Raw genomic sequence first — 71444 nt, 5'->3', positions numbered from 1 at the left:
AATTAAAAAAAAAAAAAAAAAAAGAGGGCTCAATGGGACCGAGCGCCCCTTCCTTCCTGGAGCCCCACCAAAGTTCTGCCGAGGGCAGAGAGCAAGGGAGACCGGCCCGTCCAGCTTCTCCAGGGCAGACAGAAGTGGGCCAGTGATGGACTAGGGCCAGGCGCCCCTTCACCCTGCCCACACGTGTCCCTCACCGTCTGCGCCCTGTGTTTCCTCCGGGAGGTGGGGCTCCTCCAGCCGCGACGTCCTGGAGTGAGTGCCCAACCCACCCGCGGCGCGTGGACCCCTAGGCGGGTCTGCAGCCACGGGCTGCCCTGCGCTAGCCGGAGCCGGCCTCAGCCAGGCCACAGGCCACCTGTTGACCGGCCCCTGGAAGCTTCCAGCGGGGTGACTCACCTGGATGCCGACACCCACCGGCAGGTGGGGCCCTGGGCCGTGACGCCCGAGGCTTCTCCCCCGCTACCATCCCATCGTTGGATCCGGGGTCAGGGTCAGAGAGGGTGATGGGCGTGTCCGCGGACGCGCGCGCCTCTACGTGTGCAGGTGCTGGGCGATCTCAGGCCTTATGGGGAGCGCGGGAAGCTGGGCAGAGTGCACCCCTGGTTCCCTTTAGGGAATGTTGCAGAACAGGCAAAACAAATTTACATGATAGAAGTCAAAAGTGGGGGTAGGGCGCAGAAAGTCCTGCGTCCGAGCTGGGTGCTGGTGGTGGGGCTGTGTAGGTGTGAGAATCCCAGAGCTGCGCGCTGAAGGGCCGGGCACGCTGGTGCATCGGGTTGTATCTTAAGACTACGTGCGTGCGCGCACCAGGGTGCGAACCTGTGCGGTGCGCGGTAGTGTGTTTGTGAGTTGTGGTGTGGGCCTGTATGTGAGCCCGTATGAGTGTGTGTGAGCCCACACATGTGTGTGAATGTGAGCTTATGTGAGCCCACGCGTGAGTGTATAAGCCTGGACACATGTATGAGTGCGAGCATGTGTGAACCCACGTGTGTGAGCCTGCACGTGTGTGAGTGTGAGCATTGTGAACCCACGTGTGTGAGCCCGCACACGTGAGTGTGAGCATGTGTGAGCCCGCACACTTAAGTGTATGTGTGAGTCCGTGCATGTGTGTGAGCACACTCACGTGTGTGAGCATGTATGCTTATGTCTGACCCCCCCATGAATGGGCGTGTGCATGAGTGTGTGTGTGCGTAGGCACTTGTACGGAAGAGTGTGGGTATGAATGAGCGACTGTGACCTCCTGCCCTAAGCCCACTTGCCCACAGTGAGATCGGCCCCTGCGGTGGGGGAGCCCCGCCCCCCTGAGCGCGCACTTCATTTCACGACACCTCCCCCTCCATGTGTCTCCTCCTACCATTTGGCGGTGTCCTGCATCTCCGCCTCGTCAGGGCGAACGTGCAAACTCGCAATCCCTGGAGCCGCAGCTGCTGGAGCATGTCCCGTCTCCCCCGCCCCCCGCCCCCCGCCCCCCGCCAGTGTATTTCCATACCAGCCTATGGGCTGGGCCAAGCGGTCTGGGAGCCCGGCTGCAGGGCGGCATGGGGCCAGCCCACAGCACACAGGGGCCCTGATGCGCGCAACAGCACTGCATCCTCTCCTCCAGGACCTTGGGCACGTCACTCCGCCTCCCTGTGCCTCAGTTTCCTGTCTCTGCATGGGGATCTTAGCAGTCTCCACTGCAGTAAACGCACGCAGGGCCCTCGGCACAGCGAGCGAGGAAGCGCACAGCGCCTTAGCGCGGTTACCCACTCCCCGCCGCCTCGGGTCTCTTCTGCTCGGAGAATCTCTGAGGGGTGGGAGCTCAGTCCCGGCCCTGGATCCTCGCTGCCCGGCCCCTGCCCCTCGGAGGGACTGCTGCCTCTGACTTTGTGCCCACAAGATCTGCCCGCCAGAGGGGCGCTGAAGGAAATCCTTCAAAGGGAAGTGGCCAGAGGCAAGGTGGCACTCCTTCATTCCTTCTTTCCTAGGAGGGGAGGGGACAGTCCCACCCAGGCCCGCTGGGGCTCTGCCTGCTGCAGAGGGTGCAGTCAGGGCTCTGAGGCCTCAACCAGCTGCCATCTCAAAGCCTTTCCTCTACCAGTCTCCCAGGTCCTATCTGGGGCCTGGGGCACCCTGCAGGGAAGTCAGCAGAGGGGTGGGCTGAAGTGGCTGGTCCCTGGGGCAGGGCACATGTTACACAGGGACACACAAGCCCCACAGGGGCTGGACAAGGGTCCCAGGACACTTGGGAAGTGGGCATTGGAGCCCGGCTACACTGCCGACAGCTGGATACCCCACCAGGCCTCCTGCTGGAGAAAGGGAGCCTGTCACCCCCTGGACACAGCATCCACAGACCTCCCGGACTCTGCCGGGAGCACCTCCTATGTGCTTGGCTTCCTGCAGACTGAGAGGCCCCAGGGCCCCTCCGGTGCGATAAATTACTTTTGTGTGACCTTTTTAGCCATGGTCTTGTAACTCCCACTCTCGTGATCGGGCAGGACTGTGTAGATATGATAATTGTGGCCCACCAAGAGGATTGGTCAGTTTTGCCATCCCAAATGAGCCATCCCAGAGGTGGGAAAGAGAAGACCCCACCACCACTAAGGAAGAACAGCCAGGGAGCCCGCATGTCTTTAGGACCTGGAGTCCCTTCTCTGAGAAACTCCTGGAAGCAGGAGACCGAGAGAGACAGAGAGAGAGAGCTGTAGCCCTGAAGACACTGAGAAGCGGTAGCAGGAGAGACCCAGCAGGAGACACCTGCAGGAGATGGCCCAGTGGCCTTCCCAGCCCACAGAGCAAGAAAGCTGAGTGCCTTTGGGCAGAGACTGAGGGCCAGGAGAGGTATAACTGCAGGCACCCCGGGAAGACGCTGTCCTGGTGAAATAGCTGTACCCTTGAGTGTTCCTGAGCCTGAATTGTAATCTGTGACTTCCCTAATAAACCCATGATCATGAACACTGTCTGTGAGTTCTGTGTGGCCACTGGAATGAATTATCGAACCCAGCAGAGAAGTAGAGAGCATCATGGGAGGGACGGTTGGTGTCAGAATTGGTAAAGATGGCAGAGAGAGGAGGCATATCTGACCCCGCCTCATAGGAATCAGCCTTGGGCTGTTGATCTTGATTCTCCTTCCCTCTTGCGAAAAGAAAGGAGCTCAGACACCACCCCCACACTGTTTTTACAGCTCCAAAGCTAGGATACCTGAGGAACTGGACACAGGGCCAGGGTTGGTGACACAGTGCTGCAGGAGCAGGGACCGGACATCCACCCTGGGCCACATGCGTAAGCTTTGAGGAAGCGGACACAGCCTTTTCACCAGCAGATTAGGATGCTGGCCAAGCAGAAGAGTCAACAAAAACCTCACCGGGAGCAGTTGAAGCAGAACCTTGCTGCCCCTGTCAATCCTGTGCAGGGCAGGAGGCACTGGGGTAGGGCCGGGGCTCTCGGGGCAGATGCTGGGGGCCAGCCCTGCCTGGCTCGGGGCCCAGGTGAGTCTTGTAGGCATAGCCAGCCTCAGACGCACCTGTCAATGAGTGCTAACCGTAGTGCCTGCCATTCCTATTTTATTGTTATTACAGGGAAAAAAAAAACTCACTGTAAAAATGGCGTGCCTCTGGTCCTCAGCCTCTGCCCTGCTCAGGCAGGTGTTACAAACCACCCCACTCAGCCAGTAAGCCTCAGCCGGAAGGCACTCAGCTCTAGCTCAGTGGGTCAGCAAACCTAGCTCCACCAAGTGCCCGGAGGCACCCTACCACACCAACAAGCCTCCTGCCTGAAGGCACTCAGCTTCCTCACTCCATGGCCTCCTGGCCCACCGTGCCATCTCCTGCCTCTCCCACTGCCATTTCTCTGCCACCGCGTCTCACTACCTTCCATGTTACAGCTCTCCCGGGGATCTCCTGGTTCCAGGAGCTTCTTGGGTCCAAAGGACACACCCTGCTCTGGGCTCTTCTTTCTTGGTGGTGGTGAGATCCTTTCTTGCCACTTCTGGGATGGCTGATTTTAAGCCTAGCAGATGGCAAAATTGACCAATCCCTTCCTTAGGATTTCATAGACCTTATTTGCATGCTCCCAGCCCCACAGAAGTGCGGTAAACTCTATTTGAATTATTAGGAAGCTATCCAACCCTCTTGGTGGGCCACAATTACCTTATTTGTAACATCTCACCTAATCACTTGGGTGGGAGTAACAAGACCATGGTGAGAAAGGCCATATAAAAGCCATCCATCACAACACACTCACCCAGGCCCTGCAGGTTGTGAGTGCCCCATTAGGCCATGGGGCAGAGGGCTGAGGGCCAACTCAGCCGGCAAGGCCCAGGCCTAGGAGGGCGTGGCATTCCTCCTGATGACACCAAGACTGGGGTGAGGAAGGAGGTGCCTCTTACCCTCAGAGTGGTCCCAAGGGAGGGGATGCTTGAGTGCAGCAGAGGCTGCAGGCCATAGGAAGCGAAGCCTAGCTAGAAGAGTGTGTCCACTGCTGGGAACACTGTTTTGCAAGACAGAAGATTGTGTGTCAACGATCTGTCTATATGCTGCCTACAAGAGACACACCTTAGACTTAGACACACAAAAAAAAGTAAAACTCAAACCATGGAAAAAAAAATATATCAAGCAAACAACAATCAAAAAAGAGCAGGAAATTCACTACGACCAAGTGGGATTCACACTGGGTATGCAGGGATGGTTCAACATTAGAAAGACAATTAATGTAATCCATCATATAAATAAAACAAAAGACAAGAACCACATGATTTTATCAATTGATGCAGAAAAGCCCTTTGACAAAGTTCAACACCGACTGATGATAAAAACTCTCAGCAAAATAGGAGTAGAAGGAGAATTCCTCAACATAATAAAGGGCATTTATACACAGCCAACAGCTAACATCACCCTAAATGGAGAGAGTATGAAAGCATTCCCCTTGAGATCGGAAACCAGACGAGGATGCCCTTTATCACTACTCTTATTCAACATTGTGCTGGAGGTCCTAACCAGAGCAATTAGGCAAGAAAAAGAAATAAAGGGCATCCAGATTGGTAAGGAAGAAGTAAAAGTATCTCTATTTGCAGATGACATGATCTTATACACAGAAAACCTTAAAGAATCCTCCAGACAACTACTGAAACTAATAGAAGAGTTCAGCAGACTATCAGGATACAAGATTGTTGTTGTTGTTGTTGTTGTTGTTGTTAGGTGCCATCAGGTTGGTTCCAACTCATAACGATCCTATGCACAACAGAACGAAACACTGCCCGGTCCTGCGCCATCCTTAGAATCGTTGTTATGCTTGAGCTCATTGTTGCAGCCACTGTGTCAATCCACCTTGCTGAGGGTCTTCCTCTCTTCCGCTGACCCTGTACTCTGCCAAGCATGATGTCCTTCTCTAGGGACTGATCCCTCCTGACAACATGTCCAAAGTATGTAAAACGCAGTTTCGTCATACTTGCCTCTAAGCAGCATTCTGGCTGTATTTCTTCCAAGACAGATTTGTTCGTTCTTCTGGCAGTCCGTGGTATATTCAATATTCTTCGCCAACACCACAATTCAAAGGCGTCAACTCTTCTTCGGTCTTCCTTATTCATTGTCCAGCTTTCACATGCATATGATGCGATTGAAAATACCCTGGCTTGGGTCAGGCGCACCTTAGTCTTCAAGGTGACATCTTTGCTCTTCAACACTTTGAAGAGGTCCTTTGCAACAGATTTGCCCACTGCAACACATCTTTTGATTTCTTGACTGCTGCTTCCATGGCTGTTGATTGTGGATCCAAGTAAAATGAAATCGTTGACAACTTCAGCCTTTTCTCCATTTATCATGATGTTGCTCATTGGTCCAGTTGTGAGAATTTTTGTTTTCTTTATGTTGAAGTGTAATCCGTACTGAAGGCTGTGGTCTTTGATCTTCATTAGTAAGTCCTTCAGGTCCTCTTCACTTTCAGAAGCAAGGTTGTGTCATCTGCATAACACAGGTTATTAATGAGTCTTCCTCCAATATTGATGCCCCGTTCTTCTTCATATACTCCAGCTTCTCGTATTATTTGCTCAGCATACAGATTAAATAGGTCTGGTGAAAGAATACAACCCTGACGCACACCTCTCCTGACTTTAAACCAATCAGTATCCCCTTGTTCTGTTCGAAAAACTGCCTCTTGATCTATGTAAAGGTTCCTCATGAGCACAATTAAGTGTTCTGGAATTCCCATTCTTCGCAGTGTTATCCATAGTTTGTTATGATCCACACAGTCGAATGCCTTTGCATAGTCAATAAAACACAGGTGAACATCCTTCTGGTATTCTCTGCTTTCAACCAGGATCCATCTGACATCAGCAATGATATCCCTGGTTCCACCTCCTCTTCTGAAACCAGCCTGAATTTCTGGCAGTTCTCCGTCGATATACTGCTGCAGCCATTTTTGAATGATCTTCAGCAAAATTTTGCTAGTGTGAGATATTAATGATATTGTTCCATAATTTCCACATTTGGTTGGATCACCTTTCTTGGGAATAGGCATAAATATGGATCTCTTCCAGTCAGTTGGCCAGGAAGCTGTCTTCCATATTTCTTGGCATAGATGAGTGAGCACCTCCAGTGCTGCATCTGTTTGTTGAAACATCTCAATTGATATTCCATCAATTCCTAGAGCCTTGTCTTTCACCAATGCCTTCAGGGCAGCTTGGACTTCTTCCTTCAGTACCATCGGTTCCTGATCACATGCCACCTCTTGAAATGGGTGAACACTGACTAATTCCTTTTGGTATAATGACTCTGTGTATTCCTTCCATCTTCTTTTGATGCTTCCTGCGTCGTTTAATATTTTCCCCATGGAATCCTTCACTATTGCAACTCAAGGCTTGAGTTCTTTCTTCAGTTCTTTCAGCTCGAGAAATGCCGAGCATGTCCTTCCCTTTTGGTTTTCCATCTCCAGCTCTTTGCACATGTCATTATAATACTTTACTTTGTCTTCTCGAGACGCCCTTTGAAACCTTCTGTTCAGTTCTTTTACTTCATCAATTCTTCCTTTTGCTTTAGCTGCTCGACCTCAAGCGCAAGTTTCAGAGTCTCCTCTGACATCCATCTTGGTCTTTTCTTTCTTCCCTGTCTTTTCAGTGACCTCTTGCTTTCTTCATGGATGATGTCCTTGATGTCATTCCACAACTCGTCTGGTCTGCAGTCACTAGTGTTCAATGCATCAAATCTATTCTTGATGTGGTCTCTCAATTCAGGTGGGATATACTCAAGGTCATATTTTGGCTCTCGTGAACTTGCTCTGATTTTCTTCAGTTTCAGCTTGAACTTGCATATGAGCAATTGATGGTTTGTTCCACAGTCGGCCCCTGGCCTTGTTCTGACTGATGATATTGGGCTTTTCCATCATCTCTTTCCGCAGATGTAGTCATTTTGATTTCTGTGTGTTCCATCTGGCGAGGTCCATGTGTATAAATAAAAATTTGTATAATCGCCGTTTATGTTGGTGAAAGAAGGTATTTGCAATGAAGAAGCCGTAGGTCTTGCAAAATTCTATCATTCGATCTCCGGCATTGTTTCTATCACCAAGGCCATATTTTCCAACTACTGATCCTTCTTCTCTGTTTCCAACTTTCGCATTCCAATCACCAGTAATTATCAATGCATCTCGATTGCATGTTCGATCAATTTCAGACTGCGATCAATTTCAGACGGCAGCAGCTGATAAAAATCTTCTATTTCTTCATCTTTGGCCCAGTTGTTGGTGTGTAAATTTGAATAATAGTCATGTAACTGGTCTTCCTTGTAGGCGTATGGATATTATCCTATCACTGACAGCGTTGTACTTCAGGATAGATCTTGAAACGTTCTTTTTGACAATGAATGCAAAACCATTCCTCTTTGAGTTGTCATTCCCAGCATAGTAGACTATATGATTGTCTGATTCAAAATGGCCAATACCAGTCCATTTCAGCTCACTAATGGCTAGGATATGAATGTTTATGCGTTGCATTTCATTTTTGACGATTTCCAATTTTCCTAGATTCATACATCGTACATTCCAGGTTCCGATTATTAATGGATGTTTGCAGCTGTTTCTTCTCATTTTGAGTCATGCCACATCAGCAAATGAAGGTCCCAAAAGCTTTAGTCCATCCACGTCATTAAGGTCGACTCTACTTTGAGGAGGCAGCTCTCCCCTAGTCATCTTTTGAGTGCCTTCCAACCTGGGGAGCTCATCTTCCAGCACTATATCAGACAATGTTCTGCTGCTATTCATAAGGTTTTCACTGGCTAATGCTTTTCAGAAGTAGACTGCCGGGTCCTTCTTCCTACTCTGTCTCAGTCCAGAAGCTTAGCTGAAACCTGTCCTCCATGGGTACCCTGGTGGTATCTGAATACTGGTGGCATAGCTTCCAGCATCACAGCAACGCACAAGCCTCCACAGTATGACAAACTGACAGACACTTGGGGGGGATACAAGATAAACATACAAAAATCAGTTGGATTCCTCTATACCAACAAAAAGAACATCGAAGAAGAAATCAGCAAATCAATACCATTTACAGTAACCTCCAAGAAGACAAAATACTTAGGAATAAATCTTACCAGAGCTGTAAAAAACCTAAACAAAGAAAATTACAAGGCATTATTGCAAGAAACCAAAAGAGACTTACATAAGTGGAGAAATATACCTTACTCATGGATAGGAAGACTTAACATTGTAAAAACTGTCTGTTCTACTAAAAAGCAATCTATAGATACTAAGCAATTCTGATCCAAATTCCAAAAACATTTTTTAATGAGATGGAGAAACAAATTACCAACTCCATATGGAAGGGAAAGTGGCCCCGGGTAAGTAAAGCAATACTGAAAAAGAAGAGCAAAGTGGGAGGCCCCACTCTACCAGATTTTAGAACCTATTATACCTCCACAGTAGTCAAAACATTCTGGTACTGGTACAGCAACAGATACATAGACCAGTGGGACAGAATTGAGAATCCAGACATAAATCCATCTACCTATGAGCAGCTGATGTTTGGCAAAGGCCCAAAGTCAGTTAAATGAGGAAAAGACAGTCTCTTTAACAAATGGTGCTGGCTTAAGTGGATATCCATCTGCAAAAAAATGAAACAAGACCCATTCCTCACACCATGCACAAAAACAAACTCAAAATGGATTAAAGACCTAAGTATAAAATCTAAAACGATAAAAATCATGGAAGAAAAAATAGGGAAAATGCTAGGAGCCCTAATACACAGCATAAACAGCATACAAAACATTACTAACAATGCAGAATAGAAACCAGATAACTGGGAGATCCTAAAAACTGAATACCTGTGCTCATCCAAAGATTTCACCAAAAGAGTAAAAAGATTACCTACAGACTGGGAAGAAGTTTTTAGCTATGACATTTCCAATCAGCATCTGATCTCTAAAATCTACATAATACTGCAAAAACTCAACTACAGAAAGACAAGTAACCCAATTAAAAAATGGGCAAAGGATATGAACAGGCACTTCATTAAAGAAGACAGGTAGCTAACAGATGCATGAGGAAATGCTCACAATCTTTAGCCATTAGAGAAATGCAAAGCAAAACTACAATGAGATTCCAGCTCACTCCAACAAGGCTGCCATTAATCCAAAAAACACAAAATAACAAATGTTGGAGAGGTTGTGGAGAGACTGGAACACTTATACACTGCTGGTGGGAACACAAAATGGTACAACCACTTTGGAAATCGATTTGGCAATTCCTTAAGAAACTAGAAATAGAACTACCATACTATCTAGCAATCCCACTCCTTGGAATATACCCTAGAGAAATAAGAGCCTCTACACAAACAGATATATGCACACCCATGTTTATTGCAGCACAGTTTACAACAGCAAAGAGATGGAAGCAACCAAGGTGCCCATCAACAGATGAATGGATAAATAAATTATGGTATATTCACATAATGGAATACTATGCATTGATAAAAAACAGTGAGGAATCTGTGAAACATTTCATAACTTGGAGGAACCTAGAAGGCATTATGCTGAGTGAAATTAGTCAATTGCAAAGGACAAATATTGTAAAAGGCCACTTTTATAAGAACTCAAAAAATAGTTGAAACAGAGCAGGAAGGGAAGGGTGGAGGGGGTATTCGCTAATTAGATAGAAGATAAGAACTACTTTAGGTGAAGGGAAAGACAACACACAATATAGGAGAGGTCAGCACAACTGGACTAAACCAAAAGCAAAGAAGTTTCCTGAATAAACTGAATGCTTCGAAGGCCAGCGAAGCAGGGGCAGGGGTTTGGGGACCATAGTTTCAGGGACATCTAAGTCAATTGACATAATAGAATCTATTAAGAAAACATTCTGCATCCCACCTTGGAGAGAGGTGTCTGGGGTCTTAAATGCTAGCAAGTGGCCATCTAAGATGCACCAATTGGTCTCAACCTACCTGAAGCAAAGGAGAATGAAGAACACCAAGGACAGGAGGTAATTACGAGTCCAAGAGACGGAAAGGACCACATAAACCAGAGACTACATCATCCTGAGACTGTAAGAGCTAGAAGGTGGCCAGCTACAACTGATGACTGCCCTGACAGAGAACCCCTGATGAAGCAGGAGAGCAGTGGGATGCAGACCCCAAATTCTCATAAAAAGTCCATACTTAATGGTCTGACTGAGACTAGAAGGACCCTGGTGGTCATGGCCCCCAGACCTTCTGTTGGCCCAGGAGAGGAACCATGCCCAAAGCCAACTCTTCAGACAGGAATTGGACAGGAGAATGGGTTGGAGAGGGATGCTGGTAAGGAGTGAGCTTCTTGGATCAGGTGGACACTTGAGACTATGTTGGCATCTCCTGCCTGGAGGGGAGATGAGAGGGTAGAGGGGTTTAGAAGCTGGCGAAATGGACAGGAAAAGAGAGAGTGGAGGGAGGGAGCAGGCTGTCTCATTAGGGGGAGAGAAATTGGCTGTGTGTAGCAAGGTGTATATAAGTTTTTGTGTGAGAGACTGACTTGATTTGTAAACTTTCACTTAAAGCACAATAAAAATTTTAAAAAAAGGAAACATTCTGCACGCCACTTTGGAGAGTGGCATCTGTGGTCTTAAAAGCTAGCAAGCGACCATCTGAGATGCATTGATTTGTCTCAGCCCACATGGAGCAAAGGAGAATGAAGAACACCAAAGACATGAGGTAATTATGAGCCCAAGAGACAGAAAAGACCACATAAACCAGAGACGACATCAGCCTGAGACCAGAAGAACTAAATAATGCCCGATTACAACCAATGACTGCCCTGACAGGGAACACAGCAGAGAACCCCTGAGGGCGCTGGAGAACAGTGGGATGCAGACCCCAAATTCTCATTAAAAAGACCAGACTTAATGGTCTGACTGAGACTAGAAGAACCCGGGAGACCATGGTCCCCAGACCTTCTGTTAGCCCAAGACAGGAACCATTCCCAAAGCCAACTCTTCAGACAGGGATTGGACTGGACTATGGGATAGAAAGTGATACTGGTGAAAAGTGAGCTTCTTGAATCAAGTAGTCACATGAGACTATGTGGGTAGCTCCCGTCTGGAGGGGAGATGAGAGGGCAGAGGGGGTCAGAAGGTGGCCAAATGGACATGAAAATAAAGAGTGGAGGTAAGGATTGTGCCGTCTCACTACGGGAAGAGCAACTAGGAGTATATAGCAAGGTTTATATAATTTTTTGTATGAGAGACTGACTTGATTTGTAAACTTTCACTTAAAGCACAGTGAAAAAGAGATTGTGTGTCAACTTGGCTGCGCCACAATTCTCAGTGGTTTGGCAGTTATTTAATGATGTAATTATCCTCCTTTTTGTGATAGAATGTGATCACCTCCATAATGTGATCAGCCACTCAGTTGTAAGGAGAATTTCTTTGTGAGTATGGCCTGTATCCAATATATATGGACATTTTGTCAAAGTTCACTGGTTTTGTTTGCTCTGGATTCTGCATCTGGCTTGTCATCATCTGACCACCAGTTCTTGGGGCATGAGCCAGTGGCATGCCATCTTGCCTCCCAATCTTGGGATTCATCAGCCTTCACAGCCTGTGAGCCAGCAGCCTTCCATCTTACCCCCAAATCTGGATTAGTCAGCCCCTGCAGATTCACTAGTCAGGAGAAGCCTCCAACCTGATGCTCTACCCACAGACTTGGGGCTTGCCAGCCTCTACAACCACGTGAGCCATTTTGCTTCTCTAGAGGACCCAGCCTAAGACATTTGGTAAGGACAGTGGTTCTAGAGGAACAAAATTTTAAGGATAAATTTTCTAAGTTGGTTCTCAAGTTGATGGACACAGTGGCTGCAACAATGGACTCAACATAGCAATGATTGTGAGGATGGCACACAACCGGGCAGTTTTTTTGTTTGTTTTTTTTGTACATAGGGTTAATATGAGTTGGAACTGACTCAATGGCACATTATATTAAATGGTAACAACAGAATATTCTCCCAAGACCAGGAACAAGACAAGGATGGCCATTCTTGAAAGATGTCCACATGCTTGAAGTTCTAGCCAGAGCAATGGGCAAAAAAAGAAACAAAAAATCTTCGGATTGGAAAGGAAAAAAAGAAAACTACCTTTTTTCATGAATGACATGATCATCTATGTAGAAAATATGATGTTGTTGTTGTTAGGTGCCATCAAGTCAGTTCCAGCTCATAGCGACCCTATGCACAACAGAACAAAACACTGCCCAGTCCTGCACCATCCTTACAATCGTTGTTATGCTTGAGCTCATTGTTGCAGCCACTGTGTCAATCCACCTCACTGAGGGTCTTCTTCTCTTCCACTGACGCTGTACTCTGCCAAGCATGATGTCCTTCTCCAGGGACTGATCCCTCCTGACAACGTGTCCAAAGTATGTGAGATGCAGTCTCGCCATCCTTGCTTCTAAGGAGTATTCTGGTTGTACTTCTTCCAAGACAGATTTGTTCATTCTTCTGGCAGTCCATGGTATATTCAATATTCTTTGCCAACACCACAATTCAAAAGCATCAACTCTTCTTCAGTCTTCCTTATTCATTGTCCAGCTTTCACATGCATATGATGTGATTGAAAATACCATGGCTTGGGTCAGGCGCACCTTAGTCTTCAGGGTGACATCTTTGCTCTTCACCACTTTAAAGAGGTCCTTTGCAGCAAGGTTGTATCATCTGCATAATGCATGTTGTTAATGAGTCTTCATCCAATCCTGATGCCTCGTTCTTCTTCACATAGTCCAGCTTCTCAGATTATTTGCTCAGCATAGAGATTGAATAGGTATGGTAAAAGGATACAACCCTGACATACAACTTTCCTGACTTTAAACCAATCAGTATCCCCTTGTTCTGTCCGAACAACTGCCTCTTGATCTATGTAAAGTTTCCTCATAAGCACAATTAAGTGTTCTGGAATTCCCATTCTAGAAAATATGATGGAATCTACCAAAAAGCTATTGAAACTAATAAGTGAGTTTGGCAAATTTGGAGGGTACAAGATCAAGAGTCAAAATCAATTGTATTACATACTAGGAATGAGCCATTGGAAATTGAAATTCAAAAATAAAAATACCATGTACAGTATTAAAAATATGAAATTCTTAGAGATTAATCTGATAAAAGATATGCCATGCCTATATGCTACAAAGTACACATGGCACTTGTGATGGTTAAGGTTGTGTGTCATCTTGGCTGGGCCATGATTCTCAGTGGTTTGGCAGTTATGGTGTAGTTTGGCAGATGTGATCACCTCCAAAATGAGACTTAATATAATGTGATCACCTCCATGATGGGGTCTGCTGCAAGTAGCCAATCAGTTGAAAGGGAGTGTCCATGGAGGTGTGGCATGCATCCAATATAAGTGGCCATTCTGGCAAGGCTCATGGGCTTTTGCTTACACTGGGTACCGCAGCTGGCTCCTGTCTGTCTGACCTCTGCTTCTTGGAACTTGACCTAGCAGCTTACTTGCGGTCTTGCCTGCCGATCTTGGGATTTTTTGGTCTTTGCAGCCTGTGAGCCAGAGCCCTGCTATCTGATTTGCCAATCTTGGGTTCACCAGCCCCTGCAGCTACGTGGATAAGGAGAAGCCTCCAGCCTGACCCACATTCCAGCCTCTAGAACCAAGTGAGCTGTTTCCTTAATATAAATCCCTGTATGTATATATTCCCCCACATGTCTGTCAGTTGTACTGTGGGGGCTTGCATGTTGCTGTGGTGCTGGAAGCTATGCCACTGGTATTCAGATACCACCTGGGTCACCCATGGAGGACAGGTTTCAGCTGAGCTTCCAGACTAAGACAGACGAGGAAAAAGGACCCATTAGTCTACTTCTGAAAAGAATTAGCCAGTGAAAACCTTATGAATAGCAGCAGAACATTGTCTGGTATAGTGCCAGAAGATGAGCTCTCCAGATTGGAAGGCACTCAAAAGATGACTGGGGAAGAGCTGCCTCCTCAAAGTAGAGTCAACCTTAATGACGTGGATGGAGTAAAACATCCGAGACCTTCATTTGCTGGTACGGCACGACTCAAAATGGAAAGAAACAGCTGCAAGTATCCATTAATAATCAGAATCCAGGATGTACGAAGTATGAATCTAGGAAAATTGGAATTTGTCAAAAATGAAATGGAACTTATAACCATCAATATCTCAGGCATTAGTGAGCTGAAATGGACTGGTATTGGCCATTTTGACTTGGACAATCATGTAGTCTACTATGCCGAGAATGATAACTTGAATAGGAATGGTGTTGCATTCATCAACAAAAAGAACATTTCAAGATCCATCCTGAAGTACAGCTCTGTCAGTGATAGGATAATATCTATATGCCCAAAAGGAAGACCAGTTAAAATGACTATTATTCAAATTCATGCACCAAACACTAAGCCCAAAGATGAAGAAATTGAAGATTTTTATCAGCATCTGCAGTCTGAAACTGACTGAACATGCAATCACAGTGCATTGATAATTAGTGGTAATTGGAATGAGAAAGTTGGAAACAAAGGAGAAGGATTGGTAGTTGGAAAATACAGCCTTGGCGAAAGAAATGATGGCAGAGATCTCATGATAGAATTTTGCAAGACCAACAACTTCTTCCTTGAAAATACCTCTTTTCAACAACACAAATGGTGACTATACGTATGAACCTCACTGGATGGAATACACAGGAATCAAATCGACTACATCTGTGGAAAGAAACAATGGAAAAACTCATCATCATCGATCAGAACAAGGCTGGGGACTGACTGTGGAACAGATCAACAATTGCTCATATGCAAGTTCAAGTTGAAGCTGAAGAAAATTAAAACAAGTTCACGGGAGCCAAAATACTACCTCGAGTATATCCCACCTGAATTTAGAGACCATCTCAAGAGTAGATTTGACACAATGAAGATCGAAGACTACAGCCTCAGAATGGATTACACCTCAATATAAAGAAAACAAAAATCTTCACAACTGGACCAATAAGCAACATCATGATAAACACAGAAAAGACTAAAGTTCTCAAGGATTTCATTTTACTTGGATCCATAATCAACACCCATGGAAGCAGCGGTCAAGAAACAAAGGACACATTGTGTTGGTCAAATCTGCTGCAAAAGACTCCTTTAAAGTGTTGAAAAGCAAAGATGTCACCCTGAAGACTCAGGTGCGCCTGAACAAGGCCGTGGTGTTTTCAGTCACCTCATACGCATGTGAAAGCTGGACGGTGAATAAGGAAGACCAAGGAAGAACTGACACCTCGAACTGTGGTGTTGATGAAGATTATTGAATGTACCAGGGACTGCCAAAAGAACAAACAAGTCTGCTTTGGAAGAAGTGCAACTAGAATGCTCTTTGGAAGCAAGAAAGGCGAGACTATGTCTCACTTCCTTTGGACGTGTTATCAGGAGAGATCAGTCGCTGGAGAAAGACATCGTGCTTGATAAGGTAGAGAGTCAGAGAAACAGAGGAAGGCCCTCAACAAAATGGATTGACACAGTGGTTGCAACAATGGGCTCAAGCATGGAAACAATTGTGAGGTTGGTGCAGGAGTGGGCAGTGTTTCATTCTGTTGTACCTGGGGTCACTATAAGTAGGAACCAACTCCACGGCACCTAACAACAACAACAACTACAATGGGGATGATTGGGCCCCATCATGGTAGGGGCCAAGTGGTGGCACTCAATGGACAAAGACAAGGCGGCCATGATTAACATAATGCACAGCTGAGTCAAAGCAGTAAACAGAATAGTCTGACTCATATGGGTTTATGCTGCTGGCTTAGTCATGGTGTCCCTAGGAGTGAAATACATAGGAAATGTACTAAACATTTACTTTGTCTGTACAAGCGGAAGAATTCTAGGTCAAGTGAACAGGAGTCTAACTCAAATTGCCAGAATAGTGAGTCATGGCCCCTCAATCAATTCTCAGACTTGAGCAAGAAAGGACCTCGCTACACTGTCAAAAACTTATACTGTTAATCTTTCTCTCAGGCTTCCCCAAAAGGATCTATAGCCTTTTATAAAAGAGAGTGAAATAATCAGACTTTTCGGGCATTACTGGATGCTGCCTTTGAACTCACACTAATTCCAGGAGACCCAAAATGTCACTGTGGCCCACCAGTCAGAGTGGGGGCATATAGAGGTCAGGTTATTAATGGAGTCTCAGCTCATGTCCATCTCACAATAGGTCCAGTGGGTCCCCGAACCCATACTGTAGTGATTTCCCCAGTTCAGGAGTGCATAACTGGAATAGATATACTCAGCAACTGGCAGAACCCCCACGTTGGATCCCTGACAAACAGAGTAAGGGTTCTGATGGTAGTGAAAGCCATGTGGAAACCACTGGAACTGCCCCTACCTAGGAAAATAGTAAACAAAAAGCAATACTGCATTCCTGGAGGGATTGCAGAGATTAATGCCACCATCAAGGACTTGAAGAATGCAAGAGTGGTGATTCCTATCACATCCCCATTCAACTTATCTATTTGGCCTGTGCAAAAAACAGATGGAGCTTGGAGAATGACAGTGGATTATTGACAACTTAGCCAGGTGGTGACTCTAATTGCAGCTGCTGCCCCAGATGTAGTTTCATGGCCTGAGCAAATCAATGCATCTCCTGGTGCCTGGTGTGTAGCTGTTGATCAGTCTAATGCCTTTTTCTCCATATCTGATTCGAAGGACCACCAGAAGCAGTTTGCCATCAGCTGGCAAGACCAACAGTACACCTTCAGTGTCCTACCTCAGAGCTACATCAACAATCCAGCTCTTTGTCATAATTTAGTCTGCAGGGACCTTGATCACCTTTCCCTTTCACAAGATGTCACACTGGTCCATTACATTGATAACATTATGTTGATTGGACCTAGTAGGGAAGAAGTGTCATTGACTCTGGACTTATTGGTAAGACATTTGCATGCTAGAGGGTGGGAAATTAATCAGACAAAAATTCAGCCGCCTTCCACCTCAGTGAAATTTCTAGTGTTCAGTGGTGTGGGGCATGTCAAGATATTCCTTCTAAAGTGAAGAATAAGTTGTTTTATCTAACACTTCCCACAACTAAAAATGAGGGACAACGCCTAGTGGGCTTCTTTGGATTTTGGAGGCATTGTGGTATGCTAATCCAGCCTATTTATCAAGTGACTCAAAAAGCTGCTAGTTTGGAGTGGGGTCCAGAACAAGAAAAGGCTCTGCAACAGGTTCAGGCTGCTGTGCAAGCAGCTCTGCCACTTGGGCATATGATCTGGCTGATCCAATGGTGCTTGAAGTGTCAGTGGCAGATAGAAATGCTGTGTGGAGTCTCTGGCAGGTTCCTATTGGTGAATCACTGCACAGGCCCTTAGGATTTTGGAGCAAAGCACCGCCATGCTCTACAGATAACCACTGTCCTTTTGAGAAACTTCTTTTGGCTTGTTACGGAGCCTTAGTAGAGATTAAAGTCTTAACCATGGGCCACCAAGTCACTATGTGGCATGAGCTTCCCATCATGAACTGAGCGTTGTCTGACCCACAGGTCATAAAGTTGGATGTGCACAGCAGCACTCCATCATTAAATGAAAGTGGTCTATATGAGATTGGGCCTGAGACCTGAAGGCACAGTAAGTTGCATGAGGGAATGGTCCAAATGCCCATGGTCTCCACTCCTGTCACATTACCTCCCATCACCCAGCCTGCACCTATGGCCTTATGGGGAGTTCCTTACAATCGGTTGACAGGAAGAGAAAACTCGTGCCTGGTTTATGGATGGTTCTGCATGATATGCAGGCACCACTCCAAAGCGGACAGCGGCACCACTACTTTCCCTTTCTGGGGGCTCCCTGAAGGACAGTGGTAAAGAGAAATCCTCCCAATGGGCAGATCTTTGAGCAGTGCACCTGGTTGTTCACTTTGCTTGGAAGAAGAAATGACTAGATGTGCCATACTGTACTGATTCGTGGGCTGTGGCCCATGGCTTGGTTGGATGGTCAGGGACTTGGAAGGAATATGATAGGAAAATTGGAGACAAGGAGGTATAGGGAAGAGGTATGTGGATAAACCTCCCTGAATGGGCCAAAGAAGCAAAGATATTTGTGTCTCATGTGAATGCTCACCAAAGAGTGACCTTAGCAGAGGATGATTTTAATGATCAAGTATACAGGATGACACATTCTGTGGAAACCAGTCATCCTCTTTCACTAGCACTCCCGTCACTGCTCTATGGGCTCATGAACAATGTGGCCATGGTGACAGGAATAGAGGTTATGCATGGGCTCAGCAACATGGACTTCCACTCACCAAGGCTGACTTGGCTACAGCCACTGCTGAGTGCCCAATCTGCCAGCAGCGGAGACCAACGTGGAGTGCCTGATATGGCACCATCCTTCAAGGTGATCAGCCAGCAACCTGGTGGCAGTTTGATTACATTGGGCCACTTCCATCGTGGAAAGGGCAGCATTTTGTCCTTACTGGAAAAGACACTTATTCTGAATATGGATTTGCATTCCCTGCAGGCAATGCTTCTGCCAAAACTACCACCCGTGGACTTACAGAATGCCTTATCCACCGTCATGTATCCCACGCAGCATCACCTTGAATCAAGGGACTCACTTCACAGCAAATGAAGTGCAGCAATCAGCCCACGCTCATGGAATTGACTGGTCTTACGATATTCCCCATTGTCCTGAAGCAGCTGGCTTGATAGAATGATGGAATGGCCTTCTAAAGACACAATTACAGTGCCAGCTAGGTGACAATAGCTTCAGGGTTGTGGCAATGTTCTCCAGAAAGCTGTATATGCTCTAAAACAGCATCTAATATATGGTGCTGTATCTTCCATAGCCAGGATTCATGGGTCCAGGAATCAAATGGGTAGAAATGGGAGTGGCACCACACACTATTACCCCTATTGACTCACCTGCAAAATTTTTACTTTCTGTCCCCATGATCTTATGCTCTGTGGGTCTAGAGGTCTTAGTTCCAAAGGGAGGAATGCTCCCACCAGGTGACACATCACTGATTCCACTGAACTGGACATTAAGAATGCCACTTGGCCACTTTGGGCTCCTTATGCCTCTGAATCAACAGGCAAAGAAGGGAGTTACCATATTGGCTGGTGTGATTGATCCCGATTACCAAGAGGAAATCAGACTGATATTACATAATGGAGGTAAAGAAGAGTATGCCTGGAATGCAGGAGATCCCTTAGGGTGTCTCTTAGTACTACCATGTCCTGTGATTAAAGTCAGTGGAAAACTACTGCAATTCAATTCCGACATGACTATTAATGGCCCCGTCCCTTCAGGAATGCAGGTTTGGGCCACCCCACCAGGCGAAGAACCAAATTTATCCCTTGGAAACCCTGGTGGCATAGTGGTTAAGAGTTTGGTTGCTAACCAAAAGGTGGGCAGTTTTAATCCACCAGGTGCTCCTTGGAAACCCTATGGGGGCAGTTATACTCTGTCCTATAGGGTCACTATGAGTCAGAATCAACTCAGTGGCAATGGGCTTTTGCTTTTCTAGAGAACCTAACCTAAGACACATACCATAACCTTGATGAATCTCAAAATAATTTCACCCAAAAAGCTAAGTGAAAGAAACCAAAAAAAAAAAAAACCCTAATGCCGTCGAGTTGATTCCAACTCATAGCGAAAGCAGGCAAAAAAAAGAATACATACAGAATAATTCCATTTATACAAAATTGCAGTTAACGTAATCTACACCGACAGAAAGCAGATTTGTAGTTGCCCTGGGGGTGGGGAGGAGGGGCTTGTGAAGGTCTGGGAGAAGGGATTACAAAGGGACACGAGAACATTTTTGGGGGTGATGGTTTCACGGATATATATATACAGTGAAACCCTGTGAAAGCCAGAACACAACAGGACTGCCTTGTTTTTCTGGGTCTCACAAGTTTACTGCCTTTGATGAGGTGCAGTCTTACCACTTTTTCTATCACTAGTTTTAGAGGAAAATATTTGAGTTTTCCTTCTCTGACAGGGAAGGACACGCTCGGCATTTCTCAAGCTGAAAGAACTGAAGATAAAATTCAAGCCTCAAGTTGCAATAGTGAAGAAATCTACAGGAAAAGTACTAAATGACACAGGAAACATCAAAAGAAGATGGAAGGAATACAGAGTCACTACACCAAAAAGACTTTGTAGACGTTCAACCATTTCAGGAGGTAGCATGTGATAAGGAACTGATGGTACTGAAGGAAGAGGTCCAAGCTGCACTGAAGGTACTGGCAAGAAACAAGTCTCCAGGTATTGATAGAATACCGGTTGAGATGTTTCAACAAACGGATGCAACACTGGAAGCGCTCGTCTGTGCCAAGACATTTGGCAGACAGCTACCCAGCCAACCAACAGGGAGAGACCCATATCTACGCCTGTTCCCGAGAAAGGTGGTCCAACCGAATGTGGAAATTACCAAACAATATCACTAATATCACACGAAAGCAAAATTTTGCTGAAGATCATTCAAAAATGGCTGCAGCAGTATATCGACAGGGAACTGCCAGAAATTCAGGCCGGTTTCAGAAGAGGACGTGGAACCAGGGATATCATTGCTGATGTCAGATGGATCTCGGCTAAAAGCAGAGAATCCCAGAAGGGTGTTTACCTGTGTTTTATTGACTGTGCAAAGGCATTGGACTGTGTGGATCATAACAAATTATGGATAACATTGTGAAGAACGGGAATTCCAGAACACTTAATTGTGCTCATGAGGAACCTGTACATAGATCAAGGGGCAGTCATTCGAACAGAACAAGGGGATTCATCATGGTTTGAAGTCAGGAAAGGTGTGCGTCTGGGTTGTATCCTTTCACCATACTTACTCAATCTGTGTGCGAAGCACAAATAATCTGAGAAGCTGGACTATATGAAGAAGAGCGGGGCATCAGGATTGGAGGAAGGCTCATGAACAACCTGCGATATGCAGATGACACAACCTTGCTTGCTGAAAGGGAAGAGGACTTGAAGCACTTACTGATGAAGATCAAAGACCACAGCCTTCAGTATGGATTGCACCTCAACATAAAGAAAACAAAAATCCTCACAACTGGACCAATGAGCAACATCATGATAAACGGAGAAAAGACTGAAGTTGTCAAGGATTTCATTTTACTTGGATCCACAATCAATAGCTGTGGAAGCAGCAGTCAAGAAATCAAAAGACGCATTGCATTGGGCAAATCTGCTGCAAGAGACCTTTTTAAAGTGTTAAAAAGCAAAGGTGTCTTGAAGACTAAGGTGTGCCTGACCCAAGCCATGGTGTTTTCAATCGCATCATATGCATGTGAAAGCTGGACGATGAATAATGAAGACCTAAGAAGGATCAATGCCTTTGAATTGTGGTGTTGGCGAAGAATATTGAATATACCATGGACTGCCAAAAGAATGAACAAATCTGTTTTGGAAGAAGTACAAGCAGAATGCTCTTTAGAGGCAAGGATGGCAAGACTACATCTCACATACTTTGGACATGTTATCAGGAGGGATCAGTCCCTGGAGAAGGACATCATGCTTGGTAAAGTAGAGGGTCAGAGAAAAAGAGGAAGACCCTCAAGGAGATGGATTGACACAGTAACTGCAACAATGGGCTCAAGCAAAACAATGACTGTGAGGATGGCACAGGGAGGGGCAGTGTTCCTTTCTGTTGTGCATAGGGTTGCTATGAGTCAGAACCAACTTGATAGCACTTAACAACAACTACAACAATGGCCAGACAGGCACATTACTGAACAGAGTAAAACACGTTAAGATAGGCCTACGTCTGGGCTATGGGACTCCCCATGGAAATGGCTCCCCCAGGTCAGACTGGGGCCAGTCAGAGGTCGGGGGCCAAATGAGAGGGTCATGGGACAAGAAGCAGAATTGAGAGGCTGGGACACTGTGTCTCTGCAGTGCTACCTCTGGCCCCTGCCAGCTGTTGCTAACCCCTTCCCACCTCCTGGGCAAGGGCCTTGGACTTGAACCCCAAGTTGGACCCAAGTCTGGCTGATGCCCACAGGACTTTCTTCACATTCTCAACGGGATCTGTGTCCCCAAAGCCGTGGATCATGTCCTCTCCCAGCCTGCTCACGATGTAAATCCATCCCTCTCTGCCAAGGCCCGGCTTGAGGCCTCCGTGACAAGGACAGCCAACCCAAGACACCCCTTGCTCCCAGTCAGGTCACGGCCCTTCCTGAACCAGCCTCCAGCTCTTGTCCTCAGTCTCCCCATCTCTCCTTCTAGGCCATGACCCTCCCAGGAGCTGGCTTACATTGGTAGAGGCACTTTGAGGCTTGGCCAGCCTCTCCTTTCTGGGTCCCAATGCCACTCTGGCTCTAGGCCCCAAGGGTGGTCCCAAGGGTTTGGCTGCCCCTCCTTTAAGCCCAGCTTCTCTGGGAAGCCTTCCCGGCAGCCTCCATTCCGACTGAGCTGCCTGGCTGCTCTTGGGGCTGATGACTGTGCTGCAGGGGTTCTGCTGGCTCCCATCCTGACCCTTCCCATCCCTATTGTGTGGCCACCTAACCACCAGCTTCCAGGCGCACACAGCCTTCAGCCAGTGCCGAGGGGCCTCAGCACTCAGGAAACCAAACAATTCAGTTCCTCCCAGCCTCCCCAAGCCCCTGGCCAGCCACCGTGGTGAGCAAACTGGATAACCGGCCCTCCGGCTACATAGGCTTGGAGGGCAAAGGCAACCCAGATAAGCCCTGTGCGGTGGGTCTCACATCCGGCCTGGGGCAGCAGCGGGGCTCGGGCCCAACATCCCGCCACCTTATCTGTTTGCTTTCCATTCAACATCCGCTGAGATTGCCAGGAGGGGAGCCCCAGGGCAGGCAGGGCGGAAGGTCCACTGGGCACTCTTTCCTGCCCACACAGGGCTGAGTCCTCTGTGCATTCAGGAAAGTGTATTAACGTGTCTGCAGGATTGGGGGGGGCCCAGCCTTCAGGACCCCAACACCTCCCTTGGAGTTGGGGGGCTGAGGCTTATAGGGGCCTGGCCTGGCTCTGTCTCCTTCACAAGGGCTGAAGCCTGAGACCCGGAGCCATAAGGGAGGAAGGGTAAATGGCAGGGTCCCAAGGCATCAGGGCCCAGCCTCATCACGGGTGTCTGAGCCAAGGGGCCCAGGGCCTCACGGGGTAGGGGGTAGCCTTGGGAGCAACAGCTCCCCAGATCTGCCAGCCTAGTGTCCCCACCTCCTGATGCGGGTGCCCCATCCCATGGAATAACCCACTGTAGCCCCTCTGTGGGGAAGGAGCAAGGGTGGAGTTGAAGGGAGCATTTGGAGGGGCTGCTGGTCTCATCCAGGGAGATAGTGGGGCACGGTAGCCACCCTGAGGTTGGTTTCTGTCAAGCATAGGTGACAGGTGAGGGGTGCATTTCGACAGTTGGCAACTACCCTCCTGGGAAGGACAGGCCAACAGGACAGCTCCCCCAGTGAAGTCGCCTGCTGACGGGGAGGGGCAGGTTTGCAGGCCCATGCCCCCTCCCTCAGCGGCTGCCTGGGCAGTAAGTGTGTGCCTAGCCCCAGGCCACTCCCCTAGTCTGGCCTTGGCTCAGGCTGCCCCTGAGCCCAGCTCTCACCCCCACTGGTTGGCCCTGGCCCACCCTCTCCTGCCCTCTCCCCACTAACCCCCTACCATCTGGGGTCCTCCTTCTTCCCACTGCCCACTGTCTGGTGTCCCTGCCCGCCCCCCAGCACAGGGTCAGGCACCTAAAATGCCCAAATGGACTAAAAGGATTCAGGCTTCCACCGTGGAGGGACGGGCAGGGACCCCACCCGGCTGTTCCGGAAAACATTTCCACCACGTCTAGGCAGGAGCCTGATGCTGGGCAGCACCCCCCTCCCACTTTGAGCTGCTCCTTCATCATGCCCCAGGCTGGGCGGAGGGCGGCCCCCTGCAGCCCCTCCCAGCCCAGCCCCAGCCTCAATCCCCTCGGCCCCCTGCAGCCCCCAGGGCCGTTCCTGCACCAGTGGACATGACATTCTGTCCACTAGGCCACACAATGGGCTGTGGGCTGTGGTCAGCATTGGGGTTGTGGACCAGGGAGGGGGACAGCCTGGCTGGGTGGGCTGGGGGCTGCCGGGAGGAGGAGCAACAGGTCTTTGGAGAAGCCAGGGGCATGACGATCCTATGGCTGGGGAGTTGAGCAAAGTCAGAAGCTGAAAAAGGAAGGTCACCCTGTCCAAGGCTCTCTTGATGGCACCCGCCCACCTTGACATTCTCTGGAGTCTGTTCTGCTGTCAAAATCCTTTTCCAAAAAGCACCAAAGCCACAGGTGTCAGCCCTGTGATCAATGGCCATTAGCTGGGCCAAGCCTAGGGGTGAGGCCTCACTTTCTTCCCCCAAGGAATGTCACACCTGACGCAGGTGGGCCTAGTCAGCCAGGATGGGGCAGGGGGCCAGCAGGCAGGGGGCCAAGCCACCCTCCAATGAAGGGTGGGCAGGGTGGACGGCCTCCCAAAACAAGGCAAGAGCCAGAGCCAAACCCACAGCTTACGGGCTTCTTGCCCATTACTGACCGGAGCTAGGCAATAAGCCCCTTCCGAGACCTTCCGGGACCGGCAGGGTGAATGCCAGTGTCCTGGTCCAGGCCTTCAGCCCCAAGCAAAGGACAGCTCAGGCCTGCCTTAGGGAACAGTGCCCACCCTCATACTTGAGCCTGGAGGCTGAAAATGGCCCACCCAGGGCCCCCTTCCTGAGGGACCTGCAGGGCTCCAGGCATGGAGGGGCTGGTACAGGGCAGGAGAGACTGCTCAGGTGGGGGAGAGAAGGGAGAAAGGAGTGGGGGAGTTTAGCCCAAGTTGGCCCAGGTGAGTGGGAGAGGGACCAGGATGGTACAGGGCTGGGCTGGAGGGCCGACACAGACGGGCAGTCAGGTGGGCCCAGGTGGAGGCAGGGGTTGGGCTGGGTGTGTGGGTCACTCCTCGGCTGTAGCCTTGCCCCCCTCCAGATGTGGACAATCGCCCACTTGTCCAGCCTCGGTTTTGCTCCCCAAGGCCGGGCGCAACCTCTTATCGAGAGATTGGTGAACAAAGGCCTTGAGCTTATCTGCTGCCCGCAGTTTGCTCAGCCCACGGTGCCCCCAGTCATCGGGAGGCACAAACCTGCCAGTCTCAGAGCTTTCCGTGAAGTGAGCCGTCTTGGGAGGCCCCCAGCTTGGTGGTGTGGCCCAGGCAGGGTCATCCAGCCACACGGGTGGAAGAGATGTCACCTTCGGGCCACCCTCTGTGGGAGGCTCTGGAACACCATGCCACACCTCAGTTTCCAGGAAATCCCAACCACGGTGCCAGACCATCTCCTCTGCCCATCCACAGGCCAGGGGCATCAACCCTGTCTTCCCTCACCCCCATAGCCCCCTGGCCACGTCTGGGCCCCAGGAGCTGCCAGGGGTCTCCTGATTCAGGGATAATACCAGGGTCCTCCAACATGGGGACCCCTTGCCTGCCACGAGCCCACTAGGGCCCCACCCAGGAAGCATCCGAGGGGCAGGGCAGGTGGCTTCGGACAGAAGCCCACCCCCCATTCCACTCATAATCACAGACACTTTGCAAAGGTGGGGCCTCTGCCGCATGACATCAGAGAGGACAGCCTCAGTGCTCAGGCCCCCAGCTGAAGACACACAGGGCACACCCCAGAGTGCCTAACTGAGGAAGTCCGCACCCGGCCTAGCGACCTCCAGGCCCCCACACACACCACCCTCCCCGGCACAACTCCCCCGCCCCACACACCACCCTCTCCAGTACAGCCCCACCCTGGAACTCGCAGCCTGGAAGCCACGGACCCAAGAGTGTCCCCAGGGCCACATCTGTGCTCCCTCCCAGAGCAGTCCATCCTTGACGTGCCCGGGAACCTCCAGGTGTCGGCCCCTCCAGGTGCTGAGGACACAGAGGAGAACAAGGCCCTGTGCTTGGGGTCGGGGGGTGACTGTCGGGGAGATGGGCACCACCCCAGTACACGGGCTTATAGAACTTAGTCATGTGTGGAGGAGATAGGTGGCAGGGAGGAAGGGAGGCAGCTAAGGAATATCCAGGGACTGTGTTGGGGACACAAAGATCTGTCCGTGCCAAGGTCCTGTGGTCAGTGTGCTGTTGGAGGGCGGCAGTCAACCCATGGGGCTGGATGGGTGAGGAGGCCATGATGGGCGTTGCCTTGGGGGGCAGGTCTACCCACGGGGGCTGCAGGGACCCAGGCAGGCCACCCGCGGGGGCAATTCCAGAGGTTCTTGCTGGTGAACAGAATGGGGGCAGGGAGAGAATACGGAGTTTGGGGGCTATTCCAGCTGGGCGATTCCAGCCCAGCTCAGCAGTGGCAACCCCAGGGGGCTGGACCCCCTCCTCGGCCCCTGGCCCCACCTGGAGTACAGCCCCTTAGGGCAGCCTCTCCTCACCCCCACCCCCGCACCCCACCTGGGTTTCACCTGGCCCAAAGGTGGCTTTATCTGGCAGGAGGCAGCCAGAGCTGGCCCCTCGGAGCAGCCACCGTCGGCTGGCAGTCAGGTGTGTTTTTCCACCGAGTACGTGCCCCAGGCCTCTCCTCACCCGCTTATCCTGCGAGCTGATAATGTCACCTCCCCATGCAGGCAGGGGCTGGGGCCCCAGGGAGGGCTTGCCCACTTGTCCCCCAGCACCCCAGGCCCCACAGGGACCTTCCTCCAGTCCAGCGGCCCCCACCCCCCACCCTGCCCTCACATCCCGAGCTCCAGAGAACCGTGTAAGAACAGGGGCCCCAGAGGGCAGGGTGATCCTCCACAGAGGTGCCTGGACAGAGGGTTGGACCAGCCTGTCCGATTGGCCATGTGCTGATGTCCCTCAGCCCCGCTTCTGCCCCAGCCTCTTGGCCTGCCCTGGGCGAGGGCCCCCCATCCCAGAACTCAGTTTCCCCTCTCACACTGAGGGGCCAAAGACTGAGGACGAACATTCAAGGCAACTGGAACCTTCCAGGGTGCTCCCTAACTGCATGGAGGCTCCTGGGGCCAGCTACCGGGACAACCTCCTCTTACAACAAGTTAGTTCTTTTCTCTCAATTTAAAACAATTCGTAATAAACTCAGTTCACGAAGAGCATTGAGAAGGCACTTGTCCTTTTAAGATGCCTGCTTCCCCCGTGGCGGGGGCTCTCCCCAGGTGTGCAAGGTAGAGGAGTAGAAGGCGACAGAGCTGAGCCAGGTGTGGGGCCTCCACTCCAGGCGGAGATCGACTCCCCTGCAGTGTGGGGGCAGCACCACTTGGGCATCCCAGGCACCTGCAGTCTGTCTGCCCGTCTGTTCATACATGTGGTCAGAACCTGGAGAAGGCAGGTGTCGAGCAGGGATGACAGGGTGAAGTTTCCTGTCTATTGGGATGAGAGCTGAGAGGTCACTACCCCATCGCCGTGGCAGCCCTGGGCCTGGGCCGGTTTGGGGGTGGGGGACACAGGACTAGGTTCTCTGCCACGTGAGCTACCCTGCATCCCAGAGCCCATGTGTGGTGTCCCCAATTGTCCTCAGCCCTGAGACCCCATGTCCCCAACCACCTCTCACCTTGCCCTGTCCTCCTCACCCAACCTCCCTATCGTGGCTGCAGGCAGTGGACCAGGGTGAAGAAAGTTCCACGTGGCACCGAGTACGTGCTAGGGGTCAGTAAACGAGGCCTCCTGTGTCTGCCCTGAGCCAGGACAGCCTCTTCATCTTCTCCCCAACCTGTGAGGGGAGCCTCACCCAGCCAGCCCCAGTCAGCCCTAACCCTCACCCTGACCGTGACCCTTGCCCCCACCCTCACCTTCATCCTAGCCCTGACCTTGGCTGTAACCGTCTCATGCCCAGACGTGTCCCACCCATGGACAAGGAGCGACAGGAACTGCTGGGCTGGCCGGCCTGCCCCCCTGCCCCCAGATGTCCACAGGAAACACGTCCGCCCGCACTGGTGCGCGGTACCGGCCTGTTTCTCTGACCAGAGCAGAGAATGCAAGCTGGCTGCTGACACCCACTGGGCACCTCAGGCTGGCACAGCAACATGGGGTGCCCCCATGATGAGCAGTGACCAAGGGCCCCAAGCTCAGAATTTTGCGGGGACAAAAATAGTACTTTGGAGCTGCCCTCACGGGGGGTGGGCAGGGCCACAGAGTGCTGCAGCCATACCCATGACCTCGGCTGAGGGGTCTGAATGAGCTCGCCCTGTGCTCACCTGCTCCTGCCCAGCCCCTCGGAAGGGGGCCTTCTCACAGGGTAGTCTTTCCTCCCAGGCAGACAGCTCGGGGCAGGGGGGCGTGGTGAGCTGGAGCTTTTGCGGGGTCCTGGGATCCAGGTGGTGCAGTGTTCCCCAGGAGTTGTCATAGTACTGAAGCCTGCCCAACCTCAGGGGTCCCAGGCCTCTCCCAGACCCCTTGGGCAGCCCTATTCAGGTACCCACTGGTGGCTGAAGGTGCCCATGCTGGTCCCCCAGGATGCCTCGGACAATCGCGCCCATTCACATGGTGGTGCAAAAACAGGAGTTGCTTGAGGGCTCTGCAGGGGTGTGCCAGCCCCCAGTGGGAGGCGCCGACAATGGGGCCCTGCCACCCAGGACTTTCCAACAAGGCTGCAGCGCCATGTCCTGATAAGGCATCCAGGATCCTGTTTGGCCACCTCTGTGCCCAGCCAGCTGCAGTAGCTACAGGACTGTGAGCGTGGGGCACGGTGGGTGTGGCGGGGCAGGGCTATGCCCTTTATAAGGCATCCATCCCAGCTGGCCAAAAGTGGCAAGACTGCCCAGTGCCCAGCAGCAGAGGGGTGGTCCAGCGGTGGCCTTTCCTCTCGGCGGCAGCAGCGTCATGCTCACACCCCAGCTGCTGCTTCTGCTGTCCTGCGGGGGAGCCCTGCTCGGTGCTGGTGAGTGGGCCAGGCTGCACCCAGGGGTCCTCGCAGGGGGGCCAGCACCTGCCTAGGCCTCCATGCCTCGCCAGAGGGGACAGCCCACATGGACATCAATGAATAGGAGGCAAGGGGTGGGGGCCAGGCCAGGAAGGCCCCTCCTTGCTCCACACTATGCCACAAGGGCCAGGGGAGCCAAGCACCCCAGCTGGGCCGCAGCACCTGTTCCCTCTGTCCACCTTCTAGCTAGCTGGGTCCACCTCCCAGTGAGCCGGGCACAATGGCCAGGGAGGAAGGAGGCTCCATGGGAGCCGGCAGCGGAGCTGTCTAGCCTCCAGCACAGTCTCCGTAGTAGTAGTTGGGCACAGTAGAGACTGGGAGTGCCGGGGGGACGGATCCTGGGGGTACTACAGGGTGGGATAGCCTGGTGGCCAAAGGCCAATATGCAGCCCTCGCACTCTCAGCTTTGGCCCAGGGCCCTCAGGGGTCTGCAGGTGTCCCAAGAGGCGGCCAGGGGAGGGGCTGTGTGGGCCGAAGGGGCTCAGGGCTTGGAGCCTGGGCCTGGAGCCAAAAGACCTGGGCAGAGGTGCACGTGGGGCCAGCCACAAAGCGGACCTCAGTTTCCCTGTCTTGGAAAGTGCAGGGGCACCATCACACCTCACGTGGCTACTGTGAGGATGTAGAGTAGGCACGCGGACCCCTATCAGCGCAGGCCCAGGCAATGACGGTGGGGAAAGCAGTACTGCTGTCCTCCTCACTGAGCCCCCGCCATGTGCCCAGAGCCACTGCCCCCACCCCAGACATGGATCCCAGTGCCACCTGAGATGGCTCTCCCCTGTACCCTCCCCACCTGGGCACTGGGCGGCCAGCCGGCCCGATGGGTCTATGTAAAGCCCTTCCTGCTGACTGAGCTTCAGGCCCTTAGTGTCTGCTCTACCTGGCCTGCTGAGCGCCCAGGCTTCTGCAGGGGCTGACTCACCCTTGCTGTGCCCACCAGCCTGGGCGCATTCCTCTCTCATTCTCGGCCTCTGCCCTCATCAGTGGCCTCAGACCCGGGAGTCCTGTGGAGCTGACCTGGCTGGAGGAAGCATGCCCCTGGTGCTGGGCCAAGGCGCTAGGGGGCCATGGGGCTCACCCGGCCCCTCCCCACTGAGTCCAGCCCCTTTCTCTCCCACAAAGCCCCTCCCTCACCACTCAGGCACCACCTTTCTGTGGCAGGGTGACCTGAGGGCCTGAGATGCCCTCCTGGTCTGAAGAGGGCCCTCCCTGACAGAGGGCTCTGGAGCAGGGCTTGTCTTTTGACAGAGCCAGGTCCTGGGGACAGTGCTCAGGCCATCTCCCTGGGTTCCCTCCCCAGCCCTGGAGGTTCACAGACCCAGGGCCAGGGCAAGGGAGTCCTGGAGCCGGCTGTGTGCTGGGTGTTGGCTGGGAGGAACAGCGAGAATTGAGGCCCCACGGCTGGGTAACAGGCTTTGGGAGCTGTGGGGGTCTGAGCTCCTATCATCATTTCAGTAAACACACTTTGAGAGCCAGCTCCACAGGGCAGAGGAAGTGGGGAGAAGCCAGCCTACCCTCCTGCTGGGAGCAGGCGGGGCTGTGAGGGGCGCCAGGCAGGCACTAATTCCGAAAGGGCAAGGTGGGGACCTGCCAAGAGTGCAGAAGGAGTGTGACCACCTGTAGCCGGCTGGGGGTGGGTGTGGCGGACAGCCTGCCCTGGAGGCCCCAAGCCCAGCAGGGGGCCAGCCCCATCCTTAGAGCAACAGAAGCACCCCTGGGGGCAGGGGGTGCTTGTCCACCCCAGGAGGGACTTCAAACGGGCCTCTGGCTGCTGAGGGGTGGGGCTGGGGGTCATGGTTCTGACGGAGCCAGAGGCCAAGACTGGGTGGGACGGTGGAGATGCAGTGGAGGACAGGAAGGATGGAGTGATGGCTGGACTCAGGGAGCGGGGGAGAAAGAGGAGCTCATCGGGGGGAATCACTTGTCGAGTGGGGACCCCAGAGAGAACCACTGGGAGTGTGAAGGTCTGAGCTCAGAGGACAGGGAAGGACTTGGCCTGTAGGTCACTGAGACCACAGGCAAGGGGGCTGGGGACAGACGACAGAGGGCAGGACCACCGTCCCACCTGAAAGGTGGGGAAACTGAAGCACAGAGGATCTTGGAAAGGGGAGACACTAGCTCAAAACCCTGTCCCCCTAAGCCACTCTGTCCTCTCTCATCCCTCCCCCACCTAGTCAAGTGAAGGGGTGGGTGTGGGGGGGACGCTCCTGCCAGGCACAATCCTGAGCCCATCGGTGCATCCTGAGAAGACAAGGCCAAGGCCAGGGTCTGCTCTGCCTGCTGAGACCCTGAGGGAGGTAGGTAGGTGGTGAGCAGTGCAGCATGAGCCACACACACACCCCGTCTGGGGCAAAAGACACAGTGTAAGCTGGGCCATGGGAGGCCAAGGGCAGCTGAGCAGAAAACGATCTCCAGGGCCAAAGGGGACCACAGCTAAAGTGTTTGTCGACACTCAGCCAAGGCTACCAGCCTTCTTAAATGGACTCAGTCACCCGAAACACCAGGAGCTCCTGCCAGAGAGAAGGCCTGAGGGGCTGGAGAGGTGTGAGCCCCCTGCTCGCCCAGTGCTCGGATCTCGACCTGATCCCACAGGAGCCCCAGGGGCAGGGCGTGCAGTCCACGGTGTGAGAAGCCTCCCTCTGCAGAAGTGGGGGAGTGCGGAGGGACCCCAACCTGGCCATGGCCATGGGACAGAAAAGGGAGGATCGGCCAGCTGGGCAACCAGACAAGGACTCAGGGAAGCAGGGGTGAGATGTCAGGACTCCCAGAACACCCTGTTCCAGAGGGAAGGGAGAGCAAGTCCCTGCTGGAACTTTGTCCTCTCCCAGGTGGTAGGGGAGGGCTGACCACGGGCCACCCCACCAGGTGTCCCTGAGACAGCCATTGCAGGCAGCATGACCTATGTTATAGGGCCACAGTTCCTGGGGCTGGGGGACAGTGGGGCTGTGAGGGGGATGGGCAGCAAGAAGAAGGTGAATGAGGGTCCTGCAGCAGCCAAGAGCGGAGGGAAGCACAATGGAGATCCTGGTGCTCCCTCAGCCAACAAAAGCTGTAGAGCAGGGCAGAGACTGCTGGGCACAGACCCCTAGGAGAGATAGGGTGGTCTGGGCAGAGGAGACAGGCCTGTGGCAGAGGTGGAGCTGGACAGGGGCCTGGAGTGAGCCAGGCCCAGGAGTGGGGCAGGGGGCAGTGGAACAAGCACAGTATTACCAGGACACCTCACCTGGTGCCCCAGGGCTGGCGCCTCCCCACCCTGAGGTGGCCCTAGGTCATCTCCACAGAGAGGCTCTCTGTGGGAGTGAGGGGTGGCCTCACTGCTCCTGTTTTGCAGTGTGTGTGCAAGTGTGTGCACATACATGTGCATGTGTGTCCAAGTGTGCCCACACGTAAGCACGTGTCCCGTGTGCATGTGTCCACATGGTAGTGTATGCACTTGTCCGTGTGTGTTCACACATGTGCTTCATGTGCATGTGTGTACATGTATGCACATGTGTGCTTGCACAAGTGCGTACGTGTGTGCACATCCATGTGTCCCCACACGTGCACGTGTCCTGTGTGCCAGTGTCTGTGTGGGTATCATATGCACTCATCCATGTGTATCCACACATGTGTTTGCATGTGTCTGTGTATGCATTCCACATGTGCCCACACGTGTGCATGTGTCCTGTGTGTATGTGTTCACGTGGGCATCGCGTGCGCTTACCCATGTGTGTTCACACGTGTTTCATGTGTGTGCGTACACGTATGCACATGTGTTTGCACATGTGTCTGTGTGTGCATTCCATGTGTGCCCACACGTGTGCATGTGTCCTGTGTGTACGTATTCACATGGGCATCGTGTGCACTTACCTATGTGTTCACACGTGTTTCATATGCGTGTGTCTGTGTATACGCGTATATATGTATGCAGATGTGTGTTGGCACGACTCTGCGCATGTGTGTTCTCGTGCGTGTGCACGCAGGCAAGTGCACCTAGAACAGGCCCCATGCGACCGGGCTTCTTGGCTCCCTTGCTCTCAACCACACCTCCAGTGCCAGCCTGTGGCAGGTACAGAGCAGCTGCTCCATGTAGACGTGCTGAACGAGTGAATGAGTGAGTGAATGAGAGCAAGGACCAAGCCCATGAAGGCCCCCCGCTCACCAGTCCAAGCACCCACACTGAAAACATGGGCGCCCATGGCCAGGTCGCAGCAGGGGCAGCCAGGCAGGCGGGGAGGCCTCCCCAGCACTGACGCGGTCCCACCCACACAGGCCTGAGTGACGTCTCCTTTGCCGACGCAGGCCTCTGGGGGCCGAAGGACCCCTCATTAGCAGGTTAGGCCATCATGGCTTCCCCATTTGGACCACAACACCAGTTTGGGACCCACAGGCATGGAGAAGGGCCCCAGAGCCTGGGCGTGCTCCCACGTGCAGCCCCCAGGTTCACAAGGTGTCCTTAGTCTAGAGTCTCCACAGAAGGGTCCAGCCACAGACAGGTCTCAGGCCCCATGCCTGAGGAGAGGGTCACTGGGTGCTTGGGCCTGTCCACAACCCTGCCTGCCCCAGCCTGCGGGCTGAGTTGTAGCTTCATGTCTTACAGACCCCGGGGCTGATTACACACCTGACCCTGAGGAGGAGCGTGATATGGGCTCCAATAAGACAGGTAAGAGGCAGACTGCAGCTCAGAGCAGAGTGGGGGTTGGGGGGCAGGCCCCCACACCACCGGGGGAAGACCAGGTCTCTGCCCAGCATGGGGTCCCCAGTACAGCTGCCTGGTCCGCAGAGAGGGGGACAAGCCAGTCAACACTCTCTCCACAGATGAGCAGAGGGGTTGGTGCTCGACGTGGGGGGCCGGCCACTTCTCCACCTTCGACCACCACGTGTACAACTTCTCCGGGACGTGCAACTACGTCTTTGCTGCCATCTGCAAGGACCCCTCGCCCACCTTCAGTGTCCAGCTCCGGCGCGGGTCGGACGGCACGACAGCCCGTATCATCATGGAGCTGGGCTCCTCCGTGGTCACCGTGCAGAGCGGTGCCGTCTCCGTCAAGGACGTGGGGTAGGGGCTGCAGGTGGACAGAGGGACGGGGCTAGGGCACAGGGCTGGCTGTGGCTGAGCAGGGCAGGGCAGGACCGGGCATAGAGCCCGGCAGCCAGGCTGAGGTGCTCTCCCCCAGGGTGGTCAGCCTGCCCTACACAAGCAACGGGCTCCAGATCACGCCCTTCGGCCAGAACGTGCGGCTGGTGGCCAAGCAGCTGGAGCTGGAACTGGAGGTTCTGTGGGGCCCAGACGGCTACGTCATGGTGAGGACGGCGGGGGTGCTGAGTGGAGGTGGGGGTAGAGGTCCCATGTGGGGGTGGGTGCACACACAGTGGGAGTTTCACGGGCTTGACCTGCAACGTGGCCAGGCCCTTCCTGCTGACCCTTGGCCAGGAACTGGGCTGTCTGGGCTTTGTTGGCGGCTCAGCTTCCCTGAGTGGAAAATGAGGACTACCCAGCAAGCAGACAGGGTCCCCAAGGCAGAAGCAGGGGTGTCGGGAGAGTGCCGGGCCGTACAGCAGGTGCCAGCACTGCCGCTGCCCTCAGGTCCTGGTGGAGAGGAAGTTCATGGGCAAGATGTGCGGGCTGTGCGGGAACTTCGATGGCGAGAAGGCCAACGAGTTCCTGAGTGAGGACGGTAGGTGGGGGCGGGGTATGGGGGACGGTGGGGGGATGAGCGGGGGGGCAGGGTGGGGCGGCTTGGCCTCCTGGCCCCACGGTGCTGACTCCATTCCACACTCCCAGGCAAACTCCTGGAACCCCACAAGTATGCTGCCCTCCAGAAACTGGACGACCCCAATGAGATCTGTGCCTACGAGGCGATCCCCCAGCCCCTCGGCCCACAGGAAGAGCATGTAGGTGGAAGGGACAGCGGGGTCCCCGGGGAGCCCGTTCCAGACCCCCGCACTGTGGGCGGAGGGGCCTCCCTGGTGACTCCCAGCGGCCCTCTGCTCAGGCCCAGACCTGCGCCCAGCTGCTGAGCCTGGTGTCGCCCGAGTGCAGCGTGCCTCGAGAGCCGTTGGTGCAGAGCTGTCAGGTGGACATGGCAACGTGCGCCCAGCCTGGCCAGAGCAACTGCAGCTGTGCCACGCTCTCCGAGTTCTCCCGCCAGTGCAGCATGGCCGGCCAGGCAGTCAGTAGCTGGCGTGCGCCAGGCCTCTGCTGTGAGTCCCGGGAGGGAGGGGGGCTGACGGCCCTCAGATCCGGGTCTCCCGGACTGCACGACCCCACAGCTCGTCCTGGCTATGCGGCCCTGTCTCAAGCACAGTGTAAGGCCCCCTTACACCCCGCACCCTCTCCTGTGTGCCTCCTGCAGCCGTGGGGCAGTGCCCAGCCAACCAGGTGTACAAGGAGTGCGGCCCAGCCCACATCAGAACCTGTTCCAACCCAAGGCACAGCTCCCAAGGCTTCTGCACCTTTGGCTGCTTCTGCCCCGAAGGTGAGGGCCTCTGCTGCCCGATCCCTGGGACTTCACTCCCCAAACCCACAGATGAACCAGGAGGAGGGAACGGCAGGCAACCCCACCTCCTCCTCCCCATGCCCTGCCATGAGGGCATGTGGCTGTGTCCACGGGCAGAAAAGGAGGTGGGGTTTGAGTGCACCCAGTGTGCAGTCTGGCCACAGGCACCTCCTGGGGTCTGCCACTCACCAAGGAGTGGTATCCTGGGTCTGGGCAAGTTGGGGGAGGGTGCCCCTAAGGTGCCCGTGGCAGCTGAGAATGCAAGTGGGGGCTGCAGCGTGAGGTCACAGGGCTCAGCAGGGGCAGGGGAAGGGAGAGAGCAGGCCTGCCTCAAGTGGTCCTGCAGGACTGGGTGGCTGGGGAGGGAGTCAGCAGCACGCAGCCCCAGGAAGCCCCTCTCCTGCAGGGATGGTCCTTGATGACCTCTCCAAAAACCAGACCTGTGTGCCCATCACCCAGTGCCCCTGCATGTTCAACGGGGCAGTCTATGCCCCTGGGGAGGTCACGTCATCTTCCTGCAGGACATGGTGGGTGCTGGGGCAGCAAGGGGTTAGCAGGGCGGGGGGGCTTGTGGGGGAGTAAAGGGAACATAAAGGGGGATGAACTAGAGACAGGGAGGATGCACGGCGGGGGGCTGCAGGGGAGCATGGGGTGCTGTTGGCTTCAACACCCCTCCCCTGTCTGGGTCACCTCGTCCCACCCCAGCCAATGCTCTGAGGGCCTCTGGAAATGCACGGAGCAGCCCTGTCCAGGTCGCTGCTCTCTGGAAGGCGGCTCCTTTGTCACCACGTTCGATGCCAGGCCTTACCGCTTCCATGGCACCTGCACTTATATCCTCCTCCAGGTAGGAGGGGCCATCCCGAGCTTGCAGGCAGCTGGAGGAGGGAGGAAGTGTAAGGGAGAGGGGTGAGAGGGAGGCATCCCAAAGCCTCACACCTGAGCTGGAGCCACCCCTCCCCAGAGCCACCAGCTCCCTGAAGAGGGCTCTCTCATGGCTGTGTACGACAAGTCCGGTTACTCGCACTCGGAGACCTCCCTAGTTGCTATCATCTACCTGTCCGGCCAGGTACGCACCATCCCCATCCTGCAGGTGCCGCTCCCCCCTACACGGGTCCATGGTGTCCCAGCTCCCAACCTCATCCAGTACCTGCAGAAGCTGGGCCTGGGGCTTCTACCCTACTCCTGGCCTCTGTGACTCAGTCCATCCTCTCTCCAGGACAAAATCATGATTTCCCAAGATGAGGTGATCACCAACAACAGAGAGGTCAAGTGGCTGCCGTACAAAATTGGTACATGCTCTTCCCGCCAGGCCCGGGCCTCCGGGGTAGGTGGGTGGGGGGAGGAGATCGACAGACAGCTACTGAGCTGCCTTCCTTCCAGGCAACATCACCATCTTCAGACAAACGTCCACCCACCTCCAGATGGCCACTGACTTTGGGCTGGAGCTCATGATCCAGCTGCAGCCGGTGTTCCAGGCGTATGTCACCGTGGAGCCCCAGTTCAGGGGCCAGACCCGAGGTGAGCTCTCCCCTCCACCACCACCTGCTGCTTGGCCCGGCCAGGGAGGAGACAGGGTCCCACCAAGCTCCCCCCTGCTGACCCTCCATGTCCGGGGAGCTCACGGTCCCCCCAGCTGAACCTGGGCAGCCTCACAGGGGTGCAGCCCCTGGTAGCCTCTTGACCAGGGCATGCCCAGGTCCCAGGCACCTGGGAGAGGAGCTTCGGGGCACCAGTGCCGAGCAAGACCTTGGCACCAGCGGAGTGGGGTGGGACGAGACCAGTGCAGTGACAGGAGCAGAGTCTAGGGGCACGTGCGGAGCAGGCCATGTGAGGGGTGCGTGTGAGCGGAGACAGGCGGCACACCTGCCTGCCCCCCTCTCTCTGCTGGCACACCCAGGGCTCTGTGGCAATTACAACGGGGACACGACTGATGACTTCATGACCAGCATGGGCATCACTGAGGGCACTGCCTCACTCTTCGTGGACTCCTGGCGAGCGGGGAATTGCCCGACGGCTCTTGAGCGCGAGACTGACCCCTGCTCCATGAGCCAGCTCAACAGTGAGCACCCATCTGGCCACCTTGGCAGCCTCTGGGAGGCCCCAGGGAGGGGACGGGCCACGGGGCAGGGGACTCACTGGCTGACCTGTCTCCTCAGAGGTGTGTGCTGAGACTCACTGCTCAGTGCTGGTGAAGAAGGGCTCCGTGTTCGAGAAATGCCACTCAGTGGTGAACCCCCAGCCCTTCTACAAGGTGAGCAGGGCCCCTACAGGTGTTTGGAGGAGGCATCTCGGCACCCTCAGGGTTCTTGGATGGGTCAGGGCCCTGGGGTCCCCAGGGTCCCCAAGTGGGCAGGGCTTCCCAGCCACCCTCGCCAGCTCAGCACTCTGCCTCTCCCGCAGAGGTGTGTCTACCAGGCGTGCAACTACGAGGAGACCTTCCCCCACATCTGCGCCGCCCTGGGTGCCTACGCCCACCTGTGTGCCTCCCATGGTGTCCTGCTCTGGGACTGGAGAAGCAGTGTGGACAACTGCAGTGAGTGCCCCCCGGGGTCCCAGGGAGGGTCCTGGGGTCATCGGGGAGGCCCCAGGGTCATGACGAAGGGTCCCCAGGGGTCCTGAGGGTCTCTGGGTCTTGAGGGGTGTTTCTGAGGGAGGGTCCTGGAGTGCCGAGCTCTTCCCGACCACCCCACGGCCCCGGCCCCTCCCCTGGGCACAGGCTCCTGTGGAGGGTCTACCTTAGTGGTGCATCCCCACAGCCATCCCCTGCACGGGCAACACAACATTCAGCTACAACAGCGAGGCCTGCAACCGCACTTGCATGTCACTGTCGGACCACACGCTCGAGTGCCACCCCAGCGCGGTGCCCGTTGATGGCTGCAACTGCCCCGAGGGCACCTACCTGAACCACAAGGCAGAGTGTGTGCGCAAGGCCCAGTGTCCCTGCCAGCTGGACAGCCACGAGTTCATCTTGGCCGGACAGTCCACCATTGTCGACGGCGCCACCTGGTGCGGCCTGGTGGGCAGGGCCCTATGCATCCCAGCCTGCAACACCCCCACACTCTGGGGCCGGGGGAATCACACAGCCTCTCTCTTGTAGCTACTGCATCAACGGACGCCTGACCTGCTCCCGCAAGGCTCAGACGCTCCTGGGTATGTAGCTCCAGAAGGCCGTGCCTGGGCCATGGGGGTTGGTGGCCTCCCCTGAACTTGCCTGACCCCCAGGCTCCCTCCTCCTCCCACAGCCACCTGCACAGCCCCAAAGACCTTCCAGTCATGCAGCCAGTCCTCAGAGAGCAAGTTTGGGGCGGCCTGTGCCCCCACGTGTCAGATGCTGGCAACGGGCATCGCCTGTGTAAGGCTGGGGGTTGGGGCTACCACGCCCACTGTAGACATACTCTAGGGGATATGCTTAGGACACCCCGTGGCGAGCAGTCCCCAGAGGATGAGCCCATGGTGGACGCTCCCCGGAGGACGACCTCAGTGGACACTCCCTCAGCCTCTGTGTCCCAGGAGCCCCTCCATAGGGTCCTGGGGGATTTGCACAAAATCCTCAGAAAAGATGGGGGCGGTGCAGGCATCCTGTGTCCCTTCTCCATCCCCATGACCAGGATGTGGGAGCGGGCTCAGTATGGGGATGCATCCTGAGCAGCCATGGTGGCCAGCAGCTGGAGGGGCATATGTATTCTCTGTGGGGTTCCGTGGGTCCCAGCATCCTGCTGGCCTGGGAAGGGTGGGCTGACGGTGTGTGGGTGATGGATGGAGGAGGAGCAAGTCTGCTAAGATAAAGGCCTTCTTCTTTGGAGATGCCAGAGCAAGGGTGGGCAGTGAGGGTGGTACAGGAAAAGGACCAGGCAGTCCTGGAGGAATGCTGGAGAGGGGGTCCCTGAAGGGGCCCAGGGTCCAGGCCGCCACGTTCGGAGCACCCCTGCCCTCCCCCCAGGTCCCCACCAAGTGTGAACCTGGCTGCGTCTGTGCCGAGGGCCTCTATGAGGATGCCAATGGGCAGTGTGTGCCCCCCAGCAACTGCTCCTGCGAGTTTGGGGGGGCCTCCTACCCCACGGGCGCTGAGCTCAACACTGACTGTCAGACGTGGTAAGCCACATCCTGGCTGGGCATTGGGCGCCTGGGGCCTCCAGGGCAGATGCTGGTCTGGGCAGTGGGGGACTCAAGGCAGCAGACCTGACCCTGCCAGGACCCCGGCACTGGGGCCAGTTGGGGGCAGGCCCCCCGGGAGGTCGGGGGCCAGCCTGGATGTGTGCCCCACCCAGGAACCTAAGGTTCCCCACCTCTAGCCACCCTTCTCTCCGCAGCACCTGCAAGCAGGGAAAGTGGGTGTGCCAGCAAAGCACCAGCTGCGCGTCCACCTGCACCCTCTACGGGGAGGGGCACATGATCACCTTCGATGGGCAGCGCTTTGTGTTCGACGGCAACTGCGAGTACACGCTGACCACGGTAGGGCCGACCCTGGGGGTAGCGAGGGCTGCGGCCTCGGGCTCCTGCTCAGTACCCTCCTCTCCCCGCAGGACGGCTGCAGCACCAACGACTCGCAACCCACTTTTAAAATTGTCACTGAGAATGTCATCTGCGGGAAGTCGGGGGTCACGTGCTCACGGGCCATCAAGCTCTTCCTGGGGGTAAGCAGCTTGTGGCTCTCCCCACCTCAGACCCTCAGGCCCCTGAGGACTGCAGGCTCTGCCCTCCTCCCGGTTTCTGGCCTGCCGCCTAGCTGGCACCGTGGGGCCCTAACAGTCCTGGGCATCTCGGGGTGGAGGCAGGTCTCTGGTCAGGCCGTTTGCATGCTCCACGCCCCGGGACACGCTCAGGATTCGGTCTCCTGGAGGCGCTGGTGCAGAGGGGAGAGGCTTCTCCGGGAGGCCTGAGCCTCAGCCTCGGGGTGTTTCCGCGGGGTGCTGGAGCCTCCGGATGGCAGGCTCTGAGGGCAGGAACCCGAGGTCTGTCCTATGGACCACAGGTGCTGCCTCAGAGGCAGCTGTGAGCTCGCAGGCAGGGCAGGCAGGGCCGGGCACCGGCAGCCGCTGACAGCCCTGCCCCGCAGGCACTGTCCATTGTACTGGCGGACAAGACCTACACGGTCAGTGGACACGACCCCCAGGTGAGCTTCCAGGTGCAGCCCGGCTCCATGCACCTCGTGCTGGAAGTCTATATCGCTGGCAAGTACAACCTGACGCTCACCTGGAACAAGCACATGATGGTCCTCATCAAGGTCTCACGCACCTCCGCACAGGTAACCCCGGTGCGGGCAGGGGGCCTGGATGGGGCGGGGCCTGGTGGAGTGGAGGCGGGGCCTGGAGAGGAGCCGGGGGCGGGGCCCAGAGCAGGTCTGTGGAGCAGAGGAGGCTCAGGTAGGCGGGACCGGGCCTGAGCTTGGCCACCCTCCCCAGGACTCCTTCTGCGGCTTGTGCGGGAACTATAACGGGAACATGAAGGACGACTTTGAGACCCGCAGCAAGTACGTGGCCTCCAATGAGCTGGAGTTTGTGAACTCGTGGAAGGAGGACCCGCTGTGCGGAGACGTGAGCTTCGTGCTCGATCCGTGCAGCCTCAACACCTTCCGCCGCTCCTGGGCCGAGCGGAAGTGCGGGATCATCAACAGCCAGACCTTTGCGGCCTGCCACAGCCAGGTGAAGGGCAGGAGGGGGCCCCGGGCAGGAGGCAGGGGGAAAGGGAACGGGGGAGTGGGCCCAAGGGGGGATGGCCAGTGAGTGGCGGGCTCCAGGCACGGGAGGAAAGCCCCAGCCCCCCCACCATAAGGTGACTGCACCCCCAGCAGGCCCCAGAGTCCATCCTCACTGCCCACATGCTCCCTCTAACGCCTAGTGATCAGGTGTCCCAACCCCAAGGCGGACAGCGCTCTCGCCATGGGGCTCACAGGCTGGTGGACACTGGTGAGCAAGGGGAAGGTCAGAATATGTGCTGGGAGGAAAAGACAGGCAACATGGAGGGCGCCTGGAACTCCACTCTAGACAAGGGCTCTGTAGACATGGGGACCAGATCGCCCTGCAGCAGGGGCGTTCTGTACGTTGTAGGGTGTCCAGCGGCATCTGCATCAAATGCCAGGAGCTCCCCTAGACATGGGTACATGTCCACTGGGGGCAGTCCCGTCCAGATGCAGGTGAGGCCCCGGAGGAGGCCAGGCAGGCCTGAAGTAGCCTCACACGAGCAAGTGCCGGGCAGAGGGTCCAGTGCAGACCAGAGAGGCCCTGTCACAAGCTGAACCCTGGCCCCAGCAGGGGGTCTTTGTGGGTGTGGGGGGAGGGTCAGGACTCTCTATGGCCACCCTCAGTGGGGGGCCAGGAGCACAGGGTCTCAGACATCAAGCACCTTTCCGAGAGCGGTCACCACCGGTGGCCGACAGCGGTAATGGCCTGGTGGCGAAAGTCTGCATGGCTCACAGGGTGCTGGGGGCGGGGCCGGCACACACCCGCCTCAGTAACCTGGATGCCCACCCACAGGTGTACCACATGCCCTACTACGAAGCCTGTGTGCGGGACACATGTGGGTGTGACACGGGAGGGGACTGTGAGTGTCTGTGCGACGCCGTGGCCGCCTACGCCAAGGCCTGTCTGGACAAGGGCGTGTGCGTGGACTGGAGGTCACCCGACTTCTGCCGTGAGTGTCTCGGGGTGGATGGGATCAAGCGGCACCAGGCTGTGCCGTCCCTGCCGCCCCAGGGGCCCCATCCCTCACATCCACGGGCAGGCTTCCTGCCCTGCCTCAGCTGAGGCCGCCCCCAGGGCCAGAGTGGCCTCCACTAGGCCTGGCTCAGGCTAGGGCCCCAGGGCAACCGCCGGTGCCCCTCCTCCACAGCCACCTACTGTGACTTCTACAACACCCACACGAGGGTGGGCAGCAGCAGCAGCGAGTACCAGTATGCACAGGAAGCCAACTGCACGTGGCACTACCAGCCCTGCCTCTGCCCCCACCAGCCGCAGAGCTACCCAAACAGCAACATCGAAGGTACGAGGTGCCACACGTCCGTTCGGCCAGCGTCCCCTGAGCCTGTCTGGGCGCTGGCCCAGTCTAGGCTAGCAAGAGGACTGTCAGCAAACCAGACAGCCGGCCCTGCCCGGCAGGCACTCACACTCCCCCTTGGGGAGCTGCCCGAACACAAACTAAAGGAGCAATAGAGCCTGATATCAAGTGCAAGTACGGGGGAAGGAGGAGGTGAGGGGTGAGGAGGAGGAGAGAGGAGAGGGTGTGAGGAGAAGGGTCGGGGGAGGAGAGGAGGGCGGAGGAAGAGGGGGCAGGTGTGGGAAGGCCCCCAGCGCTGCAGCAGTGGTGTCTTCTGCCCTAGGCTGCTACAACTGCTCCCAGGACAAGTACTTCGACCCCAACAAGGGCACGTGCGTGCCTTGTGGTAAGTCTCCAGATGCCTGCTGTACACCAGGACCCTGGCTCCTGGGTGCTGAGGCTCCCACAGGCCCAGGAGCTGACTGACCAGTAGAAGGGCACAGCCCAGTCCCACCCTCCTCTCTCCCCTCTCCACCCAGCCACTCCCACACACAGCTGCTGGGCCAGAGCTGGGGCCAGAGCAGCTGAGTTCCAGCCCCCAGACTCGCCAGGGTGTGTCAGGGGTGCAGGGGGTGGGTCCTCATGAAACAAACTCTGGGAGGCTTGGAGCTGCCAGAGTGGCTGTGAGCATGGACTGCAGCGCCCTCTGGGGGCCACGGGGGATGGGGGATGACCAGAGTCAGAGGAATGGGGGCATCCAGGGTAGAGGCCATAGAGGGACTGGGAGGGGCACAGTGGTGGTCCCTCCCGCAGCACAACTGACCAGTTTCCTTTCCTTGCAGCCCCGCCTACCACGCCTCCACCACCCACCACAGGTGATTGCACCCGGGCTAGGTGTCAAGGGGACAAAGGCACTTTCCTCCCCCACCCCACCCAGGGCTCTTCCCTGGCTCAGCTGGACGCCCTGATCAACCAAGCCTCAGGCCCCCTCGCTGCTCTCTGTGCAGCTCCTTGGGCTGGTGGAGGGGTTGGGAGTTCATCTAGGCTGCCCAGGTGCACAGAACAGCAGATGCTGAGCTTCAGGTGGGGGTGGAGGGTGGTGGAATGCTAAGAGGCAGCAGTCCCCCTGGCAGCCACACTGGACAGCCCTCAGATGCAAAGCAAGGCCCTGGCCAAACTAACTGGCTGCTGGGGTGGCACAGCCGAGCTCAGTGGGCAGGAGGGGGCTGCTGCCCAGAGGATGCGCCAGCCAGCCCTGCCCAGCGATGATGCAAACCTGGTGCCCACAGCTTGGCCCTCCACAGAAGCCCAGCCCACTACACCGGCCACACCGACCCCCAGAACCAGCGGGCTGCTCAGTTCTGCCCGACCCTCCACGAGCCCTGGGGCCACACCTGTGGGCCCTACGGCAACAGCCAGCCTGCCAGCTACGTCCATGGCCAGCCCATAGGCCCCTTCCTCTGCACAGACAGATACAGTCCCCACTGCCCCCACGAAGCCAGCTGTCTCCCCAGGAGGTACCATGCCTCATAAGTCCTAGCCCCTTATGTCAGGACTTTTTTAAAAGGATAAGCTGGCCACAGGAGGTAGTCATTCCCTGAGACCTGACACTTGCTAGAGAGCGTGTGGACAGGCTCGGCTCTGGGCTGATGGCCCACCCCCACACAGCACCACCCCCAGGCCCGAGGCCCGCCAGGGGCAGGGCATTAGGCCACCTGGCTGATCAAGGGCAGGTGGGCAGGAACAGGTAGCTGACATGGGACAGGAGTGCAGGGTCACTACCCTATCCCCAAGGCCACGCGGCCGGCCAATTCAAGTGTTGGCCTGGCCACCGATGCTCCACAGACAAAGAGACTGAAGGCACTGGGCCAGTGGGATGTACGAAGAAGGGGATCCGGGTAGTCATGGAGTGCTACTGGGTGTGCTGGGGGTGTTTCTGCTGACATTCGAGGCGTCTCTCCTCTGCAGAATCACCTCGAAGCACCACAGCCATCACTCCACGGGTCACATCTGCACCAACCCCAACGTCCACGCGGCGTGTAACGGCTACTAGACCCACGGTGACCCAAGCCACGAGCCACCCCACAGCATCTCATCCCACCACGGCCACACAGACCACAGCTGAGGCCACAGAGCGCACCACAGCACCTACGGCAACCCCAACGGCGCTGGAAGAGACCTCAAGTATCCTGCCAGGTGAGCGTGCTCGGCAGGCAGTCCCCAAGCACAGCCCCCACCCCATCAACGCAGGAGGGCCGTGCCCCACCATAGCAGGAGAAGCCGTCCCGGGAGCACAGAGACGAACTGGGCCACCAGGCGACGCGCAGGCATGGCCTCGCCCCAGACACTCACCCACTAACAAACTCCCTCCCTGCCTGCACCCCACAGCAACAGGACATGGGCCCCACACGAGCGCAGTCCCTGCCAGCCATGGTGAGTATTCCGTGGGCAGCTCCTCCATTGTGAGCTGCGCCTCGGCCGAGGAGCTGGATACAGGGAGGGCCTCAGGGGGGTTGAGGCTGGAAACACATGAACTCAAGGAACTTCCTAGGAGCCGCAGAGAAAGACGGAGACGGAGACGGGGCTCTGAACAGCAGTAGAGGAAACTTGGAGAGGGATGAGTAGGTTTACAAAGGATCAAAGGCGTAGAGAACATGGGGGGCTTTGGTTGCAAGTTCAGGAAACAGAGCACCAAAGAGATCAGAGAGGGTGACCCAAAAGCTGTAGAGACAAAGCAGACAAGAGTCCACACAACCAAGACTACAGGTAGGAAGACGGGAGATGGGGGGGGACGCCCGCAGAGGATCACTTCACAATGAGGTGTGATGTGCTGCTAACGAGCTGCTTCAGAAGCAGGAACAGAAAGAGGGATATTGGCAAACTCAGAGGAAAGAACTAACAGAAGCGACCTGGGAAGTGGTGGCCCGAGGAGACGGCAGACAAGAGTAACACCGCTGCTTTCTCCCACAGCGGCCTCCACCTCCACGGCCGCCACGGGCACCACAACGGGGCGACAAACGCGCACACGATCCCCAGAGATCACGCCTCCGACTCGGATCCCGCCATTGGCCACCTCCTCGGTGACGCCAACCTCTCACAGAGTCACCACGCCAGCCGCTGAAGCCACGACGTCCTCCCTCTCCAGCCCACCGCCCACGGGGACCTCTCTATCGACCACCACCGCCCCAGGCACAGGCACACGGCCCACACCCTCAACGCCACCACTCACCCAGGCCACCAGGGCCACCGTCCCTCCCCACGGCTCCATCAGCACAGCCAAAACTAAGAGTCCCCCGGTGTCAACCCCGCGCGCAACACTGACTCCCCAAACCACCTTACCTACTCACACCATCACCCCAAAACCCACCACTACAGCAAATGGGACTCCGGTGCCCAAGACCACCTCGCCTTCCACCCACAGCCGACCTAACACTCCCTTCACCACGATCTCCCAACCAACGGTTTTTGCCACCTCCTCTTCACGCAGCACAGGTCTCCCAACGAGTACCTCCTTCAAGACCACTAGCAGCTTTCTGACCCTCTCACGCACCAAGAGGACCCTTCCCACTCAGGTCCCGCCACTTGCCACCTCTTCAGTGACTCCAACCTCTCACCGAGTCACCACACCAACCTCTGAAGCCATCATGTCCTCCCCCTCCAGCCCGCCGCCCACTGGGACCTCTGGGCCTACCACTGCCACCCCCAGCACAGGCACACGAACCACACCCTCAACGCCACCACTCACCAAGATCACCAGTGCCCCTGGCCCTTCCCACAGCTCCATCAGCACAGCCAAAACCACCAGTCCCCCACTGTCACTTCCGCCATCAACAGCACCTGCCTCATCCACCTCACCTCCTCACACCACCGTCACTCCCAAGCCCACCACGACAGCAACGGGGACTCCGGTGCCTGAGACCACCTCGCCTGTCTCCCATAGTCGACCTCACACTACTTTCACGACACTCTCCCAACCGACTGTTTCTGCATCCTCCTCTTCACGCAGCACAGGTCACCCAACGGGAACCTCCTTCAAGACCACCGCCACGCTTCCAACCCCCTCAAGCCCCGAGACCACGCTTCCAACCCCGGTCCAGCCTTTTGCCACCTCCTCGGTTACTGCAACCTCTCACCCAGTCACCACACCAACTACTGAAACCATCAGCTCCTCCCACGCCAGCCCAACGCACACTGGAACCTCTCCGCCTACCACGGCCGCCCCCAGCACAGGTACACGGTCCACACCCTCAACGCCACCACTCACCAAGACCACCATTGCCACTGGCTCCTCCCACAGCTCCATCAGCACAGCCAAAACCACCAGTCCCCCACTGTCACTTCCGCCATCAACAGCACCTGCCTCATCCACCTCACCTCCTCACACCACCGTCACTCCCAAGCCCACCACGACAGCAACTGGGACTCCGGTGCCTGAGACCACCTCGCCTGTCTCCCATAGTCAACCTCACACTACTTTCACGACACTCTCCCAACCCACGGTTTCTGCCTCCTCCTCTTCACGCAGCACAGGTCCCCCAACGGGAACCTCCTTCAAAACCACCACCACGCTTCCAACCCCCTCAAGCACCAAGACCAAGCTTCCCACTCCGGTCCCACCTGTTGACACCTCCTCGGTGACTCCAACCTCTCACCAAGTCACCACCCCAACTGCTGAAGCCATCAAATCCTCCTCCAGCCCACTGACCACTGCCACCTCTCGGCCTACCACGGCCGCCCCCAGCACAGGCACACGGTCCACACCCTCAACCGCACCATTCACCAAGACCACCAGTGCCACCGGCTCCTCCCACACCTCAGTCAGCACAGTCGAAACCACCATTTCCCCGGTGTCATTTGCGCCATCAACAGCACCTGCCTCATCCACCTCACCTCCTCACACCACCATCACCCCCAAGCCCAACAACAGAGCAACTGGGACTCCGGTGCCTGAGACCACCTCGCCTGTCTCCCATAGTCAACCTCACACTACTTTCACGACACTCTCCCAAACCACGGTTTCTGCCTCCTCCTCTTCACGCAGCACAGGTCCCCCAAAGGGAACCTCCTTCAAGACCACCACCACGCTTCCAATCCCCTCAAGCTCCATCACCACAGTTCCCACTCCGGTCCCGCCTGTTGCCACCTCCTCGGTGACTCCAACCTCGCAACAAGTCACCACCCTAACTCCTGCAGCCATCAAATCTTCCTCCAGCCCACTGACCACTGCCACTTCTCGGCCTACCACGGCTGCCCCCAGCACAGGCACACAGTCCACACCCTCAACATCACCACTCACCAAGACCACCACTGCCACCGGCTCTGCCCACAGCTCCATCAGTACAGCCAAAACCACCAGTCCCCCACTGTCACTTCCGCCCTCCACAGCGCCTCCCTCATCCACCTCACCTCCTCACACCACCATCACCCCCAAGCCCACCAGCAGAGCAACTGGGACTCCGGTTCCTGAGACCACCTCGCCTGTCTCCCATAGTCGACCTCACACTAATTTCACGACACCCTCGCAACCCACGGTTTATGCCTCCTCCTCTTCACGCAGCACAGGTCCCCCAACGGGAACCTCCTTCAAGACCACCACCACGCTTTCAACCCCCTCAAGCCCCGAGACCACGCTTCCCACCCCGGTCCAGCCTTTGGCCACCTCCTCGGTTACTGCAACCTCTCACCCAGTCACCACACCAACTACTGAAACCATCAGCTCCTCCCCCTCCAGCCCACCGCACACTGGAACCTCTCGGCCTACCACGGCCGCCCCCAGCACAGGTACACGGTCCACACCCTCAACGTCACCACTCACCAAAACCACCATTGCCACTGGCTCCTCCCACAGCTCCATCAGCACAGCCAAAACCACCAGTCCCCCACTGTCACTTCCGCCATCAACAGCACCTGCCTCATCCACCTCACCTCCTCACACCACCGTCACTCCCAAGCCCACCATGACAGCAACTGGGACTCCGGTGCATGAGACCACCTCGCCTGTCTCCCATAGTCAACCTCACACTACTTTCACGACATTCTCCGAACCAACGGTTTCTGCCTCCTCCTCTTCACGCAGCACAGGTCCCCCAACGGGAACCTCCTTCAAGACCACCACCACGCTTCCAATCCCCTCAAGCCCCAAGACCACGCTTCCCACTCCGGTCCCGCCTGTTGCCACCTCCTCGGTGACTCCAACCTCGCAACAAGTCACCACCCTAACTCCTGCAGCCATCAAATCCTCCTCCAGCCCACTGACCACTGCCACCTCTCGGCCTACCACGGCTGCCCCCAGCACAGGCACACAGTCCACACCCTCAACCTCACCATTCACCAAGACCACCACTGCCACCGGCTCTGCCCACAGCTCCATCAGTACAGCCAAAACCACCAGTCCCCCACTGTCACTTCCGCCCTCCACAGCGCCTCCTTCATCCACCTCACCTCCTCACACCACCATCACCACCAAGCCCACCAGCAGAGCAACTGGGACTCCGGTGCCTGAGACCACCTCGCCTGTCTCCCATAGTCGACCTCACACTAATTTCACGACACCCTCGCAACCCACCGTTTCTGCCTCCTCCTCTTCACGCAGCACAGGTCCCCCAACGGGAACCTCCTTCAAGACCACCACCACGCTTCCAACCCCCTCAAGCCCCGAGACCACGCTTCCCACCCCGGTCCAGCCTTTGGCCACCTCCTCGGTTACTGCAACCTCTCACCCAGGCACCACACCAACTACTGAAACCATCAGCTCCTCCCCCTCCAGCCCACCGCACACTGGAACCTCTCGGCCTACCACGGCCGCCCCCAGCACAGGTACACGGTCCACACACTCAACGCCACCACTCACCAAAACCACCATTGCCACTGGCTCCTCCCACAGCTCCATCAGCACAGCCAAAACCACCAGTCCCCCACTGTCACTTCCGCCATCAACAGCACCTGCCTCATCCACCTCACCTCCTCACACCACCGTCACTCCCAAGCCCACCACGACAGCAACTGGGACTCCGGTGCCTGAGACAACCTCGCCTCTCTCCCATAGTCAACCTCACACTACTTTCACAACACTCTCCAAACCCACGGTTTCTGTCTCCTCCTCTTCACGCAGCACAGGTCCCCCAACGGGAACCTCCTTCAAAACCACCACCACGCTTCCAACCCCCTCAAGCACCAAGACCAAGCTTCCCACTCCGGTCCCGCCTGTTGCCACCTCCTCGGTGACTCCAACCTCGCAACAAGTCACCACCCCAACTACTGAAGCCATCAAATCCTCCTCCAGCCCACTGACCACTGCCACCTCTCGGCCTACCACGGCCGCCCCCAGCACAGGCACACGGTCCACACCCTCAACCTCACCATTCACCAAGACCACCAGTGCCACCGGCTCCTCCCACACCTCCGTCAGCACAGTCAAAACCACCATTTCCCAGGTGCCATTTGCGCCATCAACAGCACCTGCCTCATCCACCTCACCTCCTCACACCACCATCACCCCCAAGCCCACCAGCAGAGCAACTGGGACTCCGGTGCCTGAGACCACCTCGCCTGTCTCCCATAGTCAACCTCACACTACTTTCACGACACTCTCCCAACCCACGGTTTCTGCCTCCTCCTCTTCACGCAGCACAGGTCCCCCAACGGGAACTTCCTTAAAGACCACCACCACGCTTCCAATCCCCTCAAGCCGCAAGACCACGCTTCCCACTCCGGTCCCGCCTGTTGCCACCTCCTCGGTGACTCCAACCTCGCAACAAGTCACCACCCTAACTCCTGCAGCCATCAAATCCTCCTCCAGCCCACTGACCACTGCCACCTCTCGGCCTACCACGGCTGCCCCCAGCACAGGCACACAGTCCACACCCTCAACCTCACCATTCACCAAGACCACCACTGCCACCGGCTCTGCCCACAGCTCCATCAGTACAGCCAAAACTACCAGTCCCCCACTGTCACTTCCGCCCTCTACAGCGCCTCCCTCATCCACCTCACCTCCTCACACCACCATCACCACCAAGCCCACCAGCAGAGCAACTGGGACTCCAGTGCCTGAGACCACCTCGCCTGTCTCCCATAGTCGACCTCACACTAATTTCACGACACCCTCGCAACCCACCGTTTCTGCCTCCTCCTCTTCACGCAGCACAGGTCCCCCAACGGGAACCTCCTTCAAGACCACCACCACGCTTCCAACCCCCTCAAGCCCCGAGACCACGCTTCCCACCCCGGTCCAGCCTTTGGCCACCTCCTCGGTTACTGCAACCTCTCACCCAGGCACCACACCAACTACTGAAACCATCAGCTCCTCCCCCTCCAGCCCACCGCACACTGGAACCTCTCGGACTACCACGGCCGCCCCCAGCACAGGTACACGGTCCACACCCTCAACGCCACCACTCACCAAGACCACCATTGCCACTGGCTCCTCCCACAGCTCCATCAGCACAGCCAAAACCACCAGTCCCCCACTGTCACTTCCGCCATCAACAGCACCTGCCTCATCCACCTCACCTCCTCACACCACCGTCACTCCCAAGCCCACCACGACAGCAACTGGGACTCCGGTGCCTGAGACAACCTCGCCTCTCTCCCATAGTCAACCTCACACTACTTTCACAACACTCTCCCAACCCACGGTTTCTGTCTCCTCCTCTTCACGCAGCACAGGTCCCCCAACGGGAACCTCCTTCAAAACCACCACCACGCTTCCAACCCCCTCAAGCACCAAGACCAAGCTTCCCACTCCCGTCCCGCCTGTTGCCACCTCCTCGGTGACTCCAACCTCGCAACAAGTCACCACCCCAACTACTGAAGCCATCAAATCCTCCTCCAGCCCACTGACCACTGACACCTCTCGGCCTACCACGGCCGCCCCCAGCACAGGCACACGGTCCACACCCTCAACCTCACCATTCACCAAGACCACCAGTGCCACCGGCTCCTCCCACACCTCCGTCAGCACAGTCAAAACCACCATTTCCCAGGTGCCATTTGCGCCATCAACAGCACCTGCCTCATCCACCTCACCTCCTCACACCACCATCACCCCCAAGCCCACCAGCAGAGCAACTGGGACTCCGGTGCCTGAGACCACCTCGCCTGTCTCCCATAGTCAACCTCACACTACTTTCACGACACTCTCCCAACCCACGGTTTCTGCCTCCTCCTCTTCACGCAGCACAGGTCCCCCAACGGGAACTTCCTTAAAGACCACCACCACGCTTCCAATCCCCTCAAGCCCCAAGACCACGCTTCCCACTCCGGTCCCGCCTGTTGCCACCTCCTCGGTGACTCCAACCTCGCAACAAGTCACCACCCTAACTCCTGCAGCCATCAAATCCTCCTCCAGCCCACTGACCACTGCCACCTCTCGGCCTACCACGGCTGCCCCCAGCACAGGCACACAGTCCACACCCTCAACCTCACCATTCACCAAGACCACCACTGCCACCGGCTCTGCCCACAGCTCCATCAGTACAGCCAAAACTACCAGTCCCCCACTGTCACTTCCGCCCTCTACAGCGCCTCCCTCATCCACCTCACCTCCTCACACCACCATCACCACCAAGCCCACCAGCAGAGCAACTGGGACTCCGGTGCCTGAGACCACCTCGCCTGTCTCCCATAGTCGACCTCACACTAATTTCACGACACCCTCGCAACCCACCGTTTCTGCCTCCTCCTCTTCACGCAGCACAGGTCCCCCAACGGGAACCTCCTTCAAGACCACCACCACGCTTCCAACCCCCTCAAGCCCCGAGACCACGCTTCCCACCCCGGTCCAGCCTTTGGCCACCTCCTTGGTTACTGCAACCTCTCACCCAGGCACCACACCAACTACTGAAACCATCAGCTCCTCCCCCTCCAGCCCACCGCACACTGGAACCTCTCGGACTACCACGGCCGCCCCCAGCACAGGTACACGGTCCACACCCTCAACGCCACCACTCACCAAGACCACCATTGCCACTGGCTCCTCCCACAGCTCCATCAGCACAGCCAAAACCACCAGTCCCCCACTGTCACTTCCGCCATCAACAGCACCTGCCTCATCCACCTCACCTCCTCACACCACCGTCACTCCCAAGCCCACCACGACAGCAACTGGGACTCCGGTGCCTGAGACAACCTCGCCTCTCTCCCATAGTCAACCTCACACTACTTCCACGACACTATCCCAACCCACGGTTTCTGCCTCCTCCTCTTCACGCAGCACAGGTCCCCCAACGGGAACCTCCTTCAAAACCACCACCACGCTTCCAACCCCCTCAAGCACAAAGAACAAGCTTCCCACTCCGGTCTCGCCTGTTGCCACCTCCTCGGTGACTCCAACCTCTTACCAAGTCACCACCCCAACTACTGAAGCCATCAAATCCTCCTCCAGCCCACTGACCACTGCCACCTCTCGGCCTACCACGGCCGCACCGAGCACAGGCACACAGTCCACACCCTCAACCTCACCATTCACCAAGACCACCAGTGCCACCGGCTCCTCCCACACCTCCGTCAGCACAGCCAAAACCACCAGTCCCCCACTGTCACTTCCGCCCTCTACAGCGTCTCCCTCATCCACCTCACCTCCTCGCACCACCATCACCACCAAGCCCACCAGCAGAGCAAGTGGGACTCCGGTGCCTGAGACAACCTCGCCTGTCTCCCATAGTCGACCTCACACTACTTTCACGACACTCTCCCAACCCACGGTTTCTGCCTCCTCCTCTTCACGCAGCACAGGTCCCCCAACGGGAACTTCCTTAAAGACCACCACCACGCTTCCAATCCCCTCAAGCCCCGAGACCACGCTTCCCACTCCGGTCCCGCCTGTTGCCACCTCCTCGGTGACTCCAACCTCGCAACAAGTCACCACCCTAACTCCTGCAGCCATCAAATCCTCCTCCAGCCCACTGACCACTGCCACCTCTCGGCCTACCACGGCTGCCCCCAGCACAGGCACACGGTCCACACCCTCAACCTCACCATTCACCAAGACCACCACTGCCACCGGCTCTGCCCACAGCTCCATCAGTACAGCCAAAACCACCAGTCCCCCACTGTCACTTCCGCCCTCTACAGCGCCTCCCTCATCCACCTCACCTCCTCGCACCACCATCACCACCAAGCCCACCAGCAGAGCAACTGGGACTACGGTGCCTGAGAACACCTCGCCTGTCTCCCATAGTCGACCTCACACTAATTTCACGACACTCTCGCAACCCACCGTTTCTGCCTCCTCCTCTTCACGCAGCACAGGTCCCCCAACGGGAACCTCCTTCAAGACCACCACCACGCTTCCAACCCCCTCAAGCCCCGAGACCACGCTTCCAACCCCGGTCCAGTCTTTGGCCACCTCCTCGGTTACTGCAACCTCTCACCCAGTCACCACACCGACTGCTGAAACCATCAGCTCCACCCCCTCCAGCCCACCGCACACTGGAACCACTCGGCCTACCACGGCCGCCCCCAGCACAGGTACACGGTCCACACCCTCAACGCCACCACTCAGCAAGACCACCATTGCCACTGGCTCCTCCCACAGCTCCATCAGCACAGCCAAAACCACCAGTCCCCCACTGTCACTTCCGCCATCAACAGCACCTGCCTCATCCACCTCACCTCCTCACACCACCGTCACTCCCAAGCCCACCACGACAGCAACTGGGACTCCGGTGCCTGAGACAACCTCGCCTCTCTCCCATAGTCAACCTCACACTACTTCCACGACACTCTCCCAACCCACGGTTTCTGCCTCCTCCTCTTCACGCAGCACAGGTCCCCCAACGGGAACCTCCTTCAAAACCACCACCACGCTTCCAACCCCCTCAAGCACCAAGACCAAGCTTCCCACTCCGGTCCCGCCTGTTGCCACCTCCTCGGTGACTCCAACCTCGCAACAAGTCACCACCCTAACTCCTGCAGCCATCAAATCCTCCTCCAGCCCACTGACCACTGCCACCTCTCGGCCTACCACGGCCGCCCCCAGCACAGGCACACGGTCCACACCCTCAACCTCACCATTCTCCAAGACCACCAGTGCCACCGGCTCCTCCCAAACCTCCGTCAGCACAGTCAAAACCACCATGTCCCCGGTGTCATTTGCGCCATCAACAGCACCTGCCTCATCCACCTCACCTCCTCACACCACCATCACCCCCAAACCCACCAGCAGAGCAACTGGGACTCCGGTGCCTGAGACCACCTTGCCTGTCTCCCATATTCAACCTCACACTACTTTCACGACACTCTCCCAACCAACGGTTTCTGCCTCCTCCTCTTCACGCAGCACAGGTAACCCAACGGGAACCTCCTTCAAGACCACCACCACGCTTCCAATCCCCTCAAGCCCCAAGACCACGCTTCCCACTCCGGTCCCGCCTGTTGCCACCTCCTCGGTGACTCCAACCTCGCAACAAGTCACCACTCTAACTCCTGCAGCCATCAAATCCTCCTCCAGCCCACTGACCACTGCCACTTCTCGGCCTACCACGGCTGCCCCCAGCACAGGCACACAGTCCACACCCTCAACCTCACCATTCACCAAGACCACCACTGCCACCGGCTCTGCCCACAGCTCCATCAGTACAGCCAAAACTACCAGTCCCCCACTGTCACTTCCGCCCTCTACAGCGCCTCCCTCATCCACCTCACCTCCTCGCACCACCATCACCACCAAGCCCACCAGCAGAGCAACGGGGACTCCGGTGCCTGAGACCACCTCGCCTGTCTCCCATAGTCGACCTCACACTAATTTCACGACACCCTCGCAACCCACCGTTTCTGCCTCCTCCTCTTCACGCAGCACAGGTCCCCCAACGGGAACCTCCTTCAAGACCACCACCACGCTTCCAACCCCCTCAAGCCCCGAGACCACGCTTCCCACCCCGGTCCAGCCTTTGGCCACCTCCTCGGTTACTGCAACCTCTCACCCAGTCACCACACCAACTACTGAAACCATCAGCTCCACCCCCTCCAGCCCACCGCACACTGGAACCTCTCGGCCTACCACGGCCGCCCCCAGCACAGGTACACGGTCCACACCCTCAACGCCACCACTCACCAAGACCACCATTGCCACTGGCTCCTCCCACAGCTCTATCAGCACAGCCAAAACCACCAGTCCCCCACTGTCACTTCCGCCATCAACAGCACCTGCCTCATCCACCTCACCTCCTCACACCACCGTCACTCCCAAGCCCACCACGACAGCAACTGGGACTCCGGTGCCTGAGACAACCTCGCCTCTCTCCCATAGTCAACCTCACACTACTTTCACGACACTCTCCCAACCCACGGTTTCTGCCTCCTCCTCTTCACGCAGCACAGGTCCCCCAACGGGAACCTCCTTCAAAACCACCACCACGCTTCCAACCCCCTCAAGCACCAAGACCAAGCTTCCCACTCCGGTCCCGCCTGTTGCCACCTCCTCGGTGACTCCAACCTCGCAACAAGTCACCACCCTAACTCCTGCAGCCATCAAATCCTCCTCCAGCCCACTGACCACTGCCACCTCTCGGCCTACCACGGCTGCCCCCAGCACAGGCACACGGTCCACACCCTCAACCTCACCATTCACCAAGACCACCACTGCCACCGGCTCTGCCCACAGCTCCATCAGTACAGCCAAAACCACCAGTCCCCCACTGTCACTTCCGCCCTCTACAGCGCCTCCCTCATCCACCTCACCTCCTCGCACCACCATCACCACCAAGCCCACCAGCAGAGCAACTGGGACTACGGTGCCTGAGAACACCTCGCCTGTCTCCCATAGTCGACCTCACACTAATTTCACGACACTCTCGCAACCCACCGTTTCTGCCTCCTCCTCTTCACGCAGCACAGGTCCCCCAACGGGAACCTCCTTCAAGACCACCACCACGCTTCCAACCCCCTCAAGTCCCGAGACCACGCTTCCAACCCCGGTCCAGTCTTTGGCCACCTCCTCGGTTACTGCAACCTCTCACCCAGTCACCACACCGACTGCTGAAACCATCAGCTCCACCCCCTCCAGCCCACCGCACACTGGAACCACTCGGCCTACCACGGCCGCCCCCAGCACAGGTACACGGTCCACACCCTCAACGCCACCACTCAGCAAGACCACCATTGCCACTGGCTCCTCCCACAGCTCCATCAGCACAGCCAAAACCACCAGTCCCCCACTGTCACTTCCGCCATCAACAGCACCTGCCTCATCCACCTCACCTCCTCACACCACCGTCACTCCCAAGCCCACCACGACAGCAACTGGGACTCCGGTGCCTGAGACAACCTCGCCTCTCTCCCATAGTCAACCTCACACTACTTCCACGACACTCTCCCAACCCACGGTTTCTGCCTCCTCCTCTTCACGCAGCACAGGTCCCCCAACGGGAACCTCCTTCAAAACCACCACCACGCTTCCAACCCCCTCAAGCACCAAGACCAAGCTTCCCACTCCGGTCCCGCCTGTTGCCACCTCCTCGGTGACTCCAACCTCGCAACAAGTCACCACCCTAACTCCTGCAGCCATCAAATCCTCCTCCAGCCCACTGACCACTGCCACCTCTCGGCCTACCACGGCCGCCCCCAGCACAGGCACACGGTCCACACCCTCAACCTCACCATTCTCCAAGACCACCAGTGCCACCGGCTCCTCCCAAACCTCCGTCAGCACAGTCAAAACCACCATGTCCCCGGTGTCATTTGCGCCATCAACAGCACCTGCCTCATCCACCTCACCTCCTCACACCACCATCACCCCCAAACCCACCAGCAGAGCAACTGGGACTCCGGTGCCTGAGACCACCTTGCCTGTCTCCCATATTCAACCTCACACTACTTTCACGACACTCTCCCAACCAACGGTTTCTGCCTCCTCCTCTTCACGCAGCACAGGTAACCCAACGGGAACCTCCTTCAAGACCACCACCACGCTTCCAATCCCCTCAAGCCCCAAGACCACGCTTCCCACTCCGGTCCCGCCTGTTGCCACCTCCTCGGTGACTCCAACCTCGCAACAAGTCACCACTCTAACTCCTGCAGCCATCAAATCCTCCTCCAGCCCACTGACCACTGCCACTTCTCGGCCTACCACGGCTGCCCCCAGCACAGGCACACAGTCCACACCCTCAACCTCACCATTCACCAAGACCACCACTGCCACCGGCTCTGCCCACAGCTCCATCAGTACAGCCAAAACTACCAGTCCCCCACTGTCACTTCCGCCCTCTACAGCGCCTCCCTCATCCACCTCACCTCCTCGCACCACCATCACCACCAAGCCCACCAGCAGAGCAACGGGGACTCCGGTGCCTGAGACCACCTCGCCTGTCTCCCATAGTCGACCTCACACTAATTTCACGACACCCTCGCAACCCACCGTTTCTGCCTCCTCCTCTTCACGCAGCACAGGTCCCCCAACGGGAACCTCCTTCAAGACCACCACCACGCTTCCAACCCCCTCAAGCCCCGAGACCACGCTTCCCACCCCGGTCCAGCCTTTGGCCACCTCCTCGGTTACTGCAACCTCTCACCCAGTCACCACACCAACTACTGAAACCATCAGCTCCACCCCCTCCAGCCCACCGCACACTGGAACCTCTCGGCCTACCACGGCCGCCCCCAGCACAGGTACACGGTCCACACCCTCAACGCCACCACTCACCAAGACCACCATTGCCACTGGCTCCTCCCACAGCTCTATCAGCACAGCCAAAACCACCAGTCCCCCACTGTCACTTCCGCCATCAACAGCACCTGCCTCATCCACCTCACCTCCTCACACCACCGTCACTCCCAAGCCCACCACGACAGCAACTGGGACTCCGGTGCCTGAGACAACCTCGCCTCTCTCCCATAGTCAACCTCACACTACTTCCACGACACTCTCCCAACCCACGGTTTCTGCCTCCTCCTCTTCACGCAGCACAGGTCCCCCAACGGGAACCTCCTTCAAAACCACCACCACGCTTCCAACCCCCTCAAGCACCAAGACCAAGCTTCCCACTCCGGTCCCGCCTGTTGCCACCTCCTCGGTGACTCCAACCTCGCAACAAGTCACCACTCTAACTCCTGCAGCCATCAAATCCTCCTCCAGCCCACTGACCACTGCCACCTCTCGGCCTACCACGGCTGCCCCCAGCACAGGCACACGGTCCACACCCTCAACCTCACCATTCACCAAGACCACCACTGCCACCGGCTCTGCCCACAGCTCCATCAGTACAGCCAAAACCACCAGTCCCCCACTGTCACTTCCGCCCTCTACAGCGCCTCCCTCATCCACCTCACCTCCTCGCACCACCATCACCCCCAAGCCCACCAGCAGAGCAACGGGGACTCCGGTGCCTGAGACCACCTCGCCTGTCTCCCATAGTCGACCTCACACTAATTTCACGACACCCTCGCAACCCACCGTTTCTGCCTCCTCCTCTTCACGCAGCACAGGTCCCCCAACGGGAACCTCCTTCAAGACCACCACCACGCTTCCAACCCCCTCAAGCCCCGAGACCACGCTTCCCACCCCGGTCCAGCCTTTGGCCACCTCCTCGGTTACTGCAACCTCTCACCCAGTCACCACACCAACTACTGAAACCATCAGCTCCACCCCCTCCAGCCCACCGCACACTGGAACCTCTCGGCCTACCACGGCCGCCCCCAGCACAGGTACACGGTCCACACCCTCAACGCCACCACTCACCAAGACCACCATTGCCACTGGCTCCTCCCACAGCTCTATCAGCACAGCCAAAACCACCAGTCCCCCACTGTCACTTCCGCCATCAACAGCACCTGCCTCATCCACCTCACCTCCTCACACCACCGTCACTCCCAAGCCCACCACGACAGCAACTGGGACTCCGGTGCCTGAGACAACCTCGCCTCTCTCCCATAGTCAACCTCACACTACTTCCACGACACTCTCCCAACCCACGGTTTCTGCCTCCTCCTCTTCACGCAGCACAGGTCCCCCAACGGGAACCTCCTTCAAAACCACCACCACGCTTCCAACCCCCTCAAGCACCAAGACCAAGCTTCCCACTCCGGTCCCGCCTGTTGCCACCTCCTCGGTGACTCCAACCTCGCAACAAGTCACCACCCTAACTCCTGCAGCCATCAAATCCTCCTCCAGCCCACTGACCACTGCCACCTCTCGGCCTACCACGGCTGCCCCCAGCACAGGCACACGGTCCACACCCTCAACCTCACCATTCACCAAGACCACCACTGCCACCGGCTCTGCCCACAGCTCCATCAGTACAGCCAAAACCACCAGTCCCCCACTGTCACTTCCGCCCTCTACAGCGCCTCCCTCATCCACCTCACCTCCTCGCACCACCATCACCCCCAAGCCCACCAGCAGAGCAACTGGGACTCCGGTGCCTGAGACCACCTTGCCTGTCTCCCATAGTCAACCTCACACTACTTTCACGACACTCTCCCAACCAACGGTTTCTGCCTCCTCCTCTTCACGCAGCACAGGTCCCCCAACGGGAACCTCCTTCAAGACCACCACCACGCTTCCAATCCCCTCAAGCCCCAAGACCACGCTTCCCACTCCGGTCCCGCCTGTTGCCACCTCCTCGGTGACTCCAACCTCGCAACAAGTCACCACCCTAACTCCTGCAGCCATCAAATCCTCCTCCAGCCCACTGACCACTGCCACCTCTCGGCCTACCACGGCTGCCCCCAGCACAGGCACACAGTCCACACCCTCAACCTCACCATTCACCAAGACCACCACTGCCACCGGCTCTGCCCACAGCTCCATCAGTACAGCCAAAACTACCAGTCCCCCACTGTCACTTCCGCCCTCTACAGCGCCTCCCTCATCCACCTCACCTCCTCGCACCACCATCACCACCAAGCCCACCAGCAGAGCAACTGGGACTCCGGTGCCTGAGACCACCTCGCCTGTCTCCCATAGTCGACCTCACACTAATTTCACGACACCCTCGCAACCCACCGTTTCTGCCTCCTCCTCTTCACGCAGCACAGGTCCCCCAACGGGAACCTCCTTCAAGACCACCACCACGCTTCCAACCCCCTCAAGCCCCGAGACCACGCTTCCCACCCCGGTCCAGCCTTTGGCCACCTCCTCGGTTACTGCAACCTCTCACCCAGTCACCACACCAACTACTGAAACCATCAGCTCCACCCCCTCCAGCCCACGGCACACTGGAACCTCTCGGCCTACCACGGCCGGCCCCAGCACAGGTACACGGTCCACACCCTCAACGCCACCACTCACCAAGACCACCATTGCCACTGGCTCCTCCCACAGCTCCATTAGCACAGCCAAAACCACCAGTCCCCCACTGTCACTTCCGCCATCAACAGCACCTGCCTCATCCACCTCACCTCCTCACACCACCGTCACTCCCAAGCCCACCACGACAGCAACTGGGACTCCGGTGCCTGAGACCACCTCGCCTCTCTCCCATAGTCAACCTCACACTACTTCCACGACACTCTCCCAACCCACGGTTTCTGCCTCCTCCTCTTCACGCAGCACAGGTCCTCCAACGGGAACCTCCTTCAAAACCACCACCACGCTTCCAACCCCCTCAAGCACCAAGACCACGCTTCCCACTCCGGTCCCGCCTGTTGCCACCTCCTCGGTGACTCCAACCTCGCAACAAGTCACCACCCTAACTCCTGCAGCCATCAAATCCTCCTCCAGCCCACTGACCACTGCCACCTCTCGGCCTACCACGGCTGCCCCCAGCACAGGCACACAGTCCACACCCTCAACCTCACCATTCACCAAGACCACCACTGCCACCGGCTCTGCCCACAGCTCCATCAGTACAGCCAAAACCACCAGTCCCCCACTGTCACTTCCGCCCTCTACAGCGCCTCCCTCATCCACCTCACCTCCTCGCACCACCATCACCCCCAAGCCCACCAGCAGAGCAACTGGGACTCCGGTGCCTGAGACCACCTTGCCTGTCTCCCATAGTCAACCTCACACTACTTTCACGACACTCTCCCAACCAACGGTTTCTGCCTCCTCCTCTTCACGCAGCACAGGTCCCCCAACGGGAACCTCCTTCAAGACCACCACCACGCTTCCAATCCCCTCAAGCCCCAAGACCACGCTTCCCACTCCGGTCCCGCCTGTTGCCACCTCCTCGGTGACTCCAACCTCGCAACAAGTCACCACCCTAACTCCTGCAGCCATCAAATCCTCCTCCAGCCCACTGACCACTGCCACCTCTCGGCCTACCACGGCTGCCCCCAGCACAGGCACACAGTCCACACCCTCAACCTCACCATTCACCAAGACCACCACTGCCACCGGCTCTGCCCACAGCTCCATCAGTACAGCCAAAACTACCAGTCCCCCACTGTCACTTCCGCCCTCTACAGCGCCTCCCTCATCCACCTCACCGCCTCGCACCACCATCACCACCAAGCCCACCAGCAGAGCAACTGGGACTCCGGTGCCTGAGACCACCTCGCCTGTCTCCCATAGTCGACCTCACACTAATTTCACGACACCCTCGCAACCCACCGTTTCTGCCTCCTCCTCTTCACGCAGCACAGGTCCCCCAACGGGAATCTCTTTCAAGACCACCACCACGCTTCCAACCCCCTCAAGCCCCGAGACCACGCTTCCCACCCCGGTCCAGCCTTTGGCCACCTCCTCGGTTACTGCAACCTCTCACCCAGTCACCACACCAACTACTGAAACCATCAGCTCCACCCCCTCCAGCCCACCGCACACTGGAACCTCTCGGCCTACCACCGCCGGCCCCAGCACAGGTACACGGTCCACACCCTCAACGCCACCACTCACCAAGACCACCATTGCCACTGGCTCCTCCCACAGCTCCATCAGCACAGCCAAAACCACCAGTCCCCCACTGTCACTTCCGCCATCAACAGCACCTGCCTCATCCACCTCACCTCCTCACACCACCGTCACTCCCAAGCCCACCACGACAGCAACTGGGACTCCGGTGCCTGAGACAACCTCGCCTCTCTCCCATAGTCAACCTCACACTACTTCCACGACACTCTCCCAACCCACGGTTTCTGCCTCCTCCTCTTCACGCAGCACAGGTCCCCCAACGGGAACCTCCTTCAAAACCACCACCACGCTTCCAACCCCCTCAAGCACCAAGACCAAGCTTCCCACTCCGGTCCCGCCTGTTGCCACCTCCTCGGTGACTCCAACCTCGCAACAAGTCACCACCCTAACTCCTGCAGCCATCAAATCCTCCTCCAGCCCACTGACCACTGCCACCTCTCGGCCTACCACGGCTGCCCCCAGCACAGGCACACAGTCCACACCCTCAACCTCACCATTCACCAAGACCACCACTGCCACCGGCTCTGCCCACAGCTCCATCAGTACAGCCAAAACTACCAGTCCCCCACTGTCACTTCCGCCCTCTACAGCGCCTCCCTCATCCACCTCACCTCCTCGCACCACCATCACCACCAAGCCCACCAGCAGAGCAACTGGGACTCCGGTGCCTGAGACCACCTCGCCTGTCTCCCATAGTCGACCTCACACTAATTTCACGACACCCTCGCAACCCACCGTTTCTGCCTCCTCCTCTTCACGCAGCACAGGTCCCCCAACGGGAACCTCCTTCAAGACCACCACCACGCTTCCAACCCCCTCAAGCCCCGAGACCACGCTTCCCACCCCGGTCCAGCCTTTGGCCACCTCCTCGGTTACTGCAACCTCTCACCCAGTCACCACACCAACTACTGAAACCATCAGCTCCACCCCCTCCAGCCCACCGCACACTGGAACCTCTCGGCCTACCACGGCCGCCCCCAGCACAGGTACACGGTCCACACCCTCAACGCCACCACTCACCAAGACCACCACTGCCACTGGCTCCTCCCACAGCTCCATCAGCACAGCCAAAACCACCAGTCCCCCACTGTCACTTCCGCCATCAACAGCACCTGCCTCATCCACCTCACCTCCTCACACCACCGTCACTCCCAAGCCCACCACGACAGCAACTGGGACTCCGGTGCCTGAGACCACCTCGCCTCTCTCCCATAGTCAACCTCACACTACTTCCACGACACTCTCCCAACCCACGGTTTCTGCCTCCTCCTCTTCACGCAGCACAGGTCCCCCAACGGGAACCTCCTTCAAAACCACCACCACGCTTCCAACCCCCTCAAGCACCAAGACCAAGCTTCCCACTCCGGTCCCGCCTGTTGCCACCTCCTCGGTGACTCCAACCTCGCAACAAGTCACCACCCTAACTCCTGCAGCCATCAAATCCTCCTCCAGCCCACTGACCACTGCCACCTCTCGGCCTACCACGGCTGCCCCCAGCACAGGCACACAGTCCACACCCTCAACCTCACCATTCACCAAGACCACCACTTCCACCGGCTCTGCCCACAGCTCCATCAGTACAGCCAAAACCACCAGTCCCCCACTGTCACTTCCGCCCTCCACAGCGCCTCCTTCATCCACCTCACCTCCTCACACCACCGTCACCCCCAAGCCCACCAGCAGAGCAACTGGGACTCCGGTGCCTGAGACCACCTCGCCTGTCTCCCATATTCAACCTCACACTAATTTCACGACACCCTCCCAACCAACGGTTTCTGCCTCCTCCTCTTCACGCAGCACAGGTCCCCCAACGGGAACCTCCTTCAAGACCACCACCACGCTTCCAACCCCCTCAAGCCCCGAGACCACGCTTCCCACCCCGGTCCAGCCTTTGGCCACATCCTCGGTTACTGCAACCTCTCACCCAGTCACCACACCAACTACTGAAACCATCAGCTCCACCCCCTCCAGCCCACCGCACACTGGAACCTCTCGGCCTACCACGGCCGCCCCCAGCACAGGTACACGGTCCACACCCTCAACGCCACCACTCACCAAGACCACCATTGCCACTGGCTCCTCCCACAGCTCCATCAGCACAGCCAAAACCACCAGTCCCCCACTGTCACTTCCGCCATCAACAGCACCTGCCTCATCCACCTCACCTCCTCACACCACCGTCACTCCCAAGCCCACCACGACAGCAACTGGGACTCCGGTGCCTGAGACCACCTCGCCTCTCTCCCATAGTCAACCTCACACTACTTCCACGACACTCTCCCAACCCACGGTTTCTGCCTCCTCCTCTTCACGCAGCACAGGTCCCCCAACGGGAACCTCCTTCAAAACCACCACCACGCTTCCAATCCCCTCAAGCACCAAGACCAAGCTTACCACTCCGGTCCCGCCTGTTGCCACCTCCTCGGTGACTCCAACCTCGCAACAAGTCACCACCCTAACTCCTGCAGCCATCAAATCCTCCTCCAGCCCACTGACCACTGCCACCTCTCGGCCTACCACGGCTGCCCCCAGCACAGGCACACAGTCCACACCCTCAACCTCACCATTCACCAAGACCACCACTGCCACCGGCTCTGCCCACAGCTCCATCAGTACAGCCAAAACCACCAGTCCCCCACTGTCACTTCCGCCCTCTACAGCGCCTCCCTCATCCACCTCACCTCCTCGCACCACCATCACCACCAAGCCCACCAGCAGAGCAACTGGGACTCCGGTGCCTGAGACCACCTTGCCTGTCTCCCATAGTCAGCCTCACACTACTTTCACGACACTCTCCCAACCAACGGTTTCTGCCTCCTTCTCTTCACGCAGCACAGGTCCCCCAACGGGAACCTCCTTCAAGACCACCACCACGCTTCCAATCCCCTCAAGCCCCAAGACCACGCTTCCCACTCCGGTCCCGCCTGTTGCCACCTCCTCGGTGACTCCAACCTCGCAACAAGTCACCACCCTAACTCCTGCAGCCATCAAATCCTCCTCCAGCCCACTGACCACTGCCACCTCTCGGCCTACCACGGCTGCCCCCAGCACAGGCACACAGTCCACACCCTCAACCTCACCATTCACCAAGACCACCACTGCCACCGGCTCTGCCCACAGCTCCATCAGTACAGCCAAAACCACCAATCCCCCACTGTCACTTCCGCCCTCCACAGCGCCTCCCTCATCCACCTCACCTCCTCGCACCACCATCACCACCAAGCCCACCAGCAGAGCAACTGGGACTCCGGTGCCTGAGACCACCTCGCCTGTCTCCCATAGTCGACCTCACACTAATTTCACGACACCCTCGCAACCCACCGTTTCTGCCTCCTCCTCTTCACGCAGCACAGGTCCCCCAACGGGAACCTCCTTCAAGACCACCACCACGCTTCCAACCCCCTCAAGCCCCGAGACCACGCTTCCCACCCCGGTCCAGCCTTTGGCCACCTCCTCGGTTACTGCAACCTCTCACCCAGTCACCACACCAACTACTGAAACCATCAGCTCCACCCCCTCCAGCCCACCGCACACTGGAACCTCTCGGCCTACCACCGCCGCCCCCAGCACAGGTACACGGTCCACACCCTCAACGCCACCACTCACCAAGAGCACCATTGCCACTGGCTCCTCCCACAGCTCCATCAGCACAGCCAAAACCACCAGTCCCCCACTGTCACTTCCGCCATCAACAGCACCTGCCTCATCCACCTCACCTCCTCACACCACCGTCACTCCCAAGCCCACCACGACAGCAACTGGGACTCCGGTGCCTGAGACAACCTCGCCTCTCTCCCATAGTCAACCTCACACTACTTCCACGACACTCTCCCAACCCACGGTTTCTGCCTCCTCCTCTTCACGCAGCACAGGTCCCCCAACGGGAACCTCCTTCAAAACCACCACCACGCTTCCAACCCCCTCAAGCACCAAGACCAAGCTTCCCACTCCCGTCCCGCCTGTTGCCACCTCCTCGGTGACTCCAACCTCTTACCAAGTCACCACCCCAACTACTGAAGCCATCAAATCCTCCTCCAGCCCACTGACCACTGCCACCTCTCGGCCTACCACGGCTGCCCCCAGCACAGGCACACGGTCCACACCCTCAACCTCACCATTCACCAAGACCACCAGTGCCACCGGCTCCTCCCACACCTCCGTCAGCACAGTCAAAACCACCATTTCCCAGGTGTCATTTGCGCCATCAACAGCACCTGCCTCATCCACCTCACCTCCTCACACCACCATCACCCCCAAACCCACCAGCAGAGCAACTGGGACTCTGGTGCCAGAGACCTCCTTGTCTGCCACCCACAGCCAACCTCACACTTCTTTCACCACGCTCTCCCCGCCCACTCTTTCTCCCTCCTCCTCTTCACACAGCACACGCCCCCCATTGGGAACCTCTTTCAAGACCACCACCAGCTTTCCAATCCCCTCAGGCCCCAGGACCACGGTTTCCACTCGGTTCCCGCCATTTGCCACTTCCTCGGTGACTCTAACCTCTCACCGAGTCACCACCCTAACCGCTGAAGCCATCACCTCCTCCCCCTCCAGTGCATGGCCCACTGGCACCTCTCGGCCTACCACGCCTGCCCCTAGCACAGGCCCACGGCCCACAGCGTCAACGTCACCACTCACCAAGACCACCAGTGCCACCGGCCCTCCCCACAGCTCCCTAAGCACTGCCAAAACTAGTCCCCATGTTAGTCATTCTTCCTCCTTGCTTCCACCATTACCAACCATAAGCCACCCTTCCTCATCTTTTACATCCCTACCAAGTGTATCCCAAATTCCTTTCACCACCTCTGTGTCTCTGCCGCATCTCCCTTTCTCCTCCACACACTTTCCTAGCGCTTCGTCGATACCTTCTGTTTCAACCTTAGCAACAAGTACTTCATCCTTTTCTTCAGGTATCCCTGCATCTTTTTCTTCCTCCACGATAGCTTCAGTTTCCACTTACCCATCACAGTCTGCCGTTCCTACCACACAGCACTCTAAACAGCCTAGCTCGGCCTACCACACACCTTCCTCTCCTGGTCAGGTGGTTGTATCCAATTCTACTTCTTCCTTTACTCATTCCCCACATTCCACAACTTCCCTTAGTTCCTCTGTATCTCCTCCTTTCACCAGCAGTCCACACTCCTCCACTCTTCCCCCAACATCCACCTTGCACTTGTCTTCCCCCACTTCCTCTGTCCCCGTCTCCAGCAGTGCCATTGGTCCCTCCACCTCCAGCACCACTCCCAGTGCCGTGCCCTCATCTCCCCTCTCCTCCCAGTCCACATCTCTGTCCACCCCTCTCACCTCACTCACTGCCACACCTGGGATTGTTTCATCCACTCTGGGAGCGACAGCCTCTCCAAGTTCTCCAGCTACAATGCTCACCACCAACCAGACCAGCACCACGGGGCTCTTGACCACCCTGGTCCTGACCAGCTCCATTACTGCACATGGGAGCTCTTCCATCCCTGTCCCAGAATCCTTCTCCACCCAAGGATCTTCCATTTCCTCTGTCGTGACATCGCTCTCCAGTCCCACTGGTAAGTTTTTCCTTTAACCCCAGCTCTCTGCAGGGCTCCACTGCCTCCATCCATGCTCTCCCAGACAACGCTCAGCTTCATAGCCTGCTGTCAGCCTGGCTCCTGTCTTACCGTACTCTGTTCATTTTCACCCTATAGCCCCTTTCTGCTCTCTGGGTTCAGCTTCGTGGTGATGAACTTCTGGACCCCTGTAGCACCCTCCACCCTGTCCCCCCTCCACTGTGCCCCCACTCCCTACTCCCCCCCGCCGTGTTCACAAGATGACTATTTCCATCACGGCTCCTTCCTTTGTACCCCTACAGCCTTCCATTTCCCCAGGCCTGCAGGCTGGAGCTAGGGCCATGCTCAGACTGGGTGCACAAAGACCAGCCCAAGTCCCTGCTGCACCCTTGGCCGGTGTGTGCACCTGCACATGCTACTCCAGGTCTCCATGCCTCAGTGTCCACAGCCGTGCCCTGAGGGGGACAGCATTCTATCTTGGAGTATCTAGGAAGGACAGCACCTGTCTGGGTGAGAGTAGCTGTCCAAGTGACACCTTCCCCACAGCTCTCTTTGGCCTTTCCTTTGCCACCAAGCCGTGCCATGTTCTAGGCCTTCTCTGACCTGCTTGTAGCTCTCTTTCTTCTCTCCTTTCCTAGGTACACCCTCACACAAACAATTCTGGCCATGATGGCGCCCAGGTGCCTGCAAAGGGGCCACTTTGCCACCTCCAAGTCTGTTGCTGCTTGTCCTCTCGACTTGTCAGGCCTGCCTCACTCCCCACATCCACATCTGCAGTCCTGCCACTCCAAGGGCGGCTCCAGTGACACTGTGCCCAGCTGCTGTCCATGACTGCCCCACTGGGCGTCCCAGAAGCAGGGCTGGCAGTCACTAGGGCTTCTCTAGTCCAATCTCCCTCGGGCCACAGGAAAGGAAATGAAAACCCATAATAGTCTGTGACTTACTGCAGGTGACACACTGGAGGCCCAAATAGGACAGAAACCACGGTGCCCATGTTCTGCTGGCAGTACCTGCTCCATCCTGCCCTCCTGCCTGCCGCCATGCGGTTCACATCCCTCAGCACATCTGTTCCATCCCCCTGCCCAAATATCCCAGTGCTCACCGCTTCACACTGAGAGTCTCGGGAGCCACAGGCTAGAACCTGTGTTCACAGCTCTCCCCCAGCCCCACCTATTCCCTGTGGCTGGCATCTGACCATCCACCTCTTGGACCCCAGGGATCTGCAGCGTGAGAGAGTATGAGAAGGAGATCACGTACCTGGGGTGTACAGCAAACGTGACAATGACCCGCTGTGAGGGCAGCTGCGCCTCCTCTGCCAGGTCAGTGTTTACTCTGGCCGTGGGTGCTTCCCCAGCCAGGTGAGTGCCTGGGCCCTGGTGGCCTCCCCAACCAGGTGAATGCCTAGGCTATGAAGGATCCCTTGTCTGGTGACCACCCATTCCAGCCACAGCAACCTCCAGGTGAGTATCTGTCCTGGTTGCAGCACCCTCCTGGGCAGGAACGCAGCTTTGTGGGGCAGCAAGTGCTCAGTGTCCTGTGGTCCGCCCAGCGGAAAGCAACTTGCAGGGCAGGACAGTGCAGGGCAGGGCACAGGCCCCAGGCTACACACCTGGTCGAGACGTGTCACCCATGAGGCCTACAATAAAACGGGTGCCCCAGTGGAGGCTCTTGTTGGGTAGGCTGCTCTCCCACCAGACAGGAGTGTCAAGGCAGCACTCAGCATCCACCCCCTCTGGAGTTGGTCGGGGACACAGCAGCCCCAGGGACGGTACTTCCTGGGAGCAGAGGCTGAATCCTACATTGGGCCCCTCCCTCTCCACCAAGTGGGCACTGGTCCAGCCCTGATGCCCCCTCCTGTGGCCCCTCTGCAGCTTCAACATCCACACCAAGCAAGTGGACATACAGTGCGGCTGCTGCCACCCGTTGAGGTCCTACGAGAAGCAGCTAGTGCTGCCCTGCCCAGATCCCAGTGCGCCCGGGGACCAGCTGGTGCTCACCGTGCTGGTCTTCAGCAGTTGTGCGTGTAGCAGCCAGGCCTGCAGGGACTAGCAGAGCCTCTCTCTGCACTCCTGGGTTCAGGAGCTGCAGCTGACTCCAAGGAACTGTCCCTGCCACCCTCTGGTTTGTCCTGCCTGCAACCCCTTTCCTGACCATTCGGATGGCCCTGGGCCATGGCTCACCCCAGAGGCGCTCCACAGACCTGCCGGAAGCAGAGCACACATCAGGGGCCCTGACCACAGGCTCTGCTGGACTGTGCGGAAGATGACCTGAGGCGCTTGCATCTGTCCACTCTCCTGACCTTCAGACGCAGCCAGCCGAGCTCTGTGGGCAGACAACCGAGAAGACCACAGAGCCGGCAGCGGGGAGGCTGGGGGCAGGGAGTGTGGGGGGGCAAGAGGCACAGGTAAGCACCAAAGACCAGAGAGGTGCTCCCCAACCAGGGAACATCAAAGAAGGCAGGGGCCAAGGCAGCAGCTCCTAGCCCCCACCCTCCCAGACTGCACCCACAGAACGGCTTCCAGCCCACCACCCACCTGCCTGCCCTAGCCTGCGCCCATCGAGTGCATTTCTCGGGAGAGCTCCTGCATCGCCAGGCACTGTGTTCTAAGGGCTGTCTGTGTAAACTAAGAAACAAACAACTAATAAAGTCAGTCAGTCATGTCCACGCGGAGAAGTTTCTTCATGAGGGCTTGCCTCCGGTCTTGCCCAAGCCCCTTCAACACTCCCAGCCCGCAGACCAGCACCTGTGGCCACCAAGCACCCAGTCTGCCCAGAGCATTCCAGGCAGCCCACCCCAGGGCCCCTCTCTCTATAGCTGTCCTCGCCTCTAACGGGGTCCAGGCCTCTGAGCCAGCCCCCTGCCTGCCTGCTCGTGGCTGGAGGCAGGGACACCTGCTGTGGCAGCGCAGCAGCTGGTGCCCAGGTCCAGGGGCTGTCAGCTGCATGCGCCTCAGAGCAGAGGCTCCAAGGGGCAAGGCCGCCCAGTACCACGGTCCTGCCAGGCACTATGGGGGGTGGCCAGACCGTGTGAAGGGTCTGCCACGAGAACATATCCCCTAGTCAACACTGCAGCATTCGACCAGTCAGTGCTCGCTTGGTCAAGCACAAGCCACGCTGCCTTAGAACGCACCTTGGTTTCGTGACCCCTGACCTTGAGTGGCACTGAGCACTTAAAGCTGGGCTGGCCGTCTCGTGTCATCACAGTTGCACCACTGGCACACCCAGGGATCTCGCATTTACATTGCTGTTTCTTCCCCAAAGACCACACATGTGTCTGGGTCATGGTTCTAGCATTTATTTTTCTCTTCAGAGGAAACATACTGCAGACATCAAGTATTTGCAACACGAAGGCAGAGCTGGACATGGA

At 56.8% G+C, this 71444-nt stretch overlaps 1 protein-coding gene across 1 annotated transcript; it reads left to right on the top strand.

The window, feature by feature from the left end:
* The first annotated feature begins 25240 nt into the window (after positions 1-25240).
* On the top strand, positions 25241-70428 carry LOC100672013 (mucin-3B). The gene is made up of 46 exons (XM_064288932.1): positions 25241-25285; positions 25360-25539; positions 26236-26359; positions 26838-26905; positions 26989-27119; positions 27239-27413; positions 28278-28315; positions 28828-28974; positions 29110-29252; positions 32157-32342; positions 33543-33605; positions 33871-33933; positions 33981-34329; positions 34448-34574; positions 34858-34948; positions 35056-35165; positions 35267-35474; positions 35627-35749; positions 36177-36297; positions 36476-36614; positions 36732-36836; positions 36987-37059; positions 37151-37288; positions 37668-37829; positions 37927-38021; positions 38171-38303; positions 38527-38776; positions 38868-38920; positions 39013-39122; positions 39711-39862; positions 40081-40222; positions 40294-40404; positions 40827-41015; positions 41173-41412; positions 42244-42400; positions 42599-42748; positions 43086-43148; positions 43282-43354; positions 43585-43617; positions 44047-44192; positions 44711-45175; positions 45713-67239; positions 67389-67447; positions 67746-68077; positions 69285-69396; positions 69949-70428. The coding sequence occupies exons 1-46, from the start codon at positions 25241-25243 to the stop codon at positions 70124-70126; spliced, it is 27879 nt and encodes a 9292-aa protein (XP_064145002.1). The 3' UTR covers positions 70127-70428.
* The last annotated feature ends 1016 nt before the right edge of the window (positions 70429-71444 follow it).

This window comes from Loxodonta africana, chromosome 7, assembly GCF_030014295.1.
Source record: "Loxodonta africana isolate mLoxAfr1 chromosome 7, mLoxAfr1.hap2, whole genome shotgun sequence".
NCBI lineage: Eukaryota > Metazoa > Chordata > Mammalia > Proboscidea > Elephantidae > Loxodonta > Loxodonta africana.
The sequence above is the reverse complement of the archived record's forward strand: the minus strand, read 5'-3'. Positions and strand labels throughout refer to the sequence as shown.

Excerpts from the sequence above, each read along its gene's own strand:
- LOC100672013 (XM_064288932.1), top strand. The coding sequence starts at position 25,241 with ATGGTACAGGGCTGGGCTGGAGGGCCGACACAGACGGGCAGTCAG. Across the intron at positions 26,906-26,988 it reads CACCGTCGGCTGGCAGTCAG|GCAGGGGCTGGGGCCCCAGG; the intron begins GTGTGTTTTTCC and ends CTCCCCATGCAG. Across the intron at positions 28,975-29,109 it reads CAACAAGGCTGCAGCGCCAT|CTGGCCAAAAGTGGCAAGAC; the intron begins GTCCTGATAAGG and ends CATCCATCCCAG.